This window comes from Papaver somniferum, chromosome 7, assembly GCF_003573695.1.
Source record: "Papaver somniferum cultivar HN1 chromosome 7, ASM357369v1, whole genome shotgun sequence".
NCBI lineage: Eukaryota > Viridiplantae > Streptophyta > Magnoliopsida > Ranunculales > Papaveraceae > Papaver > Papaver somniferum.
In genome coordinates, this window is record NC_039364.1 from 119,986,077 (window position 1) to 120,058,165 (window position 72,089).

A 72,089-nucleotide genomic window follows, 5' to 3' on the forward strand; every position below is an offset into this window, starting at 1 on the left:
ATTTTTGATATTAGTTAGTAGTAGTATTTTCACATTCCTCGTGGGAACGACCCGCATTTGCTATCGATACTACAATTGACCTGTGCGCTTGCGGATATAACTAGGTTTCATTTAATCATTAATTTTGGTTATCTAAAATCTACATCAAGTTTTTGGCGCCACTGCCGGGGAGTGGTAGAAAAATACTCTCTGATTGATATATTTTTGTACATAATTTTATTTTTTATCTTATTTTAGATTTCTTTTGGTTCTTTTTACGCAGTTTGTTTGACTTTTTTTTAGGTACCTTAGTCTGAAGTGCGGTGATTGAAAGCAGTACCAGGCAAAAAGAAATTATGCAATCGCAAATCTTTTGCAACAGCCACTTGGAAGATCCATTAGAGGTTTGCTTAGCTCATTTTGGGTATGATTTAAATGATGATAGTGTTATTTTTGCAGTCAATGCCTTGTTAGACTCCGCACCGCTGTTAGACACTAATAAATGGAAACCCAAACTAGAACCTCTAGTTCTGCCCGAGTCTCGACTAGTTCCATCAGTCGAGAAAGCTCCGACCTTGACTCATCTTGATAATATTAATGATGAAACCGTTGAAAATGATAGTGGGTTTATAAGTCATTATATTATTGCTCCACTGAGCCCTTATTCAGCGAGTGAATTTGAACCAATATTTGTCCTGCAAGTTATTTCGTCGGACTTAGAACCAGATTTAGGGAGTACAACAACTGTTCAATTCTTTAAACAATCTTTATTAATTATATGCGAACCTGATTTACTTCATATTCCAGGTTCGAATTATGTTTTGAATAAGATTGAATCCAGTTTTAGCTCTCTAGGTACTAATCATTCTTGCTGCAGGATCTTCTTTTCAGATGACCGGGTTGGTTGGGTTGATCCCCAACTTTTCGGACTCTATATATATGATTGGCAGCTTACTTTGGGGTACCAACCTCTTTTTTTTTTTTAGATTACGTGCTACTGAAAGCAAGGAAACAAATACATTTCGTTTCATGGGATTCAACCCATCAGATTTGTTCCCTTTTCTTCTAGTTTTTTTTTTTATTTGCTTACTTTTTGCATTTATAATTTCCCACCTTAATTTCTACGTTGGATGACTCAATTACATTGAGGACAATGTAATGTGTAAGTGTGGGGGAGTGACACCTTCGTTAGGCTTTAAAAATAAATAAATTAGGATGACCAGCTGTTTAGCGGGTCTTTACAAAAAATTATTATTATGATTTTTAGGGTTATGACCAGCTGTGTAGCGGGTCTTTTTATGCTTTTCTTACATGTTATGACCAGATGTGTAGCGGGTCTTTTGTACGTTATTTGTCATGACCAGCTGTATAGCGGGTCTAAAAAAATGTTCGATATGACCAGCTGTGTAGCGGGTTTTGTTTTGCTCGAGGACTAGCAAAAATATAAGTGTGGGGGTGTTGATAAGCACGCAAATGCGACACAATTGTACCCATATTTACATTAGCTAGGCCTCATTATTTGGCTAATAATATTGTTTCAAGGCTTTTGCAGGAATTACAAACAAATCCAATCACCTGAAAATAAGTGGTTAAATAAACAACAAATGACATTTGCGACTAAAATGGGTAAATGTGGCTGTCCTGGTATTCCTATGTATCAGCACCACTGAGCGGCACCAAACATAAACGGAGCCTTATGAACTTGCAAGGAAAAATGAGTACATGATTAAGTTCACGATTCCTATAGACGTGGGCAGAATTAAAATTCAGTTGGCTAGTGTCACTGGCTTGGCACTCACGAGTTCACAACGGGCAGACAATTCTTAATCTCAATTAATGCATGGTGAAGCGAGTCGATGTCAGCACACTAATGCCACCTAAGATTGGTCAAGAGTGAATTTATTATTGTTAGCATAAGAATGGAAGAATATCACCTCCATGACCACGTGCAAATGAAGAAAAAGGAAAGATTAATATATCTTGTCCTTACATAAGTTCTCTTGTTATATTTATATAAAAAATCTGAAGGAATATTTGAAGCCAACTGACGTCATTTTGCAAATACAGTTAAGGTGGGACCCAGCACATGCAAGAAAATATCATGCTTTCTAAATGAAATTCATATACTATGGAAAGTGGAGATTCGGTGATACTTTACAATGTCTCGTCATATTATGACACGCGTCACAACATTATTGGGTGAATTTATATTTTCATGACATGTGGCAGACTTCTATTGGGAGGTGATGTGGCGACGAAGAAGAAAAACGTGAATTCATTTGTGAGCTATATTTATGTGTTGTTTAAAAATATACCAGGGGGGACGCGGCAGAGAGCCGTGAAGAGGGAGTAGGGTTTGAGGATTAATTTCTCCCATTTTCGTTTTTGCTTGGCTAGTGTTGATTTTTCCATTTTGTTAATGGCTTTTGAGAAAGCCATGGCTAGCTAGAGCCATGTAGGGTTTAGATAGAAACCAATTTATTTATATGAACTCTACGATGATATTTCTAATAATGATTCATTGATTAGTGATTTCTCTTCATATGGCTTGGTGTTTTATCGTTCATGTGATTTTCTAGATTATTTATGCTTTTGAATTGATATTTCGTGCTTCGGTTAAATCCCTAGACGAGGTATGCAAGGATTGATAGGTAATGCTTTAGAATCACTACCCATGAAGCGAAGGAAGTTACAGCGGATAAACTATACTTTAGAATTTAATATAACATCTTCCGGGACATGAGATTGATTTCGAAATTTGTCTTGAGTAATAAATAGAGATTAGTAGAGTTTTATATGATTGAATTGATGGAAATCGAAAACCCTAATAACCCGCTCTCAACCCGCTCTCATTTTGTTTACCATTAAAATTATTTATTGTTTCTTTTTATTTCGGATTTCTGAAAACAGTTAAAACATCATCTTGTTAATTAGTTATTTTTGATATTAGTTAGTAGTAGTATTTTCACATTCCTCGTGGGAACGACCCGCATTTGCTATCGATACTACAATTGACCTGTGCGCTTGCGGATATAACTAGGTTTCATTTAATCATTAGTTTTGGTTATCTAAAATCTACATCGACGGCTTTCCTCACTAAGCAGGGGACTTAATGTAGATGGTGGATTTTCGACAAAGGCTAAAATTGTAAACCCATAATTATACGAACTCCTGATCCAGCAATCAGATGTGAATATTGAGACACGGGTCTTTCATCGAATCCTCTGACTGAGAATACTTTCTCTCAGAGTACATGCGGATATGTAGTCTCTCGGCTGGACAACGGCATATCTCATGAATACTGAACACTTCAGTAATTATTTCTATATAGAATCACGAGATTGACGTCTCCTAGACAGCTTGCTCTGCTAGTATAGAGCGATAACGTCTTTAGGATACAAGCAACAAGTTTTCCCTGACTATATAAAGGATATGAAGCTCCAGTAAGCTCACGTCAGAATAATTAATGCTCCTAGACAGCTTGCTCTGCTAGTATAGAGCCATCAGTTAATTATTCTTAAATTCTTGGATTCATCCAATGAATTTCCAAAAATATTCAAATATTTTCGCAATATTTCGTTACTTCAATCTATGGTTCTTCCCAGCAGAATTCCATGGGTTAGTAATAATATTTAACGCACGGGCGTCTGAGCCACCTCTGAGTAAGCCCCGACTCAAAAGGTGCAAGTGTACTCAACGATGATGCACTAACAATCACCGCACGAACGAGTATTTCAGAATACGAAGAAACGATGAACCTATACAAAATAGGAAGAAAAATAATAAATAATTAAAATATTTACCAAGGCGCGGGAGCATGGGCCCACCGACTGGTCGGCCATGCCGTGATCAATCCCACGTCAGTTTTATATTTTTGTCATATTTTCTGTTATTTTCCTTGATCTCATAAAAATCCTTTCATTTGAACAAATATCCTTCGGTTTGAGGAAACTCCTCGATTTCGTGGTGTTTCCTTCACACCAAGGAAATAATATAAAATTAGGAAAACTATTGTGGGGCCGTGATTATTGGCTAACTGGCCATGCCTTGATCCTAGCCGGCCTCACACCTCATGGTTCCTCATTATTTTATTATGATTTTCCTAAACTCATGAAAACTCCTTAATCTCATGGTATTTTCACAAAACCATGGAAAATATAATATAAAATTAGGAAAACCCGTGGGACCGGGCCCCAGCTGGCCGGCCATGCCTCAGCCGGTCTCACATGCCCTATTATTTTATTATTATTATTTTAAGGTTTCCTTGATCCCATGAAATTCCTTGATTTCATGGTATTTCTCTCAAATTATGAAAATTCCTTCAAATCATGGAAAAATGCACATAAAATACATAAAATTAAGGAAACTCGTGGGACCGGGTCCAAGACGGCCGGCCATGCCCTAGCCGTCCCCACACGCCCTTATTTTATTATTTTAATATTATTTGCTTCCTTGATCCCATGGAAACTCTCACTTTAAGGAAACTCCTTAATTTCAACAAAATTCCTTGATTTCATGATATTTTCATAAAATCATGAAAAATATTATAAAATTAGGAAAAGGCACCATGGGACCGTGGTCACTGGCTGACCGGCCATGCCTTGGCTCCAGCGGTCCCAGGCCACATATTCCTTCATTTTATAATTATTTTCCTTCATCTCATGAAGTTTCCTCAGTTTCAGCAAAACCCTAATTTTGTCATATTTTCTCGAATGGATGCTCAACCGCACGCCAGAAAATATCAAAACTCTCAGGATTGAGACACGGATGTGTTGACGATGTGAGCATGTTACCTTGACCGACCAGGGTTGGCTCCTTCGCTCGCAATGAGCCGGTCCCACGCATTTTCATGATTTGACCTAATTTGCGCAATTGGACGTATTATGTCCAAAACTCTTCCAAATAATTTTGGATTTTCATGGAGTGATCGTCATTCGATCCCACGACCATCCAGGGCTGGTTTCATGACTCCTTGGTCGGTCTCCCACCTCTCCATAATTAATTAGGCTTTATCACCTAAGGTTCGGACGAGCATTTTTCGAATAAATGATTAAACCAACATTTAATCATTCTTTCATCAACAAATCACCAACTCTTCAAGGGATCTTGGTATTTTGCTCACGCGAGCATATGGACGCTACATAATCGACCCACGGTCTCATCTAGTCGGTCCTCCTTCATTCCATGGTTAATCCTCAAATAAACCATCAATTGGTCATCGATTGATCAAATTAGGGTTTCTGAGTCCAAGGATCATAATTCCTGACTCGAACACTAATAACTTTACGACGATCTCATGATCAATATTCTTATTTATTATGCTTGGTTCAACTACCAGTATACTAATTAATTTTTTATTTTGGTCACGCTACCAATAATTCATCAGACGAGCAACACTTGCTCAGATGAGCAATCTTTGCTCAAACCAAGGAATATTGGTTCAACTATCAATATTCAACAATTCATCAAATGAGCAATACTTGCTCACCTCAACGTGAGAACACCTCTGTCTCAACGAACACGTTCAATTCACGAGTTTCAGAACATTTTGCAGAATCAAGTTCAACTCAGCAAATACATGGACTCATCGTCCCATGAAGTCAGCAACTGACTAAATACACGTCTGCCCTGCAGACTCCACGTTCACGAGACATCAATCGTGTCACTTGAGGGAGATATCAACTAGGGTTTTGGTCTGGCGGTCTACGACACGTGTGTTCATACACACGATGGAATGTGATCAAGTCGTGCAATCAGTTGAAGGAGTTAACAAAGTAGTGGATGGAAAATCGACCAAGTCTCCGCACGATGAGCAGCTGGTTTCAAACACGATTTCCATTTCCCCACTCTTTGATTCCATCAACTGTCACACTTCATGGGATCATGGTGTATACAATTCCAGCAATATAAATAAGTCTCTGAAATCATGATTGAATAGACAAGAATCTCACGTCTCACAGACAACACGAGATCAACACTTCATAAATTGAGCAATTACTCTCAACTGAGTAACTTCAATCACTCAGAAGTTATCTTATTCAGAATTCACAACATACCTACAATCTTTGATTACCATTGATTCCACGCATTTCTCAGCTTCCCTCCTACAGATCAACCCATCCTCTCTTGTGACCGAATTTACTCTGGAACGGCCGTTGTCTTGGTTTAGGCCGGAGTACTACAGATTGATCTCTCGAATTCAAAGCACTCTCTTCTTGCAGTGCATCTGTGTGAGGTTGAACATTTCGCTCGGTTCAAGGAGTCTCTTCCGTACGGTCATCTCCTCAATTCCGTGAAAACCAGCAAATCGTTTTTCCCCATCTGTACTTGAGTAGTTCTTCGTCTTCGTAAGATGATCGCCATGGAGTCTGGAGCTCAACTACACTAAACTCTCATAAACCGAGACTTAGCTATAATTAGTCTAGAAATCAAGACATTTAGTTTTGACAACTAAACTTGACAAACATGCTTGAGATAGCAACGCATGCGAGTTCGACCGAGCAATGCTCTAACAGTTCTTACCAAAGAGATCTGAGTTGCATTAGTGAACTTAGAATCAAAAGAAGAACATATAAGAAATCTATCCAGTCTACACAGTAAAGGATCATCTTGTTTATTGCTCCAAGTATAAGATCCAACATTTAAAGGAAGATAAATCAACTCCTGCTCAGCAATGAAATCATTAATAAAATTCATGTTTCTCACTTTCCCCCCCCCCCCCAACTTTGTTTCTTTCAGCATCACTGCTAACAACATTAACATCACCAGCAAAACACCAAGCTTCATGTGACCAGTTTCTCACTTCCTCAAGATCCTTCCAAAAAGATTCCCTTATAATATTATCACAAGGAGAGTAAGCATTAGTCATAATAAACTTAAAATTATTACTTCTGAATTTAAAAAGACAAGAGATGGAGTTTGTCCCCATCCTCTTATCTAATAACTCCAATTTAGAGGTGTCCCAAATTGTAAGAAGGCCTCCACTATTTCCTGCAGAACCTTGAGAAGGAATATATTCCCAGCCAAAATCAGAGTCATACCACAACTGTCTTATAAACCAAGAAGTAAAAAAACTATTTTAGTCTCCTGAATGGTACAAATCAAACATATGTGAACTGCAATGAGATCTTTAACAGTTATTTGTTTATTGTAACCATTTAATCCCCTTGTGTTCCAATTTAAGATTTTAGTCCCAATTGGCAATCACAATCTCCCTTGAAGTAATTTCTTCCAATTCCTCAATGACCTCTTTAGAATTTTCCGAGTCATTAGATTCAGCTGTCTTGTGCGTTCCTTCCATCTGCAATTGTTTTGTATCTATCTCTGTATTTAAACAGAATTTCCTATATTACTTCTTTTGCCTGGCTTTCATCTTTTGATGTGATGCCGCCAAGTCTGCAACACAGTTCAAATACCAGTTTAGAAGTAGAAAAGATTACTTCATTAGTATCGATATTGGTTCCTTGAATATCATTCAAATTAATAATGATTTGATCCTCCACCACATTAAACAGAACAAGATCAACTTGTAGTGGTAAGATATCCTAAACCTGACATGAAGCTTCTAAAGCGAATTGCACATTACCAACATTCTGACTCTCATGCAACACCAATTGGTCGTCAGACAAAGCTGAAGAATTAAACCTTATATGTGCATCTGAGTCCAAAAAATATTCATGACCTGTAGAGATAGGAACTCCAACTACACATTTATCTCCACTGGGTGAAGATGGATTACCAGATTTTGATTAAACCCCAGAGTAAATGGGAACTACCACTTCACATCCAATCTCACTCTGTGATCCAATAGCCTCTGCATCCAACAAACTGTCAATTAATTCCAGTCTCGAAGTTGTGGGTACATCACCTTCACCTCCAACAACCTCAAGAACATGAAACTTATTAACAGAAGAGGTTAACAATGTGTCTTTAGACAATATCCCAACTCTATTGTTCTGAAAGACAGAATTTTTCACCTCTCTCTCAGTTACTTTGTTGAGCTCACCGTCAACAAAAATCTTGGAGCCAGAAGTAATAAGATCAACCTCCTGATCATCCCTTGCTGGAGACGAGCCATCGGAATTTATCGAGTTAGTCTTTGAACATGACTTGTTCTGCAATCCAATTTTTGATACCGTATCTAGATTTTCCTGATTTAACTCGCCAGAGACCGCTTTATCCGATTCAGGAACTCGTATTGATTTGGCTCCTGAAATAGTGGGAGAGTATATTTTTGAATTTGAAAACTTTCGATCAAACTCATCAAGAAGCCTGATATACTCCTCCATAGGCGCCTTATTCTTAGGATCGAAATTAAAGTCCAATTCAATCGAAATTGCGCATCTTTGGTCTCCATCTTCCACCACCAGAACCTACGGAATAATAGAGAAATCTCCTCTTACGGAGATCCTGAATTTTTTTGAATTAGCCCTATTTAATGAACAAGTAGCTATTTCCTTTAATCCTCCCAGTGAATCCCCAATGGTTCTAAACAATTTAGAATTCCAGAATCTTTGTGGTATACCACGGATCTTTAACCATTTTCCAAGCTTAACCATAGCCTGAATTGGAATAATGTGATCTCGTGATGGCACTTGCTTGACTTGAGTATTCTCCTTAATGTTTTCTACCTCCTTATTCACGAACTGAGAAATATTGACAACCACATTGTCAACCACAATCTTCTTGGGTGTCCATAAATCCTGCCAATATTCCTTCCTAAGAGTCACCTTTGCCGACTGCTCGTCAATAATTTCAAAATCAATGAATGCCTCCCATCCCAGCTGAATCCGCATCTCTCTAGCCAATCTCTGCCATCTTATTAATCCTTCCACTTTAATCAAACCCACAAATGAACCTTGTTGCACTGATTTGATTGGTAAAGCAGATGCAAAGTCAGTGCTGCTCGGTAATGGTTGAATGACTCTTTTAAGAAGATTATTTTCTTTCAAAAGTCTATGAATCTCCTTGCACAACACCGCCCAATAGTAATTCCCATCTCCACCAGGTATGCATAATACATAAGATCTAGTACTATCACCTCTCCTTACTCTTGAAATTCTCAGATATCTTCCTGCTTCGTTCTCTCTAATCTCACAGAGATATGAAGATTCACCTTCTCTTCTTGGCCATCGCTTCCTCTGACAAGCTAAATCTCTAGCTTCCTCAAAAACTTCCATCAACCACCAAGCTACCTCCGCCGAGAATTGTAACCAAGATCCAAATCCATTTGATTTCCTCTCTTCCAACGTCATAACTTTTTCCCCCGTGAAAATTTTGAAAATTTTTCTCTCAAGGTAGAGTGGTTTTTCCGCTCCTTCTCTCTCCATTTTTTTCTCCACCTGAAATGATCGAACTAATCGTAGCCCTTGAGAGCTCTTGTGCTCCATGGGTGATGATGAATTAAACGAAAAATGGACTTACTTTTACATTCTTGTTGCGTTACTCCATGATGTCGCTGCCAACATGCTGTCACATTTCAACATAACTCTCAACAGCAAAATCGTCTGCGCCACCAACTCTATTTGCTTCTTTCACTTTTAGCGTCTTTTATTTGCATACTTTGGCTTAATATGCTATATAGCATCTTCCTACATGAACTAGCTTTACTTTGAATAAAAGAGACAAGAACTTTCATCTCAAATACCCCATTCACTACTACCTTACATAGAGAAACTTAGTTCCAACACCAAGGTTCACACGGCCTCAAACCGAAAGTATACTTAAACTAAAGCAGATACTTGCCCTAACTGATTGCAAACTTGTGAGACCCAACAAATTTTGCAATACTGAACTCACCTTCGCATTGAGCAACAAACAAGGAAACGATACAACACTTATTGTCTCCAATGTTGCAAATCACATTGCCACATGCAATCTCCTAACTACCAACGTTCTTATGCAACTCCCATAACGAAGCACAATATGATTGACACTTAGTTGAATACTCATTAAAACTGAGACTTTCATGAAGATTTCTTCAAGAATGACCCCATGTCATCCTTATGCATCACCACTACTTTGTCCTTCCTTCTCCATGCATCTACAATTCGACCTAACTTGTATTTCTAGACGCATCATACATTCTGGCCATGCCCAAATCCTATTTGGCGCATGCTACTGTTGCTTATTTGACATGCCAGTTAACACCCAAATTTTGACACAACATTGTGCAACTTTGCACAATTGGGTTAAACTACTTGTAATTCTGAACTTTACCATAGAGCTCAGTAAAGTCATATATGTTAATGACTTTTGCGGACAAATTCCATTGGACAGTTACGAACACGGCCACAATCCCTACAAATGAGGCACCCGCTGCCTACGTTCCTTGAAGCATTGTCCACATGGTTAAGTGCATCACTTGCAATTCTTTTTGCCGAGCAATAAACAACGATGTCACATTTGACAACGCTACTGTTGCATATGCATTATCCAAGCCTTGGCCAATACTTGAGCCAATGCCAAAGTCATTCCATGTCTGCCATTGCATCCATAATCCTTCCTTAAGATGGGATACTCTGGATTATAGATATGCAACAATATCGCATAATATTGCATGTGTCAAGTAGCCTTTCTTATCTCAGCTATCATGACGCTTCATCGTCGACCAATACAACCCCATCTACTAGGCCACTGACTGCAGTGTTGCCCCATCATGTCGTCACACTGACTAGGACAGTAACCGGTATGGCGGTGTTTGAGGTAGTGTGTTGGTGGTAGATTTTGGTAAGTGGTGGAGGAGGTGTTGCTTGGAGGTGCGACACTTCAGCTTAATCTAGCTAAAGCATAAACCGGAACCAAGTCTTTTGAGTCTACCCCGAACCTTTCACTTTTAGACGAAATAGATTTTTGAAGAGACCGACGGCTATGCCTCTATTAGAGTAACGGAACGGTCATTTTCTCAGAAATCAGAAATAAGAGTTCTGAACTTCTCTCTCCAATGGCGGAATCAACTTCAGGGCTTCGAATTCTTCTTCACCAACACCAACAAGACCGAGTTCCTACTCCGATATCTTGCCACTCTGAGAGAGACCGAGTCCTCGTAAGCATTGGTCCACTCTCTTTCTATACGAAACAGTTCCTAGATTTAGCTTCTAGGGTTTTGCTGATTTTCTATTTACTCCGTACATGAATAAGTTCATTATACTGAACTATTACTATTGACTTCCAATGCCTCTGTCGCTTATAAATTTGTTGTCTTTTTTTTTTTATATATATAATCATTCAACACCTCAATTTCTCAGGAAATATTCAGAAGTGCTATATTGAAATCTGGGCCGCCTGCAGATTTTGCACTTGAGACAGTGCAAGAGGCTATAAAACCTCAGGTATATGCATTCATAATGAAGATTTTTTTAGCTATTGTTTATTTAGTTTGATTTTGACCTAATTAGGTGATTCCATTGACAGAGGCAAACTGTGTTAGTCCAAGATGAGAATCAGTCATTGGAGAATGCCCTTCGAACATTGCTTCAAGAATTGGTGGTAAGTTGTTTGTTCCTGGGTACTTACATGTTTTACATCTAAGTAATTTGGTAGCCTTGTTGCTTCAAATTACTTCCTGTTGCGTACTATTAAGTTGCTGGTTTGTGAATTACACGTGCTGTAAGTTGAACTTTACATGAGGAATAATTTGCAGTTGCCATAAGGATATGGTATTAATTATCGATGGACTGTTAGAATGTAGTATCTTTGTGTAAAATTCTATAGTTAGATTTGAATCTTTTTCTGTTACTGAACCGTGACTTACAACTCATATAAGAGTTCAAGGAAGATTTGAATCTTCAACTTATATCATTGAAGCTGTAAAACTATCTCTATAAATGCTGCACCCGAGTGTTGAATGACTTTGTTGTCCCAAAAATGGACTTTACCTGCAGGGGGTTAGCTTGGATTTTTTAGAGATTTCTGGAGAATTAAAATCTCTTGTTAGTCGATAGGGATTTTTTTTTTGTACAAATTTATGTTATTGAATATTCTCTCTAACAGTACTTAGAATTTGGATTGGAATTTGAAATCAGGGATTGAAACTTTTGAGGGTTTTTGAGAGATTTTTATGTTAAAAATGTACCTTAAGAGCACAAATTTTGGGAAGGCTTTTTTGCTTGTTTGAAGGATAATAAATCAAAGAAATTGGTAACTATAAGCAAATAAGCTACAGTGTTAGACCCATGCAAACAGAGAAAGAAAAAACTTGAAACACATAAGATTATGAGAGATTTTGACGCTTCATGTTTGGTTCAAACTTTTTGTTGGAAAAATAGCTAATATTTCCATTAGGCATGCACAGACCCTTGCATTCGAATTAATATATTTATATTATGTAAATGATATTGTTTTTAATGTATATAATATGAGATTCATATATTTTTTGTTTTTATAAATCACAAGGACTTTAGGATTATCTGTCTCTCTTTTAATGTTATATCGTGCTTCAAGCATCTACTGTTTTTTATGCATATTAATTGTGTTGAAATTGTTTTATTCCACAGTCATCAGCAGTTCAGTCTGGAGAAGTGATCATGCAGTTTGGGCAGTCTATTGATGACGAGGAAAGTACCCAGGGCCAAATACCACGTCTTCTTGGTAAGTATGGTGGTCCAGATTTTTAGTCTGAGAGTAAGTGGATGTGGATATATCACCTTTGCATATCATGAAGCGTGACGCGGGGAATGATAATGAATTAACTTCAGATTTTTACAATGTTTTTACATGGAGGAACAGTAAACTATGTAGTCTATAGCTGTCTATTTCAACTGTCTGGAAAACTAATAAATGGTTAAGGCATCGTTATTTGGTGAAGTTTCTACTTTGCTACATTGATTTTCCTCGAGGATACTTTTCTATGATGTTTTTACTTATTTAAAGTAATTGATTTATAAATTTATGGTTCAGTTTAATGTGAAGGTTCAGGTTCTGAAGAATTTCCGTCTAAAATTTATCTGTATCCATATATACCATGAAATATATTCCTCGGTATTTGGATCTTGATCTCCATTTTTTTCTTCTATTTTAGATATTGTGCTCTATCTTTGTGAGAAAGGACATGTTGAAGGTGGTATGATATTCCAGTTGTTGGAAGATTTGACAGAAATGTCTACTATGAGAGACTGCAAAGAAGTCTTCGGTTATATAGAAAGTAAACAAGATATATTGGGGAAGGTATGTAATTGTTGATTAGTATATAGAGCTATTGTTGACCTATTATTTGTATATAGTTAACAGTGTTGGTGCAATACATGCAGCAAGAACTTTTTGGACGAGGAAAGCTTGTGATGTTGAGGACATGCAATCAGCTTCTTCGCCGTCTGTCAAAGGTGATAATTGTGAATTAGTGCAATGTACAAAGTTGATACCAATCTAACAAGTTACATTACAAAGATTATTAAAGAAATAGTAGAGGTTGAAGAGATTAGTATAAATTGTTTTATTTTGCTAGAATCATCACTTCATGATACTAATTTGGTTACTTCAAAACATCTGTAAAGAGCAAATAGGTCATAGAAAGAGCTTAATAGCCATTTGATTGGATTTGGTAAAATTTGTTTCTGTAAGGAGAATGAAAGAACATGTTTCCCATAGGTGTAAGAAACAGGTCAAATGTGATGATAGTATTTTGTACTATTTTGTAAGCATATTATTTTTTGTACTATTTTGCATTGTTAGTCAGGTTCAGTATGAATTCAAAAAAAAAAAAACTTGTGTGGCCATCAATAAAAACTTGTGTCATTTACAATTTGAATATTCACTTTCTTTACAGTATCTTGCTCTGTTGACCTATATTGTAGGCAAATGATGTGGTTTTTTGTGGACGAATTCTTATGTTTTTGGCACATTTCTTCCCACTGTCAGAACGTTCAGGTAAATCCGCTCAATTTCATTTACCATCCTTCTTTTACATCTGTGTTAATTCCTAGAATAATGAATTTTCTTCTGTTGTTAATGCTCACAGCTGTCAATATAAAGGGAGTTTTCAATACTTCCAACGAAACAAAATATGAAAAGGATGCTCCTAAGGGTATGTTCTAGATTTGTTAACATTTAACCTACTTTCTCTTCAGTAGTATAATGTTTTAGTAGGGATGCATCAGAATTCTTCCTAAATGTTTGTTCTAACCTCTATTATTTCCAGGTGTTTCTATTGATTTCAACTTCTACAAGACATTCTGGAGTTTGCAGGTATATTACCTGTTTCTCTTCCTATGATAATCATACTTTTTATTTCAGTTATCCATGTACGAAATGGTTATTTTTTAAGAGGAGATTATTGTACTGACGTAGAAGTTTCATGTAAGGGAACTCCTCTACATGTAGTAAAACAGGCTAGGCAATTCCTCGAGGCGTGCGCCTTTTCTGCCTCGAATTATAATGCTTATCTTACCCGGTGTCGAAATGTTCTCTAGCTCTTTGTCTTGCTTCATCTTCACTTCTTTTTTCTTTGTATTTTGGCAGCAAGGAAAGAACTATAGAGTTGGAGTTTTGGCACCTTAAGTGTTGAATCTCAAAAAAAAAAGAAGCCTTATAGTGAGTTTTTTTGGACTTGTTCAGAAAAACGCCTCGCTAGGTGCACTCTTTGGTGACTAATTTTGTGTTAAAAGGCGCATGCCTTATAGAGGCATGGGTTTATCTGCCTCACCTAAAGGTGTATGCCTTGTCCGATTTGTATAATCGTGCTTAGACTACGATTTTCTAGAATAAAATGCATTCACCTATACTGAAAAAAAGGAAGGAGTAGTTTAGCTGTCCCTAGGCTTGGCAGTCCACATCAACATGTGTTTTGGTCTCCTATCAAGATTAGACACCCGCAGGACTTTACCATGCATACATGTAACAAGCTAGCTTTTTATGTGTGTCCTCTTAAAATGTATTATTTCAGTATCTAGATACCCGCTTTCTGATGCATTCATCTACTCTGGTTTCAGGAGCATTTCTGCAACCCTGCCTCCTCAATGGTAGCTCCTATAAAGTGGCATAAATTTTCAGCAAATTTAACGGTATATTTATGTCTCCTTAGCAAACTTTTCTTTATTTCTCAGTTTTTGATTTGCTAGATGTCTTCAGTAGTACTACTGCGTCTTACCAGGTTTCACTTACAATTTCTTTACCTTTTGATGATAAAATTTAGGTTGTCTTGGATACTTTTGATGCGCAACCACTGACTGACGATGATGGAAATGCAAACAATCTTGATGAAGAAGATGCAGCAGCTTTCAGCATAAAGTATCTGACAAGCAGTAAATTGATGGGGTTAGAGGTATGCGAGTAGAAACTTGAAATCGATGTGACGTTGGTGTAATACCAAATTAGTTTCCGTATTAGATTTGTAATTTGATTTTGATTATCTTCATTTGTTGCCATTGTTTCCACTGGCAGCTGAAAGATCCAAGTTTTCGTCGCCATGTTCTCGTTCAGTGCCTTATACTATTTGATTACCTGAAGGTATGCGGCTAATTGTGTCCGACTGTCATCTGTATATTCTTTCTCATTATAGTAGAGTTAAAAGCTGTCCTAAATCCTAAATGTTTGTTGGCTGCCTTGATGATGTGTATATGCAAAAAGGATTCTCACTTAGCAGATGACTCATGACCGGATATGGTCGGAGACACCTTATCTGCTGTTTTTAGCCTAAAATGGACAATAGGCCTTAAACGACTTTGATGCCCTTACTTTATAGTTTCTACAAGAAAAAAAACGTAATTAATCTTTACACCTATTATGGACTTAGTTTAGAGATTTACGAGAGTGTCTTAAGTATGACTTTAATTACATGACTTTTTCGACTTATAGAGTAGTTATTTTATTTTCCCGACTTTTCTTTTGCTTGCTGTAGGCCCCTGGTAAGAATGATGAAGATGGGCCTTCTGAAAGCATGGTCAGTAGTAATCTTCTTACTTGTTTTCAGTTTGGATTTTTATTTCCTTATTTTTCCAGTTAATGATATAATTTACGTTGGCATTATGACACATATTTTGATGTTTGACCAGATACCGATACCCTTTTATATCATATTTATTGTTCATGTGATCCCAGAAAGAGGAAATTAGGTCTTGCGAGGAGCGTGTAAAGAAGCTTCTTGAAATGATTCCACCTAAAGGAAAGGGATTTCTTCAGAATATTGAGCGTATATTGGAGCGAGAGAAGAACTGGGTAAACAAGCTGTCTTTTTATTACTACTATTTTTCGCCTGTGTTTTATTTGATTCACCCTCTGTCTGTTTAGATTTTTTTTTTCAAATTCTTTTTCTTCTCCTTCTTTATCTATTCTTCTTCTTATTATTTATTTTTAATTTCTGTTGATTATACATATCTATACTTTTAGGTTTGGTGGAAACGTGATGGTTGTCCACCATTTGAAAAGCCACCTACAGAGATAAAACCCGGCCAAGTTAAAAAACGGTATGTCCGGTTGTTGCTCTTGTTCATGTGCAATTACCTCTTTGCACTTGTTATATGTAACGTTTGTAATTTAACTTAAATCACTGGATTTATTTCCTTCAGGAGTTGGCATAAGTGTGTCTTCTTCTGTTTCAGTCTGCATGTGGGCCATGTATATTTGCATGAACTGGTTGCACGAAGTAGTCCTTTTCATGTATCATTTTTTTCTTCTGGATTGATAGCAATACATCCTATGTTTTGATATTAACGAAAGGTATATCTCCGTTGATAGGAACTAATGGGTATGCTTGACAACCTATACTGGTCATAAGCTATAAGTTATAAGCTATAATGGGTCTTTTGAGGAGATAAGTTATAAGCTTCAACGCTACTTTTGTTTGTGATGTACTAGAGTGTGCTATTAAAGGCTCGACACCTGTCCCTCTTGACAGTTTGTAATCGGCTAATATTTATGTATCTGTTTTGGGGAAGGATAGTAATTTGGACTACCGTTTTACTGTCATGTCGATCACTGTATTGGAAGAGCCTTTTATAGGTGTGGATCACGCAGTACCCAGTTCTCGTTAGGGATAAGATTTATTTCTTTGCAGTTTGTTGTGATAGAAATAACCCTTCCTATTTTTTCAAGTACAAAGCTCATGGTCCACCCAAATTATTGCTTATTATATGGTTTGAGTCTTCTTCTTCTTCCTTTTTTTTCCTTTTTTTGTTTTTTTTTTGTTTTTTTGTGAAGGTCTAAGATCATGACTTGACAGTGTATCAGTTAGATTTACTTTCTGAATTGTAGATCCTGCTTTTGTACAGGAGAAGGATATTAATGGGAAATAAAGAACTCCATCAGCTGTGGATGTGGGCAGATAAAAATCCTGTATGTGATACCTTTTTATATCTTTTTTAATTAGAGTACTGATAATATGTCTGATACCATCACATTATTTTGCAAGCCTGAAACTGCAGCATTGATGGGATTCATCCATGGGATACCTACCTCTTTTATCTGTTTCTTCAAATCAACATGATTCAAAGTTGCATAGTTTTTACGACTTTCTCATAGTCAGTATAGAAGAATTATGATGTTTTTTCATACCTAGCTGAAAATCTGTTGGGAAATTATCTTCAGGAGGGAATTAATGGTTGGTTTCTTGTTAATCGTGAATAGTTGCCATGTCATTCTGGCTGATGAGTGGAAAATGTTAAGTTTCATCTAATACTTATTTCATGATAGTGGTTCTATGTTTGACTAGTATTTTTGTTTGAATTAATCTTCTAATTCTCTGAGTGAGATTTTTGTGAATTTGTAACTTAGAAAAATTGTCGGCACATAGTAAAATGAGACTATTTATTTCAGAATATTTTCTTTAAGTGGAAAGAAATCCAGCTCTCTCATCCTTGTAACAAGGACATGGCCTTGAATTGGTGGGAACACCATGGAGTGATTACAGTTTTGGTAGATTATTTTGTAGTTGTGGAATCACTTTGAAATGGTGGGCTTATGATCCCTTCCTTCACTACTTTCTGTTTTCTCATATGTTTTTACTATAACACGTATGCATGAAGGTTTTCGGTTCTGTATGTTTGTTTGGATTCATACCTACTAATATACTGCCTTACATATTATTTTCTCACAATTCTTTGGTTTTGATGCAAGTTTAGAATGCTCTGGATGATCCTAATCGTATAAAAACCCCTTCTATCATGGAGTACTGGAAACCCTTGGCCGAGGATGTAAGCATTTTCAAGAGTTGATGTAACATAGATAATTTCTTATCTGAGTAGATGGATGTATCTTTCAGGGGAACTTGTTCTTCACATTGCCAATTATCTTAAAAAAATATTTTTCTGCAAATTGTAGATGGATCCAAAGGCTGGAATAGAAGCTGAATATCACCATAAAAATAACCGGGTGAGTTTGTTGGATGTTAAAAACTTTTATTTGGTTGATGAAAACTATTTGTGAAGTGTGAACAACCTCTATGCTTCTACCCCATGAAGTGATGAAACATCAAAAAATGCTTCTATCTAGGCCTGGAATTATCTGAAGCGATTTCCTTCTGTTGGATCTGGTTTATATGAGTATATTTTATAACGATGACTAAGAAAGAAAGAAAGAAAAAAAGTGTTTTTTGAACAGCTTGTAAAGAAAATGGCACATCCATATCTCAATTTTTATTATGGTTAACATGCATTACAGTTCCTCCATTATTGTTGCTGATTATGTGTCATTCCATTTAAATTGCAGGTTTATTGCTGGAAAGGACTTCGATTTTCCGCTCGACAAGACTTGGAAGGATTTTCTCGAGTATGATTTATGACAGTTGTCAGTATTGTGCTTGTAATGATATAGAACATGTTAGTTGGAGTTACTAACTAGTTGTGTTGCAGTTTAATGACTTCGGCATAGAAGGAGTTATACCTCCAGACCTTTTACCTTTAGAAATGCGTTCAAAGTATCAAAGTAAACCCGCCGAGAGGTCTAAACGAGCTAAAAAGGAAGAAGCTAAAGATACTACACCACCACAGGAGGACAGTCAGGTAAACAATTAACGTAGGTAGAAATATTCTATGCATATAGTAAATGTAATTACATTGCTTCAAAAAAAAAAAAGTGAATGTAACTACATGGTCTAAACCCAAGAAGCATGTTTTATTATTAAAAAAATTTGCAAAAAAAACGAACATTGCCTCTGTGCAAGTATTTAACAGACTAATCTGTGGGGGTTGTCGTATTGTATCGCCCTCCCCACACAGCATGGAAAGTTGTACTTCCCCAAGGCTCGGAAACTTCTCTGTAGCTCGTAGTTTAGTTATGATTTCATGGTTCTTTACTTCAGTAAAACACAATAAATTTGGTTTTATGTGCTGCCGGATTTGTGTCAGTATCTCATACTTTTGTTTGTTTTTTTTGATTGGGTGAAGTTCACAAACCCTGCAGCAGAGATGGATGGTGGTGGAATTGGTGGTGAACTTGAGGACTCTGGTGTACCAATGGATGCTGATGCTGTTGGTGCCTCCCAAAGTGGTGCACAGACTCCTGAAGATAATTCCAAGCAAAGTCCTGCTGCAGAATTAGGTCAGGAGGCAGGCCAATCTGAAGCAGAAGTTGAAATGGATGGTGATGGGGAGACTGATACAGAGGCGGAATAGTTTGTCCTTTCCCCTACGAACTGAGAGATGAAATTCAAGTAGCAACCACCATAACAAGAAGAAGAACAAGAAAACATTGTTGACGTCTCATAGGAGGATCAGAAACCAAACATGCATAGCTATAACCTACTGATTAAGTGGAACTAGTTCCAAATCTTATGGGTGCATCTGCATCAAAACTGTGGTCACTGATTGGGGTGGGAAGGGGGTAGAAAATGAGTTTTTCATGCTATGTATTATATAATGGTGATTCAGGTTATCACCATAAATATTGAGACCATGTCAACAAGAATTGGTCAATTGATGTAAAACCATATTTAGAGGAATTGTAGGTGTAAATTTGTGTTCATTAGAAAAAACAAAACCAAGATGACAGCCGCAAATAGGCTGCTGACCCAAAAAAAATATACGAACGCCCTTCCAGTAGTAATTTATCACTATTTAGTTGAGGTAGAAAAGCTAGGTTGATTTACAAAAGGCTCAACGCCCCTCCTTGAATTTCTGGAGTTCATGTCTAATACCATGAGAATGAGAACTAGTTCAATGAACACCATTGTAGAGTTCATTCTACATAATAAATTCTCCTGAGTACAGGATGCTAAACCTTGCAACACCGCAGGACCTGCCATAGGGAGTCTTGGTTTTTCTGATGGTATCCTCCAACAAATCCTACCGAGTGCAGGTCCTTTGTTGGTGTTCTTCGAAATCTCACTTGGACAAGGCCTGAAATTAGTATTGCTGTGCAACAAGTTTGTAATTCATGCATTGTTCTTCTACGACTCAACTTGTTGCTGCCAAAAGGATATTAAGATTTAAGGGTACTGTTGATCATGGTTTATACTTTCTAAAGGGATTAGCAGCAGCTCTTCATGGTTTATACTTTCTAAAGGGATTAGCAGCAGCTCTTCAAGGATACAGATATGCAGATTGGGTTGGTTCTCCTGATGACAAAAGGTTTACTAGTGATTATTGTATTTTCTTTGGCTCTAATCTCATCTCCTTGTCAGCCAAAAAGCAGCCAACTGTTGCAAGATCATCTACAGAAGCTGAATACAGGGATGTGGCATAATCTGCATCTGAGCTTTTGAAGGATTTGCACATCTTTTTTCCAGTTCCTCCTTTCTTGCAGTTTAGTTCCCTGTTTTTGGTTTCAAATCATGTGTTTCATAGTAGGATGAAACACTTGGCTATTGACTTCCATTTTGTAAGGGAATTGGTGCAAGGGAAGTAAGTCCATCTATGCCTCTTACATTTCTACTGTGACCAAGTGGCTGATATATTCACCAAGTCTCTTCATAATCCAAGATTTCAGTATCTGAAGGACAAGCTGCAGGTACTCTGCGTCCTAGTTCATCTTGCAGGGGTCATAATCCATCTAGTAGTGGCTTCTCTTAGCGCAACATAGTTTGCATCTATGTACCTGCTTTTCTGTTATAGAACCAACATAAGATTTGCATAATCATCAGGCCAACCATGTAGTTTTTTGATACTCTTCCTGGTGTAAGAACCGTCGCAATAAAGTACATCAAAAGAAGATGAATTAGAGTTAGTGAAAGTGAAATATTAGAAATGGAGAGAGCTACTTGTTTTACAAGATGTCCTTGACACAAATATTGCTCGATCACGCCTAAAACGCATGATGTTAAAGACCCAACAAAGTACTTGTGTCCAAGATAAAATTTCCCGATGTAACCTATGACTAACATACCCACTCAAAGAACTTGGCAGCAAGAAGAAAATAAGTGTAAACACACAAAGCGCATTGCAAGAATAAAGAAAATAGAGAAAAAAGAATTCTTCTGACTTTTATAGATGAGCAAATGAGGTATAAATTGATGCAGACATAATGTTGTGGAAAAAAATTTGGTGAGAATTTTCTTAGCATCGGGTCATACACCCTCCCAGTTTAGAAAAAATCAAAAGAAGTTTGTCCAAAAAGTAGGTTCTTGGTCGACACCCACAGATTACGTGAATCAGCAGACTAGAGATAAGGAGTTAGACCACTAGGATCTGCAGACTGTGCACCCAATAATTGAAGCAAAAATGATGGTGGATGATGCCCCTATTAGAACTTGCTGAGGTGGCACCATGCTTAGTCATAATGTCTGCACGGTTATTACCCTCTCTCAGAAAGCGAGAACACTTAGATTGGATGGATGGTCGATAAATAATACAAAGAACACATTCATCGTACAAGTCTTGAGTCTCTTGACTACTTACCACCAAAATAAAGTCACACTAAAGCCATAAACAGGTAAATGCTCTGCTTTTTGACATTCAATAGCATTAAATGCAGCCAAGCATTCAGACATCATTGACGTAGCAATTACAGTATGAGTGGCAAATGCATGGTGCACGCCTACAAACGTTGAATAATTTTGAAGAAACACCCCACAGCCAGGTGATTTAGAATTCTTGAAAGAACAGCCATCCATTTTAACACTGAACCACCCAGTGAGTAGAGGCCGCCGCCAGACCATCTTTATTTCGGAGGCCTCTCTGGCATTGCCTTTTATTCCCAGAACAATCACTTAAGTTTTGTCCAAAGTAACCAGATAATAACAGACCCCACTAATTGATTCCTACAATGTCAAAGTGCTCGGAAGAAATGAAATAACTAGAAGAAACTAAGAAACTAAGAGACAGTGTTCTTGTGTTTCACAACTGTGAACTTAGGAGTTTTATTCTCAATGATATTTATACAGAATCAGATTACATAAGATTCTCCTAAATAAGTTACAAAAGATAAAGATATTCACAGAATAAAAAGGAAATATGGAGATATCTACGTAAGACTAAGTAAAGAATGAACTAGTAAACTAGGAAACCTATTAAACTGGGAATCAATACAATTAATTGCCAGATAAGTCGCTAACACCCCCCCTCAAGTTGGAGGAGTAGATCCAGATCGAATACCCAACTTGCGAACCAAATGTTGAAATTGCTTGACTCCTAAAGGTTTGGTGAATAAATCTGCAAGCTGTTCCGAAGACTGTAGATGTGTTGGTTTGATTAAGCCGTTGAGCAGTTTTTCCCGTACAAAATAACAATCGATTTCGATGTGCTTAGTCCGCTCGTGGAACACTGGATTTTGAGCAATGTGAATAGCCGCCTGACTGTCACAGGAAACAATGATTGGAAGAGTGCAAGGAATATGCAAATCTTGAAACAAGTAACGAAGCCATTGTAGTTCTGCAGTTAAATGTGCAAGTGCACGATATTCAGCCTCAGCTGATGAACGAGCAACAGTGGGTTGCTTTTTAGATTTCCATGAAACTGGGTTGTTACCTATAGTAACAAGATAACCAGTAGTAGATCGTCGCGTCATTGGACATCCTGCCCAATCAGAATCGGTGTATCCTTTTAGTATTAAAGGAGTTGAGGAAGCCAGAAATATTCCATGGCCAATTGTACCTTTGAGATATCTTAAAATATGATGAGCAGCATCCAAATGAGAAGAATGCGGATTTTGCATAAACTGACTGAGATAATTCACTGCATAAGTGATATCTGGTCGTGTTACTGTAAGATATAGTAGACGACCGATTAAGCGCCGATAGACACTAGGATCAGGCAAAGGTGTGCCATTCTCAGGTGTGAGTTTCAGGTGTGCATCCATTGGAAATGAAGAGATGCGTGCACCAGTGAGTCCAGAATCTTTTAAGATATCCAGAATATATTTCCGTTGACATAGAAAAATTCCTTTGGAAGAACGAGAAACTTCTATGCCCAAGAAATATTGTAATTTCCCCAAATCTTTGATTGAAAAATAAGACGCAAGTCTTAATTTGAGAGAAGTAATGAAAATATCGTCATTACCAGTTATAATTATGTCGTCCACATAAATAAGGACAAATATTGATATGTTGCCTTTATGATATGTGAAGAGAGAGTTGTCACACAACGATTTTTGAAATCCTTCAGCAACTAGAACGGAAGAAAGCTTGGCAAACCACTGCCTAGAAGCCTGTTTCAGGCCATATAAAGATTTATTTAGTTTAAGAACTTTGGATTTCCCTTCAGAACTTAAACCAGGTGGGAGTTTCATATATATTTCCTCGTCAAGATCTCCTTGAAGGAATGCATTATTTACGTCAAGTTGATGGAGAGACCAACCTCTAATGGCTGCAATGGACAATAAGACACGCATTGTGACAAGTTTAGCAACAGGTGCAAAAGTATCGTAAAAATCAATACCTTCCTGTTGAGTATAACCTTTTGCCACTAGGCGAGCTTTATATCGTTCCACCGTACCATCCGCATTAAACTTGATTTTAAACACCCATTTACAGCCAATCGCCACTTTACCAGGCGGGAGATCAACCTGAATCCAAGTGTTATTAGCTTGTAGAGCAAGAATTTCTTTGGCCATAGCTGCTCTCCATTTAGGGCATAGCTTGGCTTGCGAGTATGTCTTGGGTTCTTCTGTAAGAATCACCGCGGCGAGAAAAACTTTATGAGCGGGTGAAAATTTGTCAAACGACAAATATTCAGTCATTGGATAAACTGAGGTAGAATTGCATTTTGGAATAGTGCAATGATAATCCTTCAAATATGAAGGTGCGGATTTTGTACGGATTGGCCGTGGTGGTGGGTCATTAGACGTAGAAGAAACAGAAGAGTGTGAGTGATTAGGTGAAAGATTGGTAGAATTGATACCATTTTGTGAATCAGATGGCAATACGTCCGGCAAAAAATTTTCTGCAGAGGAGATTATTTCTGCAGGTAAAGTAAGCGTAGAAGGTACAGGAGAATCCTGTTGTATGATACCTGGAGATTGACTTGCAACACAAGACTTCTGGTTAGAATTATCCCTACGAGCAACAGAGGGATACAGAAGTAATACTGAGTCGAAGAAAGCAAGATCAGAGTCGCGGATAGGTGGATGGACTGTTTGTTGCGGAATAGTACTTAGATCATGAAATGGAAAAGTTGTTTCATGAAATACTACATCTCTTGATATGTAAATCGATTTGGATTCAAGATCATATATTTTATAGCCTTTTTGACTATAAGGATAACCAACAAAAATGCCTGGTTTAGCACGAGAATCGAACTTGTGTAAGGGTCGTGGATTTCTACCAAAACATAGGCATCCAAAAATCCGTAAATGAGAATAGGATGGTGTCGCTTTTAAGAGTGTTTCATGAGGAGATTTATGAGATAAAATTGGAGTTGGCATTTTGTTGATCAAATATGCCGCAGTCAATATGCATTCACCCCAAAAATGCAATGGGACATTAGACTGAAAACGGAGAGCTCGAGCTACATTGAGGAGATGTCTATGTTTGCGTTCCACAACCCCATTTTGTTGAGGCGTATAGACACAACTTATCTGATGTAAAATGCGGTTCTGTTGAAACCAAGATTGAAGTTCTTTGGATTTAAATTCAGAACCATTATCAGAACGAAAAGTTTGTAGCTGGGGAATGAATTTAACATGGTTTCCAGAAGATATGGTAGTAATCTTTTGGCCATACTGTCTGATTACGAATTTAAAGAAATTCTGTAAACATGTTAGAGTCTCAGATTTGGCAACCATGAGATAAACCCAAGTACATCGAGTGTAATCATCAACTATAGTGAGAAAATATTTGGCACCAGTAGATGAAGGTACCGAAAATGGTCCCCAAATGTCAGAATGGACAAGTTGAAATGCATAAGAAGATGAAGAAGTACTTTTATTAAATGATAACCTTGTTTGTTTAGCCAAAGGACATACAATACAAGAATGAGTGTGCTTGGAATCAATACAATTAAAAGTGCGAGATAATAAACGAAAACAATCCTCATTGGGATGGCCTAAACGGCAATGCCACATATCCATTGGCTTGTTATTTGCAGTAAAAGAGAAAACAGAAGGGCAGAAGCTAAAATGATAGAGGCCTGCAATGCGCCTACTCCATCCAATCTCCTTGTTCGTTTGAAGGTCCTGGAATATACACGAATCATGTAAAAATTGAATACAACACTTGGTTGTCTTGGTTAATTGACTAACCGATATAAGATTAAATTTAAAACTTGGAACATGGAGAACATCAAGTAATTTGATTGTAGGTGATAAATCAATATTACCGACATGACTCACAGATGTAAATGATCCATCTGGCAATTGCACCTCAATTGGTTTATCAACCATCGCATAAGTATTAAACGATGAAATAGAAGAACAAATATGATGTGTAGCACCACTATCAACAATCCAAGTATTCATGGAACAAGCAAAAACACGCGGTAAAGAAATAGAGATAGATTTAGGAGACGTACCAGCAAAGTTTGTTGTCTGAGAAGCAGCAGCGCTGCTGTTCGGATTCAGCAGATTGAGAAGTTGGGCGTACTGTTCAGCAGTAATCGTAGGTACCTGGACAGCAGCAGGGACCTGGACAGGGGCAGCAACAGTCGCCAAAGCATGGGAATCAGCAGCCTTGGAAGAATCATCCGGATAGCCGTGAAGCTTCCAGCAGACGGGTCTAGTATGACCGTGTTTGTTACAATGATCGCAATACGGCCTTGGACGTTTGTTGCCATTTGGGCCGCTGTGAATAGGCCTAGGCTGCGAAGGGAAACGATGATGCCTATTGTATGTGCGAACAGTGCTTAGGGCTGCAGACTCGACGATGGGAACAGCAGCAGAATTGATACCCTGCTGCTCTTCTTCCTGACGAACAAGGTTATATAACTTGGCAGCCGATGGTAATGGCTCAGTGACAAGAAGTTGACTTCGCAAGGCAGAGAAACGGTCTTGAAGACCCTGTAAAAATTCCATAGCACGGTCTTGATTATGGTGTTCAAGGAAAGACTTACCAGCATGACAAATACATGGTGTAGTAGGTCGAAAAGAGTCCAACTGATCCCAAAGTGTCTTGAGCTGGGTGTAGTATTGAGCAACAGGTAAATGCTCCTGTTTGAGGTGAGAAATTGACTGCTTGATAGCATACAATTTTGTTGCATTGGATTGAGAAAACCGGCTCTTCAAGTCCATCCACATCTCATGTGCAGTATCAAAAGACATGATGCTACGACCAATCTCAGGTTCACAAGAGTTGCAAACCCAACTGCCAACAAGATCATCACAACGTTGCCAGTATGGGATATCCGCTGGAATGTCTGGTTTGACAATAGTGCCATCAATATATCCTAGTTTGGCTTTTGCACTCAAGGCCTTACGAAATCCTCTAACCCAAGTGGCATAGTTATCACTTGTGAGAGCTGGTTGAAAAAGAATGGTGGTAGGATTGTCCGCAGGATGAACAAAGTATGGACTTGAAGGATGAAGATGAGGATTAGCATCAACAACGCCTTTGCCATTGTTGCTGTTGTCTGGGGTTTGGTCACTGATATCTCCCATTGTTGATGAAGAAGTGCTGCTGATATGCAAAGGAATGGAGGAAGAGACGATGATCTTAACCTAGCACGAAGATACCAAGAAGAAACTAAGAAACTAAGAGACAGTGTTCTTGTGTTTCACAACTGTGAACTTAGGAGTTTTATTCTCAATGATATTTATACAGAATCAGATTACATAAGATTCTCCTAAATAAGTTACAAAAGATAAAGATATTCACAGAATAAAAAGGAAATATGGAGATATCTACGTAAGACTAAGTAAAGAATGAACTAGTAAACTAGGAAACCTATTAAACTGGGAATCAATACAATTAATTGCCAGATAAGTCGCTAACATAACTCCCCACCCATATCGGAGTTTACATCTGAGTGCAAGCTTTTTAGGCCCATACATATAGAAAAAAAAAGAAAGGTTTTTTTGGGACCATGGTTATTTTATGGACCATGATTTTATTTTGGGTAAAGACATTAGAAATAAATCTAGGTTACCCCTTATCTAGATATTTATATTAATACCTAAATTATCCTCTTGATTAATTTTTTGGTAATGATTAGTTAGTGTTAATAATAGTTAGCGTAGTGATTAGTAAAATGATTAAGCAGAATTATTGAGAGAGTAAAGTTGGAGAAGATGAAGAAGGAAAACATGAAAAACAAAGGATTTTACCAACCACAACCGAAGGAAGAGTATTTGGGTACCCAGGTATGTTTCAAACTTAGATAATGTTGGTTGAATTGCTCCAAATTTTCAAAAAACTATAAATTTTTAGGGTAGATTTGGGCTTGTTCGGTTACCTTATGTGAAGAACAGGTTACCGAACTCATCTGAAAGTGTAGTTCGGTTACCTTTTCCATATACGCAGGTTACCGAACTCGTTCTTTAATGGAGGTTTTTAGTTGTAGGTTACCTTTTCCATACACGCGGGTTACCGAACTTTGTTTATAGGACTTACAGAGTAATATTCGGTTGGTTCGCAAACTTTAACCCAACAACATATCTAACCGAACTCCACATTTATGCAATTAGTGAAGAGTTCGGTTTGTCAAGATTTTTTGCGAACAAACCGAACATAGTGGAACAAGTTCGGTTAAATTGAAACTCAACATAGTAGGCAAAATAACACAGTTTGGTTACATTGGAAAAAAAATTCTTTTTGGAATATAAGTAGAGTTCGGTTACTAGATAGTTTTAGAAATTTTAGCGAACCAACCGAACAACGTAGGTAAAGTTCGGTTATATCATAACTCACCATAGTAGGAAAAATAACACAGTTCGGTTACATTTTATTTATTTTTTTGTATTATAGGTAGAGTTCGGTTACTAACTAGTTTTAGAATTTTTTGCGAACCAACCGAACTCGAAGTTCGGTTATGAAAAATTAAATTCGTGATAACCGAAGTGTTCTTCGTGTTCTTGGTTTCAGAATGTTCGGTTACAAAACTAGTTTTTTTAAAACTATTCCTAACCGAACATGCCACTTTAACATCCACTTAAACCATATTTTGATGATTTCTACTCAATTTTCCTATCCAAAAACGAATTAAAAAGATTGATGGGTTTTTCAATCGAACGAGGAACGTCAAGGAAAGAGAGAAGAAGAAGAGAATAAACTTTTTTTCAAAACTAAAAATTTTCGATTGCTCTTTTGATTTTGATTTTGGTTAATAAATTCATTTTGATTAGATGTATATGATTAGATTTACATAGTTATTAAGTTAGTTTTAATTTAAATTAAAGTAAAGGATAAATGGGTATTTACCTAACTTTGGGACACCCCTTATAAGTATAGGGAGGTTGGCCTAATAAGACCATGGTCCCAAAAAAAAAACTATGGTCCCTAAAAAATCGTTCAAAAAAAATCATTAAACGAGGGTGTGAAGAGATATATTGAATACAGACCCAGGCTTCTTCCTAATGAATATGAGAACTATATAAATAATAGAGCAATCAAATATTCTGCTCGAGGGTAACAACATAAAGAGCAATAAGACTCGCTATAAGTTAGTGACCTTAAGAATGAAAGTATCAGTGTGTGTGTACCATGAGGGATCTTCCATGTAATTCAAGATCTACGAGATGGTATTGTAGTTGAGACTTCAATTCAGCAAGCTCTCAATGGTTTCTTAACCCTGTCGAACATCTGATTGCATTGTCAGAAAACTTGACATTGTACCCCACAAATGCACAAAGCCGTGCAAACAGCCCCAGTGATAAACGGGAGCCCTGCTACAGTGAGATTCACTCGAAGACTAATTCATCATCAAAACGCAAAGACTTCAACTGATTATTGATCAAAAGCAATATGAAACTGATATCTCCCATGCAATGATGAGACCTATCTCCTGCAACAAATTCACAAACTACACCATCTAGTTCAATTGAACTGCCACCTGGCACCTTCTTCACATTTTTATTTTCCATTTCCATTCTCACCTTGGCAACATCTTCCCATTGATTAACTGATGCATATATGTTGGAAAGAAGAACATGGACCCCACCATGACCGAGACTCAGACTAGCCAAATTCTCAACTGTTTCTTTACCCAACTCGACTTCTCCATGCATCCTACAAGCATTGAGCAATGCACCCAAAACATAAGAATCAGGTTTCATTGGCATCTCACTCACCAATTTCTTCGCCTCATCAAGCCTTCCTGCCCGCCCTAATAGATCCACCATACATCCATAATGCTCAACCCCCGGTTCAACCCCATAAACCTCACTCATGCTTTTAAGGAAATCCAAACCTTCTTCCACCAGCCCCATTCGACTACATGCACTTAAAACACAAATAAATGTCACTTCATTAGGCTGAACTCCTTCGTTACGCATCTTAAGAAACAACTCAATTGCATCTCCACTCTTATCATGATTTGATAAACCAGAAATCATAGAAGTAAATGCAAATACATCTCTGTCAGGCATCTGATTAAATACATGTTGAGCAGTTTCGATACACCCACATTTTGCATACATGTCTATTAGAGAAGTACCCAAGATCCTATTCAATTCCAATCCGTTTCTATCAACATAAGCATGAATCCATCTCCCTTGGTCTAGAGCACCAAGAGACCCACAAGCAGTAAGAGCTCCAACAATGCCAGCATAATTCGGCTTGAATCCCTGTAACTGCATCTCATTAAAAAGCTCCAAACCATCTTTGAACAATCCTTTTTGTACATAACCTGTAATAATAGCGCTCCAAGAAACAGCATTTCTTTCAGGCATTTCATCAAACAATTTCCTTACAGTTTCCAACTCCCCGGTCTTCACATACCCATTAACCATAGCAGTCCATGAAATCACATCTCTATACAAACTGACATCGAACAGTTTCCGCGCATAATCAACGGAATCACAATTCACATACATATGAATCAACCCATTCTGTACAAAATCATAACATTCCCAACCAAGTCTAATAATCTGCGAATGAACTTGACAACCACAGAACCATCATTTAATTCAGTACAAGCTTTTATAACAAAAGAAAACGTAAAATTATTGGGTGAAAGACCAAAATCAAGCATTTGCCTATACATAGACATAGCTTTAATGGGTTTGTTTTTTTCACTATAAGCTCTAATCATGGTATTCCAAATGAATGCAGAACGATAAGGGAGATAATTAAAGATATGTTGAGCATAATCAAGATCACCATTGTTAGAAATAGCACAAAAGGCTATAACTTGTCCTGTAACAGATGGGTCTGTTAGTGTTCCAGATATGATTAAGTGTGATTGAATTTGCTTAATGTGTTTCATTGTTAGCCATTTCTGATCTAAGAAAGGTAACGTTTTTTGGTTTGGTCTCAAAAACTTTGTGAAAGAATTCAACAACATTACCGTCAACTGTGCTCTAAACAAAAAATAATTACAGTATAATTTTATTTATACGGCTAAGCTAATCTAACGGTTTATAAAGATCCACATGGTTCACAAAGACTTGATGAATACATGGAACACATATTAGTGATAAACACTTGCTGTTATATATGGTCTATCTTTTTATTTTTCATTCTAAAAAATCCCGTAGAAACTGAGTGTTTTATTCATCTGAATTTTTTTTTTTTGATAGAAATGGCAACGATGCTGAACTCGATTCAGGGTTCATGTTTACAATCTCATGATGGAGTTATGGCCGTTCCACAACCTTCTCTTAAAGTATTTTCAGGGTTGAAGTTCCATTCAGACAGTAATTTTCTGAACCCTAACTTAAACATCTCCTTTTCCAATATTTTAGCTTATGATTATTTATTTTTTGGGTGATTTTTTTTTCTTTTGTAAATTTTGCAGGCATTTTTGGATCTAAGAAACCTAATTTGACAGCTGAATTCCATGATAAAGTTTATAAAAGTATACAGTCCAGGTAAACCCAGGCAAATTTTCATGTGTTTTTAGTGTTTGAAAATGTTCACTAGAAACCCTAGATTCTTCGGTTGAGATAGCTTACAGGCATTAGAGATTGAGTTTCTGCGAATTTGTATCTTTGTTAAAATATACCAACATTTGAAATGCAAATGAAATAAGAGTGCGGATAAGATGTTATTTTTTAGCTTACTGGTACAGTGCCAGGAGAGACCTATGTTGTTATATTGAGAAGAACCTCGTTGGTTCTATCTATTTGCATCCACTAAAGTTTAGGACAATTTTGTGGCGGAGATTGAGCTTTAATTTTTCTTGCCCTGCCATCGTTGTTTGGTGTTTTACACTTCTTTTTTTTCATTTCTTTTTTTCCCTTCAGTAAAGCCCAATCATTTGACCAATTGATAGTTGTGCAGTTCACTGTAGCAGGACCTCCTCTTATTTTCTTAGCCTTTGAGGTGTTTTTCTATGTGGGTTAAAAGTGTAAACCAAGAATATGATTATACATATCCAGTTCTTGTGTAAGTTTATAGTTCTGGTTCTTTCAGAAGAAAAATGTATCCTAGTTGTTAGAAATTGTTGTTCTGATATTTATGGCTTCTCATTCTTTTTGTTCAAACTGATAGCCTTCATTATGAGTTATTATCTCCTTGATAAGTTTCATCTCATGCTGTTGTTAGATTTCAGGACTCGTGGCAAACCAACTCGTGCACGTATTGGAATGATGCCCATTGGTACACCAAGAGTGCCCTACAGAACTCCTGGTGAAGGAACATGGCAGTGGGTCGATTTGTGGAATGCTCTTGTAAGTTACAAAACTTCCAAGTATTTTTAACAATAAGATTTGCTTTAGAAAGACAGAAGAGAAAGTTATAAAATGTACTGGTAACAAGTAGTATGGTGCACTGCAAGGTAAATTCCAAATGTTTTTCTTAGAATAAAACTACATGATCTCTTACAAACTGTAGTTCCAGCACATGATTTAGTATGCATTAGTAGATGCGATGCAATCTGTGAACCCGATAAATAAGCAGCTCTAGTATAGGATTTACCTTGATGGGGATCTTGAACATACTATATGCATCGGTTAAGGTACTCGAGGGGGTGGTTAAGTTAACATTTTGCTTTTGGTTGTATTCTTAGTAAGTTAAGTAGATGCGCTATCCTTCATTGTTCTTCCCTTCACGGATCTTGTGTTTCTGCTGTCGCAAACCTCTATATTGAGTGTGTAACTATCTTAAACATCACTCGTGTATCATACTTGATTTGCAGTACAGGGAACGTGTTATTTTTATTGGACAAGAGATAGATGAGGAGCTTAGTAACCAAATACTGGCAACAATGCTGTACCTAGATAGTTTGGATTCTTCTAAAATGCTCTATCTATATATCAATGGTCCAGGTGGTGATGTGAGTACCTGTTCAAGTTGAATCTTTCTATCATCCCTATTTTATTCTGTTTGTCTCTGATAAAAATTCTTGTTACTGCAGCTTACTCCATGCATGGCTGTATATGACACGATGCAGAGCTTAAAGAGTCCTGTTGGTACTCACTGTGTAGGCTACGCATATAACCTTTCAGGATTTCTTCTTGCAGCTGGAGATAAGGTTTGTGATTGTCACAAGCTTTATGCACCCTTCCAATACCCTTTACTTTCTTTGGTTATTGATATTATGGGTCTGAAATTGATCAAATGGTGATTTGTCTCTTTTCTTATTCCAAATAATTAAAAAGGCCCTTGATCAATCTAGGCCTGTTGTAATTATAGGTTTATTTTACGTCAGATTTCAGAGTAAGCCGCTAAACTTATCATCAAAGATTTCCACGCCCTCAGGTTCCCCATTTATCAGATATTTGCTGCCAAAAAGTTGACCTCTTCAAGTTTATATATTTATGCACATGTACTCTAAATATTCCATATAATCCGTCATATTTCCAGTTGCCCCACACCCAAGCATAATCTACCTGCTTTTTGTCAATAATACTTATCAGTATCATTTCTGCATATCTTGCAGGGTAGTCGCTTTGCTATGCCTCTCTCTAGAATCGCCCTGCAATCTCCTGCTGGGGCTGCTCGTGGCCAGGTTTTTTTTTTAGATTATTATTTGCTTAAAGCCTGTCAAACTCTGGAAATCAAGTCGTCTTTCCAAGAAACTAGAATACTCATGGATCTTGTTTTTTATTCTCTGCAGCATTTTTGCATAATGTAATCTTAATTTCTTCTGTCAGGCCGATGATATTAAAAATGAAGCAAATGAGCTTTTGAGAATCAGAGACTACCTTTTTGATGAATTGTCTATCAAGACAGGGCAGCCTGCTGAAAAGGTATATTTTTCTTGTAATTGTACTTATCATGTTGTGATGGATGAATTTGATTGATGGCATGTTCGAAATCTACACTTTTTGACCTTTCAAAAGCATGAGAGTTGACGTGTTCCTAACCATTTGTATAATTAATATTGCATGCTTCATTTTTGCTTGAATGTTTAAAGAATCTGCAATAGAAACTAACAATTCCTATTTCAGGCTTGATATTGTTCTGAACTAGGTATTCTTGTAAAAGATCCATTATTGTCTTTGTAAAGAGAGTAGCTTCGTTAGGCATGCAATTATAAACAATGTATGATCCAGGAATTATTTTTTGTTCCCAATATAGTTATGAAAATGCAGTATTCAAAATAGGAACAACTTTGTAGCATTTTTCACATCTTGCATATACAAGTGGGAATTTGGCGTTAAGATTTCGTTGGTTTGCATCAGATTCACAAGGATCTTAGCAGAATGAAACGGTTCAACTCACAAGAGGCTTTGGAATATGGACTCATTGATCGTATTATTAGGCCTCCTCGTGTTAAGGCTGATGCACCACGTAAAGAAGCTGGGACAGGTCTTGGTTAAGCTTTATTCTCGCATTAATAATACAGATAGGCTAAAATTGTTGTAAAAAGTTGGATTTTTTTGCTCTGCGAGAGTTATTCTAGTCTCTCCAAATTGAATCCATTATCAAAACGGTTCTTTTCTTTACATCTTTACTTAGTTGGTAATAAATGTTTTTTTTTTCTTGTTATTTTTTTTTATGCAAAAGGGATTTTATTAGATGACTTAAACAGATATATCAGAGAAATCTTCTCTTGCCAGTTCCAAAATATCAGGCCAGGGGTAACATTTTCCAAATGAAGCAAATCTCATCTAGTATTCCTACTTAGCCCAAATTACAGCTTCTTTCAATGCCTGGTCGCTTAACTTGAGGGCGTATTAAAATTAGCATAAGAACGCATTATGGTTAGACTCCAAGAACACATTATGTGAGGATTAAGATCGTGCTCAAGTTGAAACCAAGGTTCGAAAAACGGGTCATGGCCCAGGTCACAGGTACTAGGCGTGACCGTTATAACGTGTTTTGATGGGTGTGAGCACGTTTTGGGTCAAAAACGCGTTATACAGGAATAAAACGCGTTTTTCTGACGTTTTTTTAAAATAACGGGTGTGATAACGGTTAAATAAGAAAAATAAATAATTTGTGATCTGAATTTCCTATGTAACGGTAATTACAGCTGTGAAAACGGTTACAACGGGTCTAAATAACGTTGTTACTACGTTTTTCATTTTTTTTTTGTTTAATTTATTTATTTGATTTTTTATTTATTTGTTTATGGGTTTTAACATAAAAATTTATGGATATCTAGTAAAATTCACTACCCTAAGTCTATGACTTATAACAATGTATTGTAGTTATCGTCTACCGACAATATTTATACACGCATACTATCAATATCCACTTGATATGTTCAAGTTGTCACTCGAATAGTTCAATGCATTCCCCAATATTTCAATAATGCATATTCGGATTCAAAAGCAGTCAAAACTTTGTTGTCAAATAATACTCCTAGGCTCTTAGCTTAGCTACTTGCTACAAGACTAACCAACAAGGAATGCAACAGGAAGAGAGTCAGAGACTAGCTAGAGAAAAAGAGAGTGAGAAAGGGAAGTCAGAGAGTCGATTTATCTTTTTCTTTTGCATTTGGAGGTGTGTACAGTATATGCTACATGTGGTCTGTACTTTAGAATTCAGACTCAAAAGTTAAAGAAATAAAACAAAAACAAAAAAAGTAAAAAGAGTAGTTGGTTTCATGATCAAAGACATAGCTAGCCTGTGCTTATATACGCATGCAACGAGATTCCAAATGTTTCAAGAATATTTCGATTTGCTAGCTATTATGTCTTCTTGCCCAAAGGAATGCTCTAAAAGGACAAGAAGAGAATTGAAATGAAATCAGGACAAGAAGAGAATTGAAATGAAATCAATACCTCTGGTTCTCTGGTTCTCTGCTTCTTGCTCAAAGGAATGCTTTACATTTTGAATTTCTCAAATACAAGTTTAAGAGGTAATATTAATTATTTTTTGTAGATTTTTCATTCAATTAGAGATATAATTTATTAATAAGTTATTAATTTATTTATTATCGTTTTTTTCTTTCATGATGTTAGAGTAGTGAATATAGATGTTTGAGAAATATCAATGTTTTTTTCTTTCATGATGTTTGAGAAATATTTAAGAAATGTTAAGTGAAGAAATGTTTCATTCTATTAGCGTATATTTACTTAATAAATGTTTCATTTTTATCTAAGAAATGTTTTAAGAAATATAGATTTTTTGTTCATTTTATTATCATTTATTTAAGAAATGTTTTAATAAATGTTAATATTCATAATTAAATAGTCCATCAACTTGAATCAGTTGGCACGTAAAAAATCATTGTTTCTTTATAAAAATCAGTTGGCAAGTAAATAGTCCATCAACTTGAGAGGCTACACGATCCTTAATTTCAACTTTTAATATTCAAGTTGAGTAAATGACTAATGCAACTTGTGATTTCTAATTATAATGCTACTCTAACCATTTTTATATTGATGGAATATGTCCACTTAACTTGTATTTATATGTCACTTATTGTTATGTGAAATTTCCTACTTACAGAATATAATGGAAGGATCAACATCTTCAAAACGAGATGTTTTTCATGCATATTGTACTGTAATGAGTGATGGTAAAAAGTTGAAGTGTAATTTTTGTGAAAAAAAAGTGTCTGCGGGAATTTCGCGTTTCAAAATGCATTTGGCACAACAAAGAGGTACAATTACTCCCTGCATGCATGTGCCACCTGAGATTAAAAATTTAGCAAAAGTATGGGTGCAAGACAGAAACAAAGCAAAACGGAAACGAGTACCAGAAACTGAATATGAAGATACAGAAATTCAAGATATGTATGAAAATGAACCGTGGAACCCTGTGCATGATATAGATGAAGAAGAACAAGCGTCGGTAACACAAAACAAAATGGGCGGGTTATCGAAGTTGAAGAACCTTTTTGGACGAAAAAGTAAGAATACTAATGCCGGAGAAGGTACATCACAGCGTCCACAGGGTTCCACGGTTATACCTAGTTCTTCAATGCGTACACCACACCAAGCACCTAGGATGTCTGTAGATATGGGAGGACAATATAATACTAATAGGGATTCTTAACCTAGCATGGCGAATTTTGGGAGAAGTAAAACATGCCGGGAAAAAGTTGATTCTTCTGTTGGACGTTTTTCCATGCTAATGATATTCCCTTCAATGTGGCCAACTCAACTCAGTACCACGAGGCATTCAATGCAGTTGCAAATTTCGGAAAATCATACAGAGCTCTGTCTTCCTATAAGTTGTCGAACCCATTATTAAGGCAGGAAAAACAAAGGATTCAGAAGGATGTGGTGTCGGTCCAACGAAATTATTGGAGAGAGTATGGGTGTACACTCATGTCAGATGGTTGGAAAACAAAAATAACCATACGATTGTAAACTTCTTAGTTTACAGTGGCCATGGGACAGCATTTTTGAAAAGCGTTGACATCGAGCATAATCGGTTGACAGCAGAGTATTTGATGAGTTTGTTCAGACCGGTTATAGAAGATATTGGTCCGACAAATATTGTTCAAATAGTAACTGATCAAGGATCCCAATTCAAAGCCGCAAGTAACTATTACAACTTAATTTAATTACAGTTGCTTATTTTTATATATTGTTAATTCATTTCTCATTTTGTTTTAATAGGTATGAGATTGGCCATAGAGTATGGTACATTTTTTTGGGTACCTTGTGCAGCTCATGTGTTGGATTTAATGTTGGAAGATACTGAAAAGTTCCCTTTTGTTAAAGGTGTGATTTCAGAAGCTAGAAAAATCAGTAAATTTATTTATAATCATGGTTGGGTTCTTGATATATTCAGACAACATTCTGGGGGACGCAATCTATTGCGCCCTGGCTTAACAAGGTTTGCGACAAATTTTATCGCAATCAAAAGTATCATTGATCAACGTAATGCAATCGAGAGTCTTTTTGTAGACCAAGAATTTGTGAACTCGCCAGAAGGAAAAACTCGTACGGCTAAAGATGTGAAAAACATTATTTTGAATGAGATGTTTTGGCACACATGCCAAAATGCATGCATGATGGTTGGTCCTTTATTGAAAATGATCCGTTTCTTGGATTCAGATAAACCTACCATGGGTTATTTGTTTCATGCACTTGCTACATGTGTGGAAACTATAGAAAGGGGTTTGGGTAAAACTCGAAATAATTCTATTGTAGGTGTGATTAACCGACGATGGAAAGATCAATTGAGTTCTCCTCTTCATGCTGCAACGCATTTTCTGAATCCATATTATATCTACAACCCAGCAGCCAATCTCATCAACAATGAAATTTCTCAGCCCCAAATTTGTCTCAGTGAAGTTATATCAAAAATGATTAGTAGCCCTCAAGAACAAGCGACATGCATGCTAGAGGTGTGAATTTTTATTAACAATTAATTTCGTAATTATATGAATTTCTATTCACAGTTTTTGATATTTTTAGGCGGGAAGAATGCAAATGATGCAAGGCCAATTTGCATCACCATCAGCAAGATTAGCTGCTCTGCAAGGTGATCCTGTAAGCTGGTGGTTGTCATACGGTGCTCAGTTTCCATCACTCCATAGGATCGCGGTAAAGATACTAAGCCAGACAAACACATCGTCTGGATCCGAGAGGAATTGGAGTGTGTTTGAAAGAATTCACACCAAACTACGCAACTTTCGTCAAGAATAAAAGATTTGGTATATGTTCAGTACAATTTAAGATTGGAGCAGCAAAGAGTTCAAGGTAAAGCAAAGCGACATAACATCGATGTCCATGATGTTCATAGCCTGCTGACAGATGAAAATATGCTTGATTGGATAGCAGGGGATGATGAAACACCAGTTTTACCCCAGGAAGAACATTCATTAAATGAATTGGAAGAGGAAGCAGCTAATAATCCAGAGCCCCTCCCTCCACCATACAAATGGCATGATCCAGAAGTTGAAATCTCATATCAAAGGTTGCCAGTGAGTAACTTTGTTTATGACTTTGGTAACCTAACATTTGGAGACAATACACAAGGTCATGAAAATGAAAATCCCATATACAATTCTCATTACACTGAAGATCGTCCAGAAGAAGATACCCGAGGAATTAATGAAGAGTATAATTCTAATATTAATATCAATAATGAAGTAGATAATCGTAATGATAATGAGGAAGAAGACTATGGTTATGAAGATGACGATACTGTTAACTACAACAGCCAAATGCATTACGCGAACCAATATGAGGCGGAGGAAGAGGAGGAGGAATCAACTGAGAATCGTCGAGAAAACAGAAAATACTTGAATAAGTCGGAAAAAAATGCCGGTACAAGTTGGTTTGTCTAAGTTTAAAATTTCAAGCACTACTGTCACTAGGTTACTTATTGTAAGTTTATAAAATTTGAAGTGTTTAATGATTATTTATGAAATTTTAGTTGTAAGTTTGAAATTAAAAATTGTATAAGAATTTCTCCAACTCAAATTTTTTTTCCTTAAAAACGGGTTTAACCGGTATGAAAACGGAAAATACGGTGTAAAAAACGTGTGTTAAAATGTTATTTAGAAGAAAAAAACTGAAATATTAATTTTAGAAAAACGGTAATCACATGTGTGAAAACGGTTATAACGGGTCTAAATAACGTCATTTTTTCCTATTTATCGGTGTTATTTAGGTAAGCGTGTTGGTGAGCCTCACGGGCACGGTATATGAGCGTGAGCGTTATAACGGACGTTTTTTCGGAAAAAACGGCCGTTTTTCAAACCTTGGTTGAAACCCGGATACGATTTTTTCCATTGCTTTGACAGTGACTTGCTAATTTTTTTTTATTTTCCAGTAAAAGAAAGAAGAGCAAAAAACTAGGGACGTAAAATTGAAACAACAAGTGGAGGATGAATTTGAAATTACTTTAAGAATGACGTATCATTGTCTCCTACACAGACTGCACTGAGAGGTCAAATCAAAGCAAACATCGCCGTATCTAGAGAAACGCACCAAAGAACTACAGAAGAGTATAAAACACACGTGTCACCTCGTAATTCGTCAAGGTACTCTTCTTTCAACCCTTATTTAGTCTCTTGTGCATGTATGTATCCAAACGATGTACCTAACTGGCTCAGCTCTAAAGTCTTTTTCTCTCTTCAAAACTCTCTCTTTCTCTAGTCTGAAACCTTCCTTCTGAGTTCTGAGAGATAAGTTTCGCTGTTCAAAAATTCCTCTGCAAACGTTTCTCTTCGAGCTTTCACATTCAAATTGTCCTGGACACACTCAGCATTCCTCTCTTCCTATTTCTTCTTGAGGTAATTTCGCTTTCTATTTTTCTGCTTTAATTTCAGTCCTTATATATAATACGTATACCCCGTTCTGTGAGAGCGGCGACTCTGTGTTCACCGGGATTCAGGAAAAAAAATCCCGTAATCTGACGCATTAATCCATGTTACTCGTATGTTGAAAACGTGCATTTCCCCGTAATCTCGTCGACTTGAAGTGTTTTAAGTTTAAGATGAACACTAATGACTAAGAAGCTTCGTTTGTGGGGAGTGTTTCAGTAGTTTTCAATTTTCAAACACTTACTTTCTCCTGTAGTTTTGACAACATTACCCTTTTCTGTGCCTTTTGTTGGACCTGCAATCTAGAGAATTTTCTTTTTTACAGTTTCATTTAAATGTTTGGTGCGGTGGTCCTAACCGTCAAAACCATGCTCATTTACGATACCTGGTCCACTTTAACTGTTTTGTTTACGACACGTCTGAATGCAAGAGCAAGTGTTGTTGACCTACGTTAGCACCATCATAACGGGGGTCAATTTCGCCCAACCTTTTCTACTTTGCTTGTAAAATAATTCTAGCTACTAGATAGATAGACTTTATAGTGTGACGTGACACAAGGTAAATAAATGTTGAGATTTTCATATGTATAAAGGTAATACATCTCGAACTTTTTGTGTGATTCAGTTGAAATTATCGATTCATTAGAAATTTTAGTCAATTTAGATTATCATTGACATCAGACAAAATTATGGCTGTTTTACCTGGCTTGACTCTTCCTTCGATTTCCCGTGTTATCTAATATCTATAGAGAATCTTATAGGGTAAGAAAAACTGTACGGTATCAGTCTGATGTATGACTCAACAATGTGAACCCTAAACGAACTGATTCTTATCAGAATCTATGAACCATTGCACATGCTGGGTTCGTTCTTTCCCCACAATTTTCCGTGATATGCGTCGGCACACATTTACTCCGTGGAACCCACTTGTATTAATTTTAATTTGGCGGGAATTTATTTGTACGTAAAAGGATGGGACTCATCAATGTTAAGGGTGAATGTAATTTTTAATCCTTCCTCATATCACGTGATTCATTTGCCAACTGTTACACTATCCAATAACACTACGCCAGCTGTAAAATTGTAGGGGTAAATACGTTAATGGAGGTCTAACAGTAGGTAGTGGGACCGGAATTTTATCATTCATTTAATGTTTTTTAACTTCTGTTCTTCTTCGCCTATACTGTCTATAAGCTGCAGAACCACAAATATTTGTACCATTATTTAATGAAGAAATCGAGTAAATAAGAAAAGAAGTGACGTCTCATTTACAATATGTGGGTCCCTTTGTTTTTATAATAATATAATGTTCCTTAACGTCCTTGAGTTAAAATGATTCATTATTTTTCTCTCTAGTGATTCTAGCTAGAAGCAAGAGAGGGCGGAGGAGAAGATGAAGCAGCTGATGATGGGAGGAGAGAGTGCTGATGGAGATGGTGGTGGTAGTGTTTGTAATGATAGTGGTGGCGGTGGTTCCTCACTTACTCAGTCGTCATATAGTAGAAACTTCACTGCTAACAACACCAAGAAGCAACCTTCTTGGCTTCAAAACATCCTTGCTGGTAAATATTATTCAACTCTCCTCCCTTGAACACTACTAGTAGCTAGCTATTTCTTGTTACTCTTGATACTAAATGATTAGATTATTTTTTTTGATCAAATGATTTTCATGGATTTTGATTAACTAGGATAGAGTGTTTTAAGTGAGGTAATATTTGTTGATCTTCATTAAGTTTTTTCTCCCCGATGAAGAAAGATTCAGGTAAACAGTTTTGAGAATTTTATACAATCTTAAGCGATTAATGGTATGATTTACTTAACATACCACTTGGTTAATGGCATGCCATGGATCTTTTTACCTACCAACATTAAACCAAGGTTACAAACTCAGGTTAATCTGATAGTTCCTCTAATTATGCTTTAGACACAGTTAAGTTCCTTTTCCTCGGTAATGCTAATCAACTCCTTCAAGTCGGTGGATTCAATCGTGAAATCACTATGCTGCTTAGGAATGGTAGGGACTGAATATGCTGGGGCGACCTAAACTTTACTAACTAGGCCATGTCTAGTTTTTGTCTTCCTTTTCTAGTATATATTGCTAGATTTCTTAGCAGACAATTTTCTTGAATAAACATCTGCATTATTTCTGTAATGAATCGTTTAGTGGCTATAGTCTAATCCATGTCGACTGAACGTATTAGCGATGATATAGTAGACCCACCATTGATCAAACTTAGCTCACATGTTAGCAACGTGTAGCAAATTGAATCTAATTGGGTCCCACTATCATCAAAGTCTGTAGTTTATCTCTTCTGAATTTTGCCTTTGTGCTTTGTGAATGAAGTAATTAACAGTTGGGATTTCGGTAATTCTGTTATTAGATTTGGATGACAAGATGAAAACACTGTCAGTAACACTCACCCGAGAAGAAGACATTGACTCATTTGCTAATCGAGCTGAGAACTATTATCGGAAACGTCCTCAATTGTTAAACCTACTTCAAGATCTCTACAACGGTTATCTTTCTTTGGCTGACCGGTATGTTCAGGTTTTAAGCAAAAATCCTCCTCAGCAACACCAGACAGCTCCAGTCATAACTGTTTATTCTGATGTCGAGGACGAGGGTGATGTTACTGAATCGGACGCTGAGAGTTCACTCTCGTACCAAGCCATGCCCTCAACATCATCAGCAAGCATTGAAATTCAGAACGCATCTCAATCTACTGATAATCTCGTGGCTCAACTTATAATGAAGACTGTTGACTACGAAATCCTTGTCCAAGAAATGGGCTTGCTTGATCGACAATGCAATGAATCTGCAAGGAAAATGGAGTTGCAAAAGAGTTTGGTGGAAGTTTTGGAATCAGAAAGGCTAATACTTTTGAATGAAAATGCGAGGTTGAGTTATAAGATGACAAATTTGATGGAGGAAAACAAAGGGCTGGCTTCAGAATCAGCTTTCATGAAGCGCAAAGCTACTGAATTAGCGAGATGTGTGTTGAAGATGAGAGAAGATCACCGGGTTTGCATGTTGAGTCGTAAAATTGAAGATCTTCAAGGCCAACTATATGGGTTAGAGAAGAGAAACAAGGAGTATTATGAGAAGTTAGTGAGGAGAGAAGATGATGTGAAAGATAAGAAAAGAGAAATGGCTTTGGAAGTTTGTTTCGAAGTCGAGAAATTAAAGATTGAAAATCAAAGATTAAAGGAAGAAGCTAATTCTACTGCTACGACTCCAAGTTACATTATGAAAAAGAAGGGTGCTGGCAAAGATGGTTGGTGGGGAACGGTCAGGAAATTTGAAATGGTTTGCCTGTGTGTACCTACTGACCCTAAAGTTTCTCACTACTAAATGATCTTCGAGTTCACTGTGGAAACCTGAAAATCTGTTGTTAATCCCAGATGAAGATTAGGCTTTTGTTATAGTTTAGCTTGTTCCTTTACATTGCTGGTTTGCTAGTTTAGTTTTTTGTAAATGTAGGAGAACTTTTATTATAATATGATGAAAATATTTAGTAACTACCGGATACACTGAAGAATGAGTTCAGTTGCAGGAGGACAACTTCACAACGAAGGGACAAAAGATTAGACTGGTTACAGTGCTGGTCCTGCTGGAGGGCTTCTATTTTTGTATTTGCTGCCTTTTTATGCCCGGTGCCGCATTGGTATACTTGATCTCCCCAATTACATTTGCGTTCTTTATTACAACATTGTTGACATCGTCCAATTTTATCAGCTTGGATTCAAAATGCAGAGGCATCATAAGATTCAGATGAGCAAATGGATTCTACATATTTCACAATTTTCATTTATCTAAAACATTTTACAAAATGTCTTCAAAAATGTACAGCTGAGATCACATCCCCCAGAATCTCTCTTTCCATCAACTGATACAGAAGAACATATAAAATAACCTAACTTATCTTGTGTCAAAAAAATTCTCCTCTTCACTGCTGGAGTGATGGGCACACGCTTCTCCGTACTGATTCATATGGAATTAGAACGATCCTCTGGTTTCCTTTTCTTGCTTTCTGCTTTTGCGCTTAGCAGCTTTACAAACTTCTTTTCAGTTGCTAAGGTTTCTCAGTTCTGCGTCTCTGCCAAGAGAATATCTTGGTGTCATCCTCCAAATTTAAGCCATTTCTGCATATTTTACAACAGGCTTGCGTTCTGGACCAGTACTACGTTGTAATCAGCTACTGTTTGGTATCATCGACTGAGATGGGCGCCTATCCTCAGCTGCCTGAGAACTCAAGATCTTCTGAAGAGAACGATATTGTAACCTAACACTCTCTCCGCTTCCAAGAATCTGCAAGCGGTACCTACAAGAATAACGGGCATGATATATATGATAATTTGGTAAAGTAAGATTGTGCCATCAAAAGTTGACAATTACAAAAACCATAAATATTGTCGTAACAGAATTCAGTTATCCATCTTAGTGGGGGGATGCTAGTTATCTCCAAGTTTTCCATATGAATATTGTTATTTTACCAGCAAATATAAAAGGCCAGCATATTGTTGGTCCAAATTTTGGAGCCCCCAGCAGGGTAATTTAGCAGCACTTCCAAATTACAATGACCAGTTGCATCATATTCTAAGTGTACAGTGAAAAAGATGTGAGTAACTTTCTCAGAACTTTCCATATAAGTTATAACATACCGATAACAAGACAGTAATTAATTGCAAATGCCAAATAGTAAATTAGTGATGATTAACTTTAAATGATTGCCATTTAGGGCATGATAATGTACTGCGTAGTTCACATCAGTTTTACGTGTTCAAAAACTAATATGTACTTCCAAACGCATGCACCATCTATTTGCACATGAAATCAAGTTTGAAATAGAAATAACCAGAACAAGCATCTGCTGCTTGTTAGAAAAAGGGCATATGCATCTCCACAGTTAGAGCAAAAGTCGATTACCATTTTGTTCATGACTGTACACCAAATTCGAAGGAAATCCCACAATTTTTGGTATCGGAGTGCAATACAATAAGATCAATTATTTCAGATACGAATAACTAAATTTACCAACTCACCAGCCATTGAGACACTGAGTTGTGATGACTGCTTCTCTTCCTACAAATTTATCCGGAGTCCTCTTATTTCCCTGCACAACAGCTCAATCAACCTTCAGAATGCAAAATACCAAACAGAAATCTGCAGGAGTACGATGTTCAATACGCGTCCGAGCCCACCTTTATTACCACTTTTTCATTAACAGAAAATGGATATTGGACCCCTCTGTGGTGCATCTGGCCATCGCTTTCAGTACTCATTTCAACATTTTCCTGAAGAAAACTTAATTAAGAATCTTGCAGTGCAATATCTAAAACTTAAAAACGGACCTCAATAGCAATGACACAGTTCTATATCATGTTTTTACAAGACCTGACATCTTGTGATTCAGCAACGTGTCAACATGGATGTGAAAGTAGGCACATAGGTAACTAGGAAAATCAGAGCTTTCATATGATCAAAAAAAGTTTGGTTCGAAGCTGCCAAAATTCGTCTACTAATTGGTAATACTATTATGTATGCTGGAGAAAAAAGAGAACTACTGATCCTTATCAAATTCTGAAATGTGCACACAAACTTCCGACACTGGCAGAAAGTAAATGGTTGCACGCACAACCAAGATGGCTGACTCAAAAGATTTTCTCTCACAAGTTTCCTCCAGTGCTCGGTGACGGTGCTAACAAATGACAAACCTATGCTTTTGCCATTGGGGAAGAAATTGTATGGTGAAGTTAACAGCATTAATTAACACCATGCACTATCTAGTTATATGCACACATTCTTTCTTCCTTGTATGGACGTCGATTTTATCCGGTTCAGACAGGTACGTCACTAACTGGAAAACGTACTTAACCTATCATGCAATCCTTAACCTATCAAGCATTTATGAGCATACAGTACCATGTTTAGCCTCTTCACCGTATCCACGTTTTCACCAACTTCTTTTCGGCGTTTCCGGAGAGCTGCACTGTGGAAAAGTCTTCGGTCATCCTCATGCTTCACAGCAGCAGCTGCAGCTCTCAAGGCTGTGAAGTTCGGCGAGGACACACAATGGCATTAGAAAAGAAAAGTGAAGAGAAAAAACAAAATTAAAACAACTCAAGGAAAGAAGAACTGCATCCAAACATTTACGACGTACCATGATTAGGAATCAAAGACCCACTGTCAATCTCGGCATTGCAAAGGCTACATCTGCACTGCATCCAAACCAACAATTCAGCTTTTATTTACCTCACATTTATTTATTTTCGAATTTCGCCAAAATAGAGAAGTCGCAGTTAAGGGAACCAACTGTCGTTGCACAGAAAAAGTAAACGCAAACAAGGAGTCGACATCATTTGAGGAAAACACATCAAATCTATTTTTATACATGTTACAGTGCTTTCCCAGGGTCTTGCTTCTTTAACCATTCAGAAAATCAGGACATGACACGAGAGCTCAAGATTAAATGATTTTCGTGAAGGAGCATAGTTGTAGCATTTAATAGTAACCTAAGAGCAAAATCTTGGTACTTAACTCCAGAAAAAACAGGAGATCTATCCACAAGTGATCTTGTAACTTCTTGATCCTTTCAAAGAAAAACAAAAAAACAATGTTGTAGTATGTACCCTGATATACAAAAGTGGTTTCAGTGAGAAATTAATCCAGTTGGAGCGAAAGGATCTAAGATCTTGATTCATGGTCTTCAATTCCAGAATCAAGCTTTTCCTCACCCTGGCACATACTTTGATTTCTAAATCTAGTTCAATCATTGAACATTGCTATATCAATGGCATTTCCATTTGTCACCTCCAAAACCAACTCTATACCATTACTGACCTATTTTTTCGAAACAGTTTTGCTGCAAAAAAATAAATATAAATAAAATATCACCGTTCGACTTACCGCTTCAAGGACCTTCCTCAACATGAGACCACCAAACGAATGCCCACACGAAACAACCACAGCATCTTCAAGAAACGCACCACTGTAAATCAAGAGTAAAAGGAAGTAATAAGGAATTGATCTTGTCATCGTCGCATACATATCAAACATGATTAGATAGGAAAATAATTAACAGGAGAAACAAGACTGCGAACTGAAAAACAAAGAAAAAAGTAACGGTCAGAGCAGATCCACTCACGATAATGGATCTGAAAGAACGCTTCTTAAGGATGGATCCTTGGTCGAATTCCTTTGTACTTCCTGCGGACCAAACTCGTGATGGTAAGTTAGTTGAGGGTTCAAACAAAGCAGCACTGAGTTTTAATTATTTGAAGAAAATGGGACTGAAAATTACGATGTCCGCCTAGAAATTGATGTGGATTACTTTTAATCTTTCAAAGAAACAAATGGGTAAAATTTGCACGAATTGTAAATGGCCTATTTATCCAGCTTCCACCCATTTGCCTTATTTTGATGTAACATAAATACAAAGATGAACGATTCATTCTCCATACCAACAACAAATAGAATGGCGAAAACCAGAGAAATGATGACAGGTGAAAGACAGACTGACAGAGTCAACTGTGTCACGTTTTTCGTGGTTTCTCCAGTCTCAACCCACTTTTCATGTTTGAGATGCATGTATCCAGAAGATAATAAATACTCACATAATTGTTTACAGGATGGTTGCATGCTACATCTTCTTCGGCAGATAGGTCATCCATGAACTGGCTTACGGAGATTGGTACATAGCTTTGAGGAGTTACATGACCAGCTTTGGCGATTGGAGAACAATCTAATATAGCATTGCTTTGAGGCATGAGCCTAAATGCCAGTGATGCCCTAAGCACAAGTCAAATGCGCACAATTTGGTTAGTATCGTGCCTCAATTGGACCAATTTACCTATTTCACACAATTCTTTTGGTCATGCCTTCTTTCGTTTTATTTCTTTCTCTTCCTTGTCCCGTCAGATATACAGGGAACCTATTAGGTCCTTTTTGAAAATACATTTAAGCAACTAACATTGTGCAATCCTGGGGAAAACCAGTATCATGATGACTAAATAAAAAAAATTGAAAAGGGGAAAAATGAAGAAGAAATCTGTAACTAACCGTCCATTACTACTGCTGCTTGAAGAGTAGTCAGTTGCTGCCCTATATGAAGCTGCGGGACGAAGTCCAGCAGTAGCATGGCTGAGTGCCTTCCCTGTCAGCAGCAAAAGATCCCCAGGACTGGATCCTCCATCAGCGAGGTACCAACGACTATTTGGATCACAAACCTATGCAAGAAAAAGCTGAAAAGAATGATTTGAGGATCACACTATAGCGACATTTACATGGCTGTTAGGCATATTCGCAGTTTTAGTTAGCGGTTCAAACTAACATACAAATGGCAATAAAAAAGGATCTTTCCTTGCATACCTGAATCCCAGGACTATCTGAGGCGATTAGCGTCAGCAGTCCTTTCTCAATTTCGTTATTCATGGATGGTTTTCCTCCACCAAAAGCACTCTTCCCATTTTGTAAGGAAGTATGAGAAGAGGCTGCAACCAGCACGGATGAGGATACCTCATTCGCAGACAATGGGGTATCGTCAAGTAAATGATTAAAAACACTGCCAGGTAGTTTTCACAACAGCAACAACAACAAAAAAAAGAAGAGTTAGAGATCCACATGCCGCGGGCGACAGTATACTATATGTGCTCTGACATCAAAACATAAAAATGCATCAGCATTACTCGCTACGTAAACGGAGATGTCTAGCTATTGCACATAGAGCAGCACGAGCAGCCTTTCCCATACATCTAAAAACATCAGCCATGCATGGGGGGGACGAGTCACCATCTTCAAAAGCCCTGCATATGAGATGACGGCAAAACAACTCGATATGAGACAAGGGACGAATAGATCGCCATATACTTAAAGGGAAAGGTGCAGTTTTGGTCCAATGTGATCTATCAATGTACGTCAAGACTCAAGGTACAGCCTTTCTGTTGCAAAAATTTAGTAAAAAATAAAAACATGAATGAAAAAAGGTTGGACGTGTTCTACCACCTGCCATATTTAAGTCAACTTGAAATACATGGTAAGCTCCATCAAAGTAAGAACTACCTAAAAATGTATAAAGCCATCTTGCCAGAGCCTGGGCCATTTGATGTCTTGTGACGTCAATAAAACTGATGCCTGTTCAGGAGACTAATCCAACAACAGGCTCAACTAAATAATAGGGAACGCCGTAACTAACTGTAACTGTAAATTCTCCCCCAATCACTCCAACCTTATCGATAATTCACGAGGATTTAACATTGCACATTTGGGTTGCCTCCGAAACTTATTCTTAAATCCTCATGTTGTGTTATTACGAAAGTTTTACCTCAAAGACTATCTCGATTTGGAGTTTTGGACGTAAATCCTACTACACTGAGTTATTCAGTTCTGTATCCAAATCTTAAGATATCACCAGCAACAACCATTTCCTTAGAACTAGCATATAAAGCCAGAGGGAATCGACATTTTACATCAAATGATGCACTAATTCTACCTTGAAACTACCATATCCGAAATCAGAAAGTAAAAACTTTGGTGATATAACTTCTATTTCAGGAACATAAAAATACTAAAATGAAATTAATAGAGAAATGCTTTCTACCTTCCTGCTCTGTACATATAAACCCCTTTACTGGGTTTAACCCAATTTCCAGCACCACCAGTAACACCACCACCACCGTTCTGAGCCCTTGTTCTAAAATACAACCTTGCCGATTCCAACCCACATCTAATTAAAGCAGCATCATCACTTCCAAGTTCGATAACAACTGCATTATGTCTCATTAATGAACCGGAAAGTGCTTCTACCGATCTACTATACATAACTCCGGGTGCTCCATCATAAGCCATAATGTCAGAAAGTCTAACCCTAGCTACAGGTGTCACAACTGGCATTGGTATCTCATTAATTGGATGTGCCGTTGCAATTGCCTTTTGTAGAATCACATTCGGAACATTTTGATTTTGGTGCTGATAATGGTTCTGGTTCTGATGTTGATGATCAGAATAAATTAATGTGGGAGAACGATTACTGTTACTATGACTTTGTTGCTGTTGCTGTTGATGGTGGTGATGATGCGAAGAAGGTGGAGCTGATGATGAAGGTGGTAAAGAAAGAAACCCTAAAGAGAGAGAAGCTGATGTCTGATGATTGTTGTTTGAATCCGATTGACTTGCCATTAACGGAGATGGTGTCATAACAGGGGTCGAAGACATTTGCATAATGATCCCAATCAAGAATTAAGATCATTTTAGGGTTTCATAAAATTCTGTAGAAACTCATTCCTAACAGAGAAGAAATGGAAAATGAGCACAAAAATGAGGTCCCTTTTTTCTAAGCAAAATAGTTCATTGCAGAAAATTGATGGTTTTCTGAAAAGGGTTTTAGTATCCAACCAAAGTTAGAAGGAAAGAGGAGATAAATTAGGGTTTTTTCCCCTTCTGGTTTACTGTTTAGGGTCTCACCTGATAAGTGTTGTTTTCTAAATTTAGGAGGGGAGAAGAGCGAGTTCCAGCAGGTAGTAGTACTGTGTTGTTGTTTTTTCTTCCTATGATACCCTTCTTCTTGTATACTCTCCGGTGAAGACGTATGTATAAGAATATTGAGGATAAAAAACAAAAACGAGAAAACATCAAAGTCCAGTTGTTGTCCTTGGATAAATGCCAAGTTGTCTTTGTTGTCCTTAAATCCCAGGGCCGTGCTGCCAGAGTCAGTTGTGCAGCCACGGTTTAACCAGTAATATCTAGCACTAGCAGAACCGTCTCTGATATCTTATGGTTATGGGCCAAAAATTTTAGAACGTTATCTTAAGCAAAAAATTCTGTATCATTATTATCACCAGCATACAACATACATTTTCTTTAGAAAATCAAATACTTATGAGATTTAACATATAACGAGAATGTTACATTGCTAACACTGTAAACGAGCATAGACGAGCTAAAAAATTACATTGCTAACACTATAATTTTTTCATTAATAAAAATCAACCTAAATTATCTGAGAGTTATTCTTTGTCTACTCTAATTTATAATTGGAATGTTGTAATTGGTATGAGCTAGTCTTGTTAGCTCAATCTTTGAAGCTCACTGTTTTGTGAGTTTTCAATTTTTATTCTCGACAAAAAAAAAAAGCAATGACTAAATACAACCTCCACATAAGTTAAATACAACCTTCTCCGAATATTGTAAACCTTTACTAATGTGGGTAATTAAAACTGATCTTTATTATCTTCCTGCTTGGTTTTTGTTTATCCCTTTCCCTTCTGCTACTGCAAAACTACGGTCTGGTGGGATGATTAAAAAAGTCAAATGACATCAACAACAACTATTGGCAAAAACACAACTCACAACCATAGTATACCATCATCAAGAAAGTATAAAAATCCATGTTCATCACCATCATCATCAAATCTGTATCATATTTTGATTGTGATTCATCACCATTCGTTGTATCAACACTTGGATTTGATTGAATTAGTACAAAATGTGATGTTGTTAGCTAATAATGATAAACTCAATTTGAATTGATTGAGGAGTTTTTAGGTTTTTATTGTTAGGGGTTTTAACTGTTTGGAACATGATTTAAACTATGTGTTCGCATTGAAGGAAAGTGTGTGCAACATTGAATTTCGATAAAGCTTCAATTAATTCTTAATCCACTGTTACATGTAATGAGAAATCGTAGAAGAAGAAGTCACCGGTACGAGTTTATCTGAGAGGGAGGAACAGGTTTTAATTACCCATTTTAATTAGTTAGGTTTACAATATTTGGAGATGGTTGTATTTAACCTAAGTGTAGGTAGTATTTAGTCACTGCCAAAAAAAAAATATCAACTTAAGGTCCTTAATAGTTTACATTCAAAAACCCATTGACATCAAGCCTCCATAATTAATAGGAATTAATTCTCACTTCTCAATTAATCACGTAATCATTTCCTAAAGTTTAGTAACACCGACACAATGGCATACTAAAGTTTAATTACGTTTAGGAACAAACCCAAAACAAAAAGATCCTCTCAAATCTTTGGAGTATATTTATAAGAGAGATTTCATTATGTGTGAAAACGCGGGGTACCAAAATACACCACCATTATTTTTTAGGTAATTTGTATGGACAAACTCAATACAACTCCCAGAGTTAAACTCAATCAAGGAATAGTATCTAGAGTTATATCTCTCTCTCCTGCGATTAGAACGTTTACAGAAACAAGTCCGTGAACCTAATCACAAAGAGATTACTTGGACGGTACCAAAGACCAATTGTCCAAGAATCAATCAAGTCGTATACAACAAACTAGGTCGGATGTGTCTACTATGATTGATCAATGTACAACTTGTGGTATTTCAATTATAAAGATAAACAATATAATGCGGAAAAGGAAATAACACAGACACCAAAAGTTTTGTTAACGAGGAAACCGCAAATCCAGAAAAACCAAATTGAACACCAAACTGTATTAAGTCGTTACAGACACTAGCCTACTACCAATTAACTTCAGACTAGAATGTAGTTGAGCCCTAAAAGGTATCCCACCGATTAAGGTACAGTCGCGCTCCTTACGCTTCTTGAATCCCAACAGGACTCCGCGCAATTGATTCCCTTAGATGACGTCACACCAACTAAGAGATGCTTCAACTCAATTGAAGATTTTGAACTAATCTTCCTCCCACATATTGATCCTATTTATATGATTTCCTTTTACAATAAAAAAGTTTGATCAAAGGTGTGGAAATCGATAGCAACAGACAAAGTCTATCTAACCTCAAAATTCGGACTTATGCAACCCAAAGTGCAGCCTAGATTATTATTCACCTCTTGATGATTTATATCTATCTTGATCGATGGAGCAATCTCAACAAACAATCAGGATCAGGATACTCGAGTTATCAAGGAAAGATAACCGGACATGCCTTCATGAATCCCTACGAAGACTTAGTAGTAACTAAACCCTAAAAGGGTTAGGAAGAAGACGACTCTAGATACAAGTAGAACACACCAAAAAGTAATGTCGAGATTCATAGATCCCAGTTGCTTGAAGTTCCCTTTTTATAGACATTCAAAGCGTAGGTTGCTTTAGGTTTAAGCTAAAATAGCTTTGGAACCAAACAATCAATATCCGTCGTTTGAGGAATCCTTGAACCTGATTTACATAAGCAAGATATACACTCTGGTTATGTGAAATCGTAACCGAACCGTGTACAAAGACTATGTTCAATATGGTTAGCCGAAACTAGTCGATTGAACTTAAAAGCTTAATACTCATTTTCATGAACACTTAAGACATTAATCTTGAGTCATAATCATGTGATCAAATAAATATAGCGTTTTAAAAAGTTAGTCAAATGCAAATCATCTCGTAGAAATAATTTAATCGCACTTGAAGATAATCGACATGGTTAATAAATGCACAAAGTATAAATACCATAGCCTTTCGTAACTCATGTCAGTCAGAGTACGTGTACCAGTTTGTAAACATTTAACCAAACCAAGTTCCGGAGTCAACATAACTTTTAAAGTATACATACCAGTTTGGAAACCTTAATACTACAACCGGTTTCGGAGTCCACGGAACTATCTTGGTTTGCGTACCAGTTTGGGTACTAAAACCAAGTTCAAGAACACATAACTATTTTGGTTTGCGTACCGGTTTGGATATTAAAACTAAGTTTAGGAACACAAAACTATTTTGGTTTGCATATCGGTTTGTAAACTAACCAAGTTTTGTAACCTAACCAGGTTTTGTAACCACAGTTCCTAAATGGTTTGCCTACGAGTACGCATACCGATCTGATTCACGAGTTAAACATAATTTCACATAATATACATAAGAATATGCGTACCATAAATCTGTAAGTCGATATATAGCTACTCTGCTACGTGTACGAATACATGTAATACAGGTCCAGACTAATAACAGTTTTCCCAGTTTGTAAGACTGATAACACTGTCTTATATCTGAATTTATAGTAGTTCTATTTTTCTCTCTAAATCGATTCAAAAAATTCCTGAATAACATCAATGACACATATCACTGTTCAGGCTATTTTCAAACGATAAAACTTGAATCATGATTTTGATTTCGAACAATAAATGTCTTTAAACGAAATTCATCAAGTATGAACAAATGTTCATTAAGCTTAGTCATTATATTTCGAGAACTAATTTTCAAGATAAACTTAACTCGAAATTCTTGTATATGCATAACAGTCTAATTAGTTACGCGACATAGTCTCAGTGATAGAAAAGTGAATATAACTTGAGAAATGGGTGGTTCATTCTTCACTTACCTTTTGTTGATGAAGTTCTCCAAAAGCTTCGGTTGATCTTCTCCTTCAAACGGTAGAATGCAATGATGACTCCCGTGATTTTCTGTTTCTCAACTACATTTCTATCCTAGTCTGAGACTTAACTAATTGTAGACTGGAACAAGATATAGTTTTGATAACTAAATTTGACAACAAGCTTGAGATAGAAACACTTGTGAGTTCGACCGAGCAATGCTCTAAAAATGTGAGATTTGCTAACTAATTGCAACTGGAGAATGGCCGCCTTGTGCTGGAGCACAGGTTGCCACCCTCCAAAACCGGCCTTGACTACTAGCACAAGAGATGAATGTACGTGGAAAGCAAATGAAAGATAGATGACCGAGTTTGAAAGAGGAGACAAAGCATTTAATGCAATTGGCGAAGTACAAATAAGAACATAGGAGTCAGAGAAAGTTGGGACCCGGCTAATTGGAAACAAGCGAAATGAGCTAAAATCGGAGGCAATGAAAAGCACACCAGGGAAGATACGATGAGGATGGGGTCCCAGTTTTTCGATGAAGACGCAACAAGTCAGAATATACAAGCTTAACACTGTAATTTTGGTTGTATCAACTCGTGCATCAATAATTTTAGGGCTAAACTACTAAAAAGGTGCGTTATTTTTTTAAGTGAGAGAGAGAGAGCGAGTAAGCTGGGATATTTTGAGGTTTATCCCAAGATCTTTTGTAACCCTTCATCTAAATAATAACAACGTCGGACGATGAATTGATATCGAACCACGTTTTAAATAGGTTTTTAGTTTTCTTTTTTGACTGATGGGCTTCTTGTAGATATTCTTTGTAATATCTATGATGCGACGTTAGCTTCAATAGTATGAGATATAAAGTTAGAAAAATTGCTACGACAAGTACGTATAAAAAAAGTCGGGATCCTGAGATAACTAATTTGAAAGATTATTTCAAACAAACTGTATTGTCCGTCTGAATCTATTATACATTGTATCTCTTGTTTAAATGACCAATAATTCTATTTGAACAACTCTTTCATAGCCAGTAAGAAGGCATCTCCATACGTGGCCGTCGGGTGGATGAAAAATTCAAAACTTTGACTTCTCTGAAATTTCCATCTTTTTTTTTTTTTTCAATTTTCTCTGTAACTCTTTCTACTTTTTTTTTTCTCTTCATTGCTCTCTTCTCAGTTGTTACCTCCATCATACTTTATCTCTGTTATATCATTTGTTCGGATGAATATCAAAAACTACATATATTTATTTTCCTATTTATCTTTCCTTGTAACTCCATCATCTTCAAAACTAAAAAGTACACATTACTTGTTGAAAATAATCCATAATTTCTTATTAACATCCCAATCTCCAATAAATTATCAATTTTTCCCACTTACAACCAATTTGATCCAATCTACTCACGTGAATCCCAAAACATAGTCTATCTTGAGTTGCTTCTTTGCTTTGAAGACTTCTATTTTTCAACTCTTTGGATTGTAACCCAGAACAGCAAAGGTATACATCTGTTTCATTAACCAACTCATTAATCAATTTTCCCGAACAAATATTTCGGTCAGAGATAAAGTAGACTAAAGGATCTTCCGTTTAATCAATATAAACTCATTTGGTAAAAGATGAAACTAAGATGAGATCAATCAATCTCGTTGAACAAGATCAATTCAAGCGACTCAACAAGGAAAAGCAACTAGACAGTTTGCATTGCTCCATCTTGTATTCTTACAATCTTATCACATAACATACCTCTGTAGTGTAGAAAGATAATTTGAAAAAAGAGGGGAGTAATCTACTTAGGTGAAACATCTTGTATTAACTTTGTTTAAAGTTTTCTTTGGGATCAAGAAGCTTTAGTAGTACTATTGGAGTGAATATAATAATCGCATTAATTATCTTTTAACTTTCTTCGTTTATAGTTGTGTTTAAGACTAACAATCATGTAAGAGCAAGTTTTATGGTGGAATCCAACCTATTCCAAGTGTGGAAAAACCATGGAATGTCAAGTCTAGTGGCTTCCAAGTTGGGGTCTTCCACAGAAAATCCAAGCAGAGTTCCACGGTTTTGTGGAAGGGTCCGTGGAATCCATGTGAACGCCAATAAGAATAGCGCAGTAGAAGACAAGAAACGCTATTAAGAATAGCACAAAAAAATGCTATTAAGAATAGCGTTTTTTTTTATCCGTAGATTTAAAATGAGTTGTTGAAATCTAACGGCTGAAAAAAACGCTATTCTTAATAGCATTTTTTTTGTGCTATTAAGAATATCGTTTTTTTTTATCCGTAGATTTAAAATGAGTTGTTGAAATCTAACGGCTGAGAAAAAAATGCTATTCTTAATAGCACTGAGTGCTATTCTTAATAGCGTTTTCACTATTCCACCATTACACTTGCGCTTCCATCCACGGTTCCAAGTGCTGAGGTGGCGTGGAAGATGGAAGATGGATGGATTCCACCATAAGACTTGTTCTAAATATTTTGGATATATCAAACTTGTTTATTTCGTGGTCTTTCTCTTCTGATATAAATCCACTTAAGTTTATTTGAAGATTTAACTATCACAGATCTAAGTGATTCTGGATATATGCGACAAAACTGTTAATCAAATCAACGTTAACAGACTTCGTCCCGTGTGATTGATAACTAGTGGAATCAAGTTGTTTGAGTTACTTTGAAGATTAAATTAAAGATTGAAAACTATGAAGCTTTAATATTTGAAGACTCTTATTTTCGGTTTTGGTCCTTATGTGACTTTCTACGAGCTTGATTCTCTTGGATTAACGAGCAGTTTATTTTGATATACATGAGACTTGTGAGATCGAATAAAATGTCTAATAACATTCATTGCTTGGAGAGTTCTTGTTCATCAAGATTGGTTATTTCAATAATCTATGTCTTGGTTTGATCTCTTGACAAAAGAAGTTTATATCTATAAAAGGAAGATCCTTTGCTCCACTTTATCGTCGGTCAGATTACTAATACTTATAATTGGTAAGTGATTTGTGAAAAGCGGGGGTACAACAACCACACCCAATATTTCGCTTAGCAATATGTATGGACAAACTCCAATATACTTTTAAGAGAATCAACAAGACTCAATCTACAAAAAGCATATCAAAGAGTTTTATCTCTCTTTCTCGATTCAATTCTTTCTCAAGCAAATAGAAATTTGCGAGTCTAACTGAATACAAGAGAAATCACTTGAACGGTACCAAAGACCAATGTTCAAAGATCAATCAATTTCAATCAACAACCAAAGGTCGGATTTCCAATTGATTGATTCTAACGCACAACCTGTGATATTTCAATTATATAACAAAATATAATGCGGAATAGAAATAACACAGACACCAGAATTTTGTTAACGAGGAAACCGCAAATGCAGAAAAACCCCGGGACCTAGTCCAGATTGAACACCACACTGTATTAAGCCGCCACAGACACTAGCCTACTACAAACTAACTTCGGTCTGGACTATAGTTGAACCCCAATCAATCTCACACTAATTCAAGGTACAGTTGCGCTCCTTACGTCTATGATCTCTGCAGGATACTATGCACTTGATTCCCTTAGCTGATCTCACCCACAACTAAGAGTTGTTACGACCCAAAGTCGAAGACTTTAATAAACAAATCTATATCACACAGAAAAGTCTATAGAATAGATAAATCTGTCTCCCACAGATAAACCTACAAGTTTTGTCCCGTCTTTTGATAAATCAAGGTGAACATGACCATCTTCGAGTGATCTTTTGGAGGTTGCAGGGGCAATCCATACTTTGTCCGATCACTCTATGTGGAAGAGTGGTGGACGGTGATCGTGGTGATGCTTCACTGGTCGCCTAACTCCTGTCTTAGGCTGTCCGTCCAAGCTGGCGAAGTTGGACGGACGAGATGGCTTGCGACCCACATCTGCGACCGTTGGATTAAGGTTTTGAAGAGGTGTGCAAGCATCACTCTTCAGCTTGGTCGAATCCAAGAATGGAAGACGTTTTTGGCAAGACCGACCTGGCATGCGTGTAGACAGCTTGCCGGTGTACGCGTTCGTACCTCACCGTCCCATGAAGATGTGATCTAAGCCACTCAATTTGTCCGGCAAAGTTGAGTGTTCGAGATCGGTTTGCAATAGAAAAACCATGCCGCAAAGGAGTTGCGACCATGCGTAGTTTGGGCGCACGAATCGAGGCACCTAGTCATGGTCGGCCTTGACCGATCGGTCACACATGTAGACGGGCCCACAGTAATTGTATTGACATGCTTGGGACCCTTTGAATCTACATCTACACCCTCCATCTATGCTTGCGAATATGGATGGTTGTGACTAATTTGCGACACATGTGATATGCCGCAAACCCTAATTAGGGTTTCATGTGCATGCTACTTTGGCTGGACGAATTTGCAAGTTGTGCTTCTCGTCTGGGGTGGCCGACCATGTGGCGCCCACATTGGGTAGGTGGTGAACATGCCAATACCTGTCTGATGGCTATGGGTCCGATCTAAGCCATCCAAACGTGCCGATGAAGTTGGATGGTCGTGATCGTTTTAAGACCCTTAGTGGAATTTCGTGCAACCCTTGAAACATCACGCCGACCGATCTTTGGGCGAGCATTTGCTCCTCCCTGGCTAGGTCGTGAGATGGTCGGCTATGCAGGTAGAAAGGGGGCCCACCGGTGTACACAAAGGTGCTTGTCCGACCGGGAATGGGGCGATCCGCGCCGTCCAATCGCGCCGACGAAGATGAACGAACATGATGGATTTGAGACTGCCGTAGACAGCCTTTGCTCGTACGAGCTATTCCAAGCCGCTCCATACCATCCTGGACATCCAACTTCAGGCTGGTGTTTGGTGGTCGTTTGGAAGGCGTGACTTGTACCTGACCGACCATGGCATTAAGGGGGACCGCTGGTGGTCATTGCGGTGGTTGCCTGTTCCTGCTAGGGTTCGTCTAGGCTGGTTAAATCATGCGGCCAACTTGTTTGGTCGTGATCGTTTCTGAGACTGACATGGGCAGTCCAGATTCCCCTTAGGAAATATGCTCAATCGGGCTAGTATAACACACCGAGAGATGTATGCTCAATCGGGCTAGTATAACATACCGAGAGATGTATGCTCAATCGGGCTAGTATAACACACTGAGAGATGTAGGCTCAATCGGTCTAGCATAACACATCGAGAGATGTAGGCTCAATCGGGCTAGCATAACACACCGAGAGATGTAGGCTCAATCGTGCTAGCATAACACACCGAGAGATGTAGGCTCAATCGGGCTAGTATAACACACCGAGTGATGTATGCTCAATCGGGCTAGTATAACACACCGAGAGATGTATGCTCAATCGGGATAGTATAACACACCGAGAGATGTAGAATGTACGGGTATTTCGTGCATGCCTCATTATTGACACTTGGAGATTCGTGTTACTCTGCTGAGAGCAACACTCAGTCGTCATGCCGCACCAATAATGAGAGTTCTGCGAACACATGAAATACAAGGCTAAACATGCATTATAAATAATGCTAAAATTCACAGGGTATTTGGGATTGTTGCTACATGCTCCAACCTGGATGAATTTGTATATTTAATTCACAGAATACTGGGATTCTTGCCACATGCTCCATTCTAGGTGAATTAGTAAAGTGAAGAAGTATTCATCACTCAGATAGCTTTATCCTCTGCAGGATGTTAGCATATTAATTGGTTTTACAATTTTATCCCTGAACTAAAATCAACCATCAATACTTAGGTACGCGTACGGGTACGTGTACCATAGCTACCGGACTTGAGTTTGGAAACTCAACAAAAAATTTAGGTTTGAAAACTTCCGTGGGTACGCGTACGGGTACACATACTAGGTGACTGGTTTTCAGTTTGCAAACTTCAAAAACTACAGCAGAAATTTTCGGTATGAAAACTTCCGCCAGTACGCGTACCTAACCTGTCTCCTTCACCAATACCACATGCACACATATGCACGCACTTGGTTTCCGGCACATGGATTTATACACTAATGTGCGAACACACTATATATGCTTATATCCATAGTTGGTTACGTAATCTCAACTCCACATTTCAATCATTGAAACATTCTTCTATAATGTTATAATAGTCGTTAGACAAAAAGAATCGACTATCGTCATCAAAGATATTTTCAAGATTGAAACGTCATCATGACTTTCGTCACGGGTAAAGATGAAAATGGTTAAATCAAAAGCTTACCAACGCATATTTCAAGAAAAAGATAGGCGAATAAACTCGGCTCGAAATAGCAAATGTGTATGTATGAAAACTATCATATTTATACGACTTTTGTCTCAAGAGTAGGAGATAGAGTAGATAGACTTTTGAGTGACAGATGAGTTCAAGTCTCCACATACCTTTTGGTCGGATGAAGTTCCACTGGTTCCTTGAGTAGTTCTTCGTCTTCGTAATATAATCGCCATGGAGTCTGGATCTCAACTATACCTAACTATCTTAGACCGAGACTTAGTCATAAGTAAACTAGAAATCAAGACATATAGTTTTGATCACTAACATTGATGTAGTGAACTCACTACAAATTGGATTATCAGGAACAGTTTGAGTCTCTAAGAATAAAGATAATTTGGGATAGATAGAGGGAAATAGAGGATTAGGAGAAGAATTAGATGAATTAGGGAAATAAGAAGAAGACGAGATTTGTTACACATAGAAGTTTCAGAAGCAATTAGAGAAGAAGATAATTTTACATTATTCATTAGCTGCTTACAAAATACAACTCGTCTGGCTAATATAGCCGAAATACTACTCTCAACATATGAGTCCCTAAACTACCCTCCATATAACAATAAACTACCCATATACCCTAGCCAGGTGCATGACAAATACCCACTCCTCCAAATCATCCTTGTCCTCAAGGATGAAGAAGGAAAAGAAGCTCGCCCAAAGAAGACAGTGTGGCAACAACTTTTTCGCGAATCGTTATAAGATCGTGAGCGCTCTCACTTTGAAAAGTAGCACTGCAAAGTCTGCGAGAGGTTGCATAACATCTTGAAGAATAATGTAGTAAGCAAGTACCCGAGTCTACGTATATCCCTTCGCCGTACAGTAAGTATATAAAAAGGTATTGTACTCGCAGAACCCATCTTGTAAAGCTTGTGCCACTAGTACTTGTGGAAGTACAATCGAGCCCTCGAAAACTCCATGGGATAATAACTCAACCAATATTAGGCTGGCTTGAGATGCACAGTACCCATTCCTCTCCGCAGTACCACTTGTAGTGAACTCACTACAAATTGGATTATCAGGAACTGTTTGAGTTTCTAAGAATAGAGATGATTTGGGATAGATAGAGGGAAATAGAGGATTAGGAGAAGAATTAGATGAATTAGGGAAATAGCAAGAAGAAGACATTGTTAGACAGAGAAGTTGCAGAAGCAATTAGAGAAGAAGCTAAATTTTACATTATTCATTAGTTGCTTACAAAATACAACTCGTCTAGCTAATATAGCCGAAATACTACTTTCAACATATGAGTCCCTAAACTACCCTCCAGATAACAATAAACTACCCATATACCCTAACCAAGTACATGACAATTGACAAACATGCTTGAGATAGCAACACATGCGAGTTCGACCGAGCAATGCTCTTAACACATCTGTTTGCAAAAAGGTTAAAGAAATTTGCTCGGTCGAAGAGTCTCCGTCTGCATGGTCGTCTCTTCACTTTTCTAAAAAAAATAGTAAATCGTTTTTCCCCATCAATGCTATCTCAAGCTTGTTTGTCAAGTTTAGTTGTCAAAACTATAAGTCTTGATTTCTAGTTTACTTATAACTATGTCTCGGATTATGATAGAATGTGTAGTTGAGCTTTAGACTTCACGGCGTTCATCGATTGAAGACGAAGAACTACTAAGGGGAGCTTGTGGAATTTCATCAACAAAAGGTATGTGGAGACTTGAACTCATCCATCACTCAGAAGTCTATTCTATTATATCTCCTATTGAGACAAAAGTCATATAGCTATATGGACATTACATTATACACATTTAATATTTTGAGATGAGTTTAACTCGCTTATATCTTTCTCGAAATATGGTTGGAAAGATTTTTTCTTTAACTACGTTCATCATTATTCTTGACGAAAGTCAAAAGATGATCATGTGAAAATCACCTGGTAATATCTTACATGGTTTGTGTGAGACAGTCATTTGATGTAGACTTGGATTGTTTCGTATTGATCATTCGATCACTTAAAAATTGCTTATAAGCTAATAGTTTGTGTGAGACAGCTATTGTCGTCTTCTAAGAATGTTTCAATTGGAATTCAGGATCAGAAGTTAAGTTTGCATACCCGTTCGCAAAACTTATTCAACTGTTAAAGTCAGGGTATTTAAGTTTGCATACCCGTTTGCAAAATTATTTAATTGTTGAAGTCCAAGAACCAATTTTGCGTACACGTTCGCAAACGGTTTCAACTGAGTTCGGTCCGGAGCTAAAGTTTGTGTACCCGTTTGCAAACTGTCGGCTTGTGACCAATGTCCGAAACTTAAATTTGCATACCCGTTTGCAAACTTGAGTGGTTCAAGTTCTAAATAGGTTAAGTATGATTTCATACTCATGAATAAATATATTTATATATTAAGAAATGCAATCTTTGCAAACCGTGGCTAAATTGTTCATGAAATGATTCTTTTGAATCAATCCGATTTTGCTTCAATTGTGTCTTGTATACTTCTATGAGAATGTAAACAATTGAACAACTCTATGAGTAATAAAATTAGATTCATTTGATTATCAACTTAATATACACATTAACTGTTATTGAGCCAACTCAATATACACGTTTAGGTAAGGTTACCCATATCTAAATGAAGGTATATTTCATTTGTGTGTAACAAGCTAAGACCATCTAACGCTGGAAAGATATTAGATTGAATCTTGAATCAGGTTTCATCTAACGGTGAATATTGGTTGCTTTGTTCCAAAGTTATCAAACCCTGATTTGAAGACTATACAAGGGAGAACTCTTGCAACTGGGAAACCTAATCTCCACACCTCATGTGTGATACTAGTTGCAACTAGAGTCGATTCTCCTTTAACCTAGGTTTTTCCTAAAACCATTATAGGTTAACGACCTCCTCCATGTCTGATTTTATTAAATATGTAGAAGATATTCTCTCTCGACCTCCTTCAGGTTTAAAATCCCTTGAAGCATTTTCAGGAATTGAAAAACAACTTCAGGGTTTATCTCTCAATGTTGAGTTTTATCTTCAGAAAGAATAAAACTCTCTTGAAAAAATGAATCAAGTTATGATGAATAATCTTCGTGTTGAGGTTGATATTGATTTACTTATTAGTGAGTATAACACTCATGTTTCTTGGATTCCAGAAGACTGTAACAAACTGGATATAGTACAAGAAGAGTCTAAACCTCATCTATCAGTTTGTTTCAACTCAGAACATGACCCATTTCATCAGTCAAATCCTGATACACCTTATCAAGATAATGGTATTTCCTTCTTTTGTGAAAAAGTCAGGATGTCTCTTTTCATCAAAAGAGTTTCTCTATGCAGTACTAAATATTACCTGCAGAGACTGTTTGTTATAAGTTGTAAATGAAGAAATCAGGAACACAAATTCCCATTGTTCTTTTTAAGTTCTTTGAAAAACTTATAAAAATAGACCTTTGGATGTCTCTCAATACTGTAAGATGCAAGAGTAGTTGGAAAGAAACTCTCTCTTGTGTCATGTTGTGCAAGCCTGTTTTTCTCTTGTGCTCACAGAGAATTGCTCTTTACATATTTGTTGAGTTTTGCTCCAAATTTCTTATACATTTTTTGGTTAATCAAAATATGATGTTTCATAAACAAACAAGCCCTTGCTTGCACACGTACGGTTCACGTACTTTGAACCCGTAACCATTATATGTTTGAACCGCGTTCGAGAACGTGTTTAGTCGGTTCGTGTACCACCGTTTGACACATAAAAATAAGAATAGCTCACTTTGTTCTCTTCACATCTTCTTCCTACAGTTCGAGTACGAGAAGGGGAAGAAAAAAAAAGAGAAACTCAAGAGTTCGTAAACCCTCAATCACCATAACCTCAATTCTCAATATTTTTGAGTGTTCTTGGTACCATTGGAATCACAACAAAAATCTACTCCTCGGGTTTGTTCTTGTTTCATATTATCTTCCAGTTCTGGAGCTTCACCATCATCAACAGTTCACGTACCCGTCGTAATAACAATTTAATGGTATTTTAGCCTTGAATGATTCTGTCTTTCAATTAAACTGCTAAATGTGTTAAATCCATAAGAAGTTTAGCTGCATATATGTCAAAAAGTTAAGTTTATTTTGTCATTATGCAAATATTGATAAAATATAGAATGGACTTTTGAATATTCCGCTGTATTGATCTTTCCCTGATCCACTTCTATGTGAAAGTACTGTATGGCTCCGTAAGTTTTCTCATGTTGAGCATTTCCGATTAAATTAATCATTAAGGTTTCTTTTGTGGTTAATTTAATTGAGTTTTCTGTATACAAATTCATGTCTCATGTTATTTGTTAATGTCCAGAGAAATCCTTCTTTTCTTGTAAAATTAAGGACGCTCTTGTTGCTCTTTCGGGAATGACATTTTATGGGGGAGAGTTCTTAATTGAACTTGTACTTAATTTCCAAATCTTTGTGGGGAGTGCGACTATGGAATATTGTAGGAGTTATCTTGTGTATTTATAAACTCCTTGATGAATACACTAAGTTTCGACTATGTGAAATCATCGAAACAAAGTTGATATGTTCTCTTTTAGTCATGAAGTATCTCTTTGAGAATATCATTATGATCTCGCTAGTTTCCGTACCTTTGCCAATTTATGTTGACAAAAAGGGGAGAATTATTTTGTAGTTCACACTACATATACATATGGTTTACGGATCATTATGTAAGGAGGAATGGTTTTCATTGTGAGATGAAGTATTGACTAAGGGGGAATGATACATATCGCCGTAGTATTATTGTCAAAGTTGTGATATAATTGAACTTTGATGTTGTGTAATAATACTATGACACTGTATAAAAATAATTGAGAACATCTGTTTTCTTATTGTTATGGCTAAATATCTTCAACAACTATGATGTGAGTTGAACACGTTCAGAATCACTGGAGTACTTGGAGTGACGAAAAATTCAAGGAATGTTGAAGAACCAAGGAAATCAAGCATTTGGATGAGAAGCTACGAAGTTTATTTATTTTGTAATCCATATGTATTGATAGTTTTGTCACTAAAATTGACAAAGGGGGAGATTGTTAGAGCACGAACTCGCAAGGTTTGCTATCTCAAACTTGTTTGTCAAGTTTAGTCGTCAAAACTATAAGTCTTGATTTCTAGTCTACTAATTGATATGTCTCGGATTAGGATAAAATGTGTAGTTGAGCTTTAGACTTCACGGCGTTCATCGATTGAAGACGAAGAACTACTAAGGGGAGCTTGTGGAATTTCATCAACAAAAGGTATGTGGAGACTTAAACTCATCTATCACTTAGAAGTTTATTCTATTCTATCTCCTATTGAGACAAAAGTCGTATAGCTATATAGACTTTACATTATACACATTTGATATATTGAGCTGTATTTAACTCGCTTATATCTTTCTCGAAATATGTGTTGGAAAGCTTTTTTCTTTAACTACGTTCATCATTATTCTTGACGAAATTCAAAATATGATCATGTGAAAATCACCTTGTACCATCTTACATGATTTGTGTGAGACAGTCATTTGATGTAGACTCGGAATGTTTCGTATTGATCATTCGATCACTTGAAAATTGCTTATAAGCTAATAAATTGTGTGAGACAGCTATTTTCGTCTTCTAAGAATGTTTCAATGATTGAAATGGGAGTTAAGAGTTAAACAACTTGAAGGGTACCAAAGACCAATTATCAAGTGTCAATCAATTTATATCAACAACCAAAGGTTGGATTATCTAATTGATTGAACTACGCACAACCTGTGATGTTTCAATTATATAGAAAATATAATGCGGAAAAGAAATAACACAGACACCAGAATTTTTGTTAACGAAGAAACTGAAAATGCAGAAAAACCCAGGGACCTAGTCCAGATTTCAACACCACATTGTATTAAGCCGCTACAGACTCTAGCCTACTACAAGTTAACTTCGAACTGGAATATAGTTGAGCACTAACCAATCTCACACTGATTAAGGTACAATCGCGTTCCTTACGCCTATTAATCCCAGCAGGACTCTACGCACTTGATTTCCTTAGCTGATCTCACCCACAACTAAGAGTTGCTACGACCCAATGTCGAAGACTTGATAAACAAATCTGTCTCACACAGAAAAGTCTATTAAATAGATAAATCTGTATCCCACAGAAATACCTACGAGTTTTTGTTCCGTCTTTTGATAAATCAAGGTGAACAGGAACCAATTGATACACCAGACTTATATTCCCGAAGAAAAGCCTAGTAATATCAATCACCTCACAATAATCTTAACTGTATGGTAGCGGAACAAGATATTGTGGAATCACAAAGAATGAGACGAAGATCTTTGTGATTACTTTTTATCTTACCTATCGGAGATTAAATCTCGATCAAATCTTAGAGAATATAGTACTCAATACGATAGAACAAAGTAAGATTAGAACACACAACTACAAAGAAAATAGTTGGGTCTAGCTTTAGAATCCCAATGAAGTCTTTAATTCGTTAACCTATAATGGTTTTAGAAAACCTAGGTTAAAGGATAATCGATTCTAGTCGCAACTAGTATCACACATGAGGTGTGGGAATTATGTTTCCCAGTTGCTAGAGTTCTCCCTTATATAGTCTTCAAATCAGGGTTTGCAATCAATGTTACATTCGTAATAAAGCATTCAATATTCACCGATAGATGAAAACCTGATTAGATTCAAGCTAATATCTTTGAACCGTTAGATTGTCTTAGCTTGTTACACACAAATGAAATGTACCTTCATTTAGATATGGGTAGTCGTACCTAAACGTGTACACTTAGTTGGCTCAACAATAGTTAACCGAAGTTAGCCATATAAACACTTTCGTATCAACCTTGTTCATCTTAATCACAACTAGTTCAAATGACTCAAATGAAACTAGTTATGAAGTTGTTCGATTGTTTATATTCTCATAGAAGTATACAAGACACAATTGAAGCAAAATCGTATTTGATTCACTCGAATTAATTCATGAACATTTTAACCACGGTTTGCAAAGATTGCATTCCTTATTAAATAAATATATTTTTCATGAACAACCGATTCTAGAACTTAACCCACTCAAGTATGCAAACGGGTACGCATACTTAGAGTTCCGGACTTGGTATGTCTGCCAATATGCAAACGGGTATGCATACTGTCGTTCACGACCGAACTCAATTGAAATCAGTACGCATACGGATATGCATACTATAGTTCCCGGACTTCAACTGTTGAATCAGTACGCATCGGTTATGCATACTAAATTCCCGGACTTCAACTGTTAAACCAGTACGTATACGGGTGTGCATACTAAGTTCCCGGACTTGGAATAACTTGCAACAATTAGCATACAAGTACGCATACTGTGTTATATCCAATCAATGGTTAGTTTTTCTAAACTCCCATTTCAATCATTGAAACATTCTTAGAAGATGAGAATAGTTGTCTCACACAAACTATTAGCTTTAAAGCAATTTCAAGTGATCAAACGATCAATACTAAACATTCTGAGTCTACATCAAATCATTGTCTCACACAAATCATATAAGATGTTACCAGACGATTTTCACATGATCATCTTTTGACTTTCGTCAAAAATAAAAGATGAACTTAGTTAAAGCGAAAACTTACCAACACATAGTTCGAGAAATATGTAAGCGAGTTAAACGCATCTCGAAATATCAAATCAAATGTGTATAATGTAAAGTCTATATAGTCATACGACTTTTGTCTCAATAAGAGATAGAATAAAAGTAGACTTCTGAGTGATAAATGAGTTCATGTCTCCACATACCTTTTGTTGATGAAGTTCCGCAAGCTCCCCTTAGTAGTTCTTCGTCTTCAATCAATGAAGGCCGTGAAGTCTAAAGCTCAACTACATATTCTATCCTAATCCGAGACATAGCTATAAGTAGACTACAAATCAAGACTTATAGTTTTGACAACTAAACTTGACAAACAAGCTTGAGATAACAACGCTTGCGATTTCGACCGAGCAGTGCTCTAACAGTATTTTCCCCAAAATCATGTAGATCTAAACGAACCCGTATAAGCTAAATCCCTTAGATTGAATGTGGATTCAAAGCAATACAATGTTGAATATTCGATGTTCTTTAATCGATAATAGCAAGTCACGAACCAGTGATCAAGTTTTGAGTAAATATTTTTAAAGCGAAGAGAAACTCACCCCAAATAGCGAAGAAATATGTCAAAAGACATCAAAACATAAAACAACTAATTTTACTGAACTAAAACCTAAAAAGAAAACCAAATTTGAGCAAGAGGTTAATGGAGTTTGGGTTTTCTTTCTTAAAAATAAGAGGAAAGGAGAGAGAAAGGAGATGAGACATTTTTTACAACCCGTGCAAGATACATTTTTTTCACATCAAGGTGATAAGAAACCAAATTCCTCCTTGAACTTATTATTATGTTTTGCACTCAGATAAAGATAAAAAAAAGTCTGGTCAAGGATTGGGTGAATAACCTGTAACATTAACAAACAACTAACATGCAACAGACAATGTGGATAACATTCACATGACTGAAATCCCGCATCTCAGGCTCAAGCTAATTGAAATTTTAACTAGATTAACTACAATCAAGAAAATTAACTTTTCTCCAAAAAAAACTACAATCGTATAATAAAGATAAACCAGTCATGATAAAAAAAATTAAAAAAAATAGATAAACTAGTTCCACAATTAACTGTCACTTTCCAAGACTTTCATTAACAGACTAGTTCAATTGCAATGAAAAATTAAAGGAAACATCAAACCCTAAGGTTTAGGCTCGAATTAAGAAATGAGAAACAATATCCCTGGTTGCTTTCTCTCCTCCTTGACTGTGTGAATTCCAAAAGAAAATCCACCCTTAGAATACATTGTGTCCAATGAATAAATTTTGAACACTTTTCTGCTCCATTCTTCTCATCCAATCCCGTTTCTCCCTTTTATACTCTTGTGTAGCTTCCTTTTCATTCTTCTTCAATAACTCTTTTGTTTCCTTTTTCTGCTTCTTCAATGACTTTTTCGCTTCCTTTTTTTTCTTTAGCTAATCGTTCCTGATTAATTCTCTCAATCCTCAATCTTTCTTTCTCTATTTCTCTTTCATGTTCTTCTATCAGCAACTGCAGCTTTAGGGCATGCCCAATGAGGGAAGGGAGAATCCCCTTAAAATCCGATGTGCAAGCTTTTTTATGATACATGGAAAGTGAAGTGAGAAGTTTAAGTCCTATGCAGGGAAAACAAATTGGAATACTAATCAAATCATTATTAGCCGCTCGACATATAGTGTGTCGAGAAAAATGTATTTTAGGATAAAATTTGAAAAAATAAATTGAGCAGTGAAAATTGTATACGTGGATGTTGTGAAAGGTATGGAGATCGCTACTTTATGAATGATGTGTGGAGGGAGTTTTGACCACTACACACCAGAGGAAGTGGTAAAATGTCCCCAATCTCTTACTACTTTATATTCTTTAATATTTATTTTGTGTTTTTTAATATTTTTTTTATGTTTTTAATATACTTTTTGTTTACAAAATATTAATAATTGATAAAACTAAAACAAAGTAGAAACATAACTCACATTAATTACTGATCAATATTGGTGTTGTTTCGAGATAAATAAAAAAATATAAAGCAACTTACCTCGTTATTTCATATGTCGGTCGATATATAATGTGTTGATTGGTGCACTTTTTGACTACGTTCCTCAATTTCCTTATTCCCCTATCAGATTCTCTAGAATTCAGGTGGGGAAGAAGAGAGTATAGGAATTCCCAACCCCATTAGACACAATTTTTCCCTTATTCCAGGGAATATTTCCCTCACTGGGCATGCCCTTAGAAATCCATATGTCTCTCTACCTATTTCACGGTTTATATCTTCAATATTTTTAGTTTTATTTTCTAGCTTATCAACCTCTTAATTCTCCAAATATTTCTCACTGTACGTAATATATGTTTTTCTTACTGTAATAGATGTTTGCACCAAGACCCATCACAGCCAAACCCAAACTGTGGCAGTCACAATGAATTTTTAGTTCTTGCTTTAGTCCTAACTAGGTTTAAAACCTTCCAAACTTCTGATAACAAAGTAGATTTTCCGCTACTGATATTCTGTAATCGATAAAATACATAAAAGAAGAACTAACCCCTTATTAAAAGCTTCTACTATTACAAATTCCATCTTTTCAAGAGGTAAAGGAGAAGATGTGTAGACACTGCTTCCTTCATTGTAAATCATTTATGTTTATTTAAAGTGAAAAGATATGTTGCAGAACATCACATGGGTTCACTTCATCAGACCCCAACTCTGGTGAGTTTTACCTACAAACCAAAAAGAAGAAAAAATATGATGATAAAAGAAGATGAATCATCAGGTAAGAAAGAAGAAAAACTAATACAAAAAATAAATACACTATCATCAAAAATAATTATCAGTAAGAACCTTATAATGATAAACACCACCACTAACTCCATTTTTTCCTCCTTATGGGAGAGAAGAAACTCCATCAACATCTCCACCACCATCATGATCACTTTCATTACCTTCATTTGACTGCATTTTTGGGAAAGATTAGATATCCATAGGGTTTTGAGAAGAAAAGATAAAAAATGGGAGTGAGAGGTGAAATTTGTGAGTGGGGTAAAAGGGTTTTGATTGTTTGGCTGTAAGCTGCAGATTGGTGCCCCTATTAGCAATGTTGAATCTTTTGTTACAAATGATATGAATAGCATTCTTAGGTTACCGCATAATGTAAAATTTTAATCACAAGAAATAACAAACTTACCGTTTTCAAAATCTTTGAAAAATAACGTATTTGTAGTCTTCCACCATCGTTCGAATATAACTTGAATTATTTGAGTCTTATAATTTCTTGAACAACAAGGGGAAGGTACCTAAACACCATAGTAACTCTGACCAACCACCTCTTAGTGCGAGTGAATTAACTCGCTCTGGATGGCCAGATATGTGCTTGGTTAGTACACCATCACCAGCTAGTTGTCTAATATTTTGAAACTGATATTCTTTATCCATGAAATTATTAAATCCACTGGATGGAGTGCTAGTAAATCCTTTTACTTTTCAGGTTTTTTTTTTCCAACTCATATTTGGAAGGAGGTAAAACTAAAGAATTTTCTTTTTAGGAGAAAGGAGAGAAGAAAAGGTGCGAAGATGAACAAGAGGGCAGGTGGTTTTTATAGGTATTGACTCGACCGCTAAATTAGTATCAAGCAGTATTCATAATAGGGTCGTGCTATCACACACGGTCGCGTGGGAGACTGTTATTAGCTAGCAACCTAGGGACCGTTAAATCGGTGAAATCTCATTATTTTGACTTTTTATTTTATTGTTACAGCTGGCGATAATTGTGAAAAACATATATAATTTTTAGTACATCCTTAGACTTAGTTTATATTTATTAAGTACTCCTTTTGAATTTGGCTTAGATTCCACTCCACTTATTCCTGACCGATGACATGAAAAATTAACTTAACTGGGCTACTTTTTCCATAACATATTTTACTCGTTGGTTAACTTTGATCAACCAAACTCTCCTTAATGTCGTGTGCAGGTAGTGATAGACAAGAACAACAG

The 72,089-nt window shown here is 36.7% G+C and overlaps 5 protein-coding genes and 1 pseudogene across 6 annotated transcripts; 4 read left to right on the forward strand and 2 right to left on the reverse strand.

The window, feature by feature from the left end:
- Window positions 1–10,832: 10,832 nt before the first annotated feature.
- On the forward strand, window positions 10,833–19,869 carry LOC113298264 (THO complex subunit 1-like). Its single transcript, XM_026546962.1, has 21 exons — window positions 10,833–11,023; window positions 11,226–11,309; window positions 11,392–11,466; window positions 12,474–12,567; window positions 12,998–13,143; window positions 13,227–13,298; window positions 13,770–13,842; window positions 13,934–13,999; window positions 14,114–14,160; window positions 14,904–14,975; window positions 15,107–15,235; window positions 15,355–15,420; window positions 15,812–15,853; window positions 16,012–16,128; window positions 16,300–16,376; window positions 17,181–17,244; window positions 18,030–18,101; window positions 18,229–18,279; window positions 18,616–18,675; window positions 18,759–18,908; window positions 19,293–19,869. The coding sequence occupies exons 1-21, from the start codon at window positions 10,922–10,924 to the stop codon at window positions 19,518–19,520; spliced, it is 1,887 nt and encodes a 628-aa protein (XP_026402747.1). The 5' UTR covers window positions 10,833–10,921; the 3' UTR covers window positions 19,521–19,869.
- A 411-nt stretch (window positions 19,870–20,280) lies between these two features.
- Window positions 20,281–20,589, forward strand: LOC113295125 (uncharacterized mitochondrial protein AtMg00810-like). Its single transcript, XM_026543477.1, has one exon. The coding sequence runs from the start codon at window positions 20,281–20,283 to the stop codon at window positions 20,587–20,589; it is 309 nt and encodes a 102-aa protein (XP_026399262.1).
- An 8,184-nt stretch (window positions 20,590–28,773) lies between these two features.
- LOC113292938 lies at window positions 28,774–30,710 on the reverse strand (annotated as a pseudogene).
- Window positions 30,711–30,885: 175 nt separating this feature from the next.
- On the forward strand, window positions 30,886–34,300 carry LOC113298265 (ATP-dependent Clp protease proteolytic subunit-related protein 2, chloroplastic-like). The gene is made up of 8 exons (XM_026546963.1): window positions 30,886–31,062; window positions 31,164–31,236; window positions 31,920–32,037; window positions 32,505–32,642; window positions 32,724–32,840; window positions 33,249–33,317; window positions 33,463–33,558; window positions 33,994–34,300. The coding sequence occupies exons 1-8, from the start codon at window positions 30,948–30,950 to the stop codon at window positions 34,129–34,131; spliced, it is 864 nt and encodes a 287-aa protein (XP_026402748.1). The 5' UTR covers window positions 30,886–30,947; the 3' UTR covers window positions 34,132–34,300.
- Window positions 34,301–39,780: 5,480 nt separating this feature from the next.
- Window positions 39,781–43,409, forward strand: LOC113298267 (kinase-interacting family protein-like). Of its 2 annotated transcripts, none has more exons than XM_026546965.1 (3): window positions 39,781–39,959; window positions 41,345–41,550; window positions 42,370–43,409. In XM_026546965.1, exons 2-3 carry the CDS (start codon window positions 41,382–41,384, stop codon window positions 43,338–43,340), a joined length of 1,140 nt encoding a protein of 379 aa, XP_026402750.1. In that variant the 5' UTR covers window positions 39,781–39,959; window positions 41,345–41,381; the 3' UTR covers window positions 43,341–43,409. The 2 variants fall into 2 exon arrangements, with proteins under 2 accessions (XP_026402750.1, XP_026402751.1); XM_026546966.1 differs by having other exon boundaries at window positions 41,354–41,550.
- Window positions 43,410–43,761: 352 nt separating this feature from the next.
- Window positions 43,762–50,529, reverse strand: LOC113298266. Its single transcript, XM_026546964.1, has 12 exons — window positions 49,585–50,529; window positions 48,674–48,790; window positions 48,357–48,549; window positions 48,048–48,214; window positions 47,603–47,777; window positions 47,134–47,195; window positions 46,896–46,977; window positions 46,150–46,207; window positions 45,912–46,036; window positions 45,191–45,283; window positions 45,032–45,102; window positions 43,762–44,310 (listed from the first exon to the last, which is right to left on the reverse strand). The coding sequence occupies exons 1-12, from the start codon at window positions 50,202–50,204 to the stop codon at window positions 44,181–44,183; spliced, it is 1,893 nt and encodes a 630-aa protein (XP_026402749.1). The 5' UTR covers window positions 50,205–50,529; the 3' UTR covers window positions 43,762–44,180.
- Window positions 50,530–72,089: the final 21,560 nt, after the last annotated feature.

Excerpts from the sequence above, each read along its gene's own strand:
- LOC113298265 (XM_026546963.1), top strand. The coding sequence starts at position 30,948 with ATGGCAACGATGCTGAACTCGATTCAGGGTTCATGTTTACAATCTCAT. Across the intron at positions 32,038-32,504 it reads TCGATTTGTGGAATGCTCTT|TACAGGGAACGTGTTATTTT; the intron begins GTAAGTTACAAA and ends CTTGATTTGCAG. Across the intron at positions 32,841-33,248 it reads TTCTTGCAGCTGGAGATAAG|GGTAGTCGCTTTGCTATGCC; the intron begins GTTTGTGATTGT and ends CATATCTTGCAG.
- LOC113298266 (XM_026546964.1), bottom strand. The coding sequence starts at position 50,204 with ATGCAAATGTCTTCGACCCCTGTTATGACACCATCTCCGTTAATGGCA. Across the intron at positions 47,196-47,602 it reads ACCATCCTGTAAACAATTAT|GAAGTACAAAGGAATTCGAC; the intron begins GTGAGTATTTAT and ends TTTGGTCCGCAG. Across the intron at positions 46,978-47,133 it reads GTTCTTTCAGATCCATTATC|TGGTGCGTTTCTTGAAGATG; the intron begins GTGAGTGGATCT and ends CTTGATTTACAG.
- LOC113298267 (XM_026546965.1), top strand. The coding sequence starts at position 41,382 with ATGAAGCAGCTGATGATGGGAGGAGAGAGTGCTGATGGAGATGGTGGT. Across the intron at positions 41,551-42,369 it reads GCTTCAAAACATCCTTGCTG|ATTTGGATGACAAGATGAAA; the intron begins GTAAATATTATT and ends TTCTGTTATTAG.
- LOC113298264 (XM_026546962.1), top strand. The coding sequence starts at position 10,922 with ATGGCGGAATCAACTTCAGGGCTTCGAATTCTTCTTCACCAACACCAA. Across the intron at positions 11,310-11,391 it reads AAGAGGCTATAAAACCTCAG|AGGCAAACTGTGTTAGTCCA; the intron begins GTATATGCATTC and ends TTCCATTGACAG. Across the intron at positions 15,854-16,011 it reads ATGGGCCTTCTGAAAGCATG|AAAGAGGAAATTAGGTCTTG; the intron begins GTCAGTAGTAAT and ends ATGTGATCCCAG.
- LOC113295125 (XM_026543477.1), top strand. The coding sequence starts at position 20,281 with ATGCATTGTTCTTCTACGACTCAACTTGTTGCTGCCAAAAGGATATTA.